The sequence below is a fragment of the Sphaeramia orbicularis genome, chromosome 13, assembly GCF_902148855.1.
Source record: "Sphaeramia orbicularis chromosome 13, fSphaOr1.1, whole genome shotgun sequence".
NCBI classification, from domain to species: Eukaryota; Metazoa; Chordata; class Actinopteri; order Kurtiformes; family Apogonidae; genus Sphaeramia; species Sphaeramia orbicularis.
Window position 1 is genome coordinate 19,421,327 of NC_043969.1, and position 72,089 is coordinate 19,493,415.

At 36.4% G+C, this 72,089-nt stretch overlaps 1 protein-coding gene across 1 annotated transcript; it reads right to left on the bottom strand.

The window, feature by feature from the left end:
* Nucleotides 1-16,375: 16,375 nt before the first annotated feature.
* On the bottom strand, nucleotides 16,376-31,820 carry LOC115430995 (acetylcholinesterase-like). The gene is made up of 10 exons (XM_030151220.1): nucleotides 31,711-31,820; nucleotides 29,326-29,634; nucleotides 26,553-26,787; nucleotides 25,145-25,277; nucleotides 23,247-23,398; nucleotides 22,761-22,947; nucleotides 21,439-21,746; nucleotides 17,706-17,915; nucleotides 17,448-17,605; nucleotides 16,376-17,019 (listed from the first exon to the last, which is right to left on the bottom strand). The coding sequence occupies exons 2-10, from the start codon at nucleotides 29,624-29,626 to the stop codon at nucleotides 16,925-16,927; spliced, it is 1,779 nt and encodes a 592-aa protein (XP_030007080.1). The 5' UTR covers nucleotides 29,627-29,634; nucleotides 31,711-31,820; the 3' UTR covers nucleotides 16,376-16,924.
* Nucleotides 31,821-72,089: the final 40,269 nt, after the last annotated feature.

Genomic DNA, 72,089 nt, shown 5'->3' on the forward strand with positions numbered 1-72,089 from the left:
TTGTGGATTTATTGATGACTTAGTGCTGGGGTAGTTGAGATAATGATAAGTTGTCATGTTGTCATGGTTCAGTGCACATGGGTTGGTATCTTTGCGAAAGTGGACCAAATACACATTGAGCAATACTCAGTGGGTATCTGCACAATTTGAGGATTGGTTTTGAAGGCCTATATAAAGGCCCAAAAAGGCCACCATTGTCAGTCCAGTGAACGGCATCATGCCACATCTATCACGTGAACAATGTCTCCAGGCACTGGGTATGATGGAGGCCAGTTTGAGCAACAGTGATATAACCAGGCCTATGTATGGGCTGTTCCCAACCCACAATCAGAAACCTGGTTGAACGCCACAACACCACAGGCTCTGTTGGCGATAGACCATGTCCAGAGCGAGAGAGAGAGTGACAACTCCCGACCAGGACCGCTACTGTTGTGACTTTGTGTTTGGCAGGGGCCATTTTCTTTTGTTAAGTTTTTAGCTTACCGGGTGACAGGCCATAAGCTATTGTCGTCATGCGGCGTCCGTCGTCGTCTGTCGTCCGTTACAAAAATTTCAATTGTCTTCTTCTCCGAAATTACAATTCCGATTGACTTCAAACTTGGTATACAGCTTCTTTATGATGATGTCAACAAAAGTTAGTGAAATTATTTGGATCCGGATCTGATTCTGGATTTGCTGCGACTTTGAAAAATTTCCCCATTATAACAGATAGGAAGTGGATCGATGCAATAACTCAGTAAATATAAATGATATCCAGTGTAAATTTCTACAGTCCAGCCCTGATGGGGAGATGACCAGAACATAATGGCCACATGCTGATCAGGATCTTCTTCTGGATCCGGGAACTTATGGAAAATTTAACACTGGCTCTTATGGGGAAAACATTTCAATTGTCTTTTTCTCCCAAACTACAGTTCTGATTGACTTCAGACTTGGTATACAGCTTCTTTATGATGATGTCAACACAAGGTATAGCAATTATTTCGATCCAGATCTGATTCTGGATTTGGTGCGACTTTGAAAAATTTTCCCATTATAACAGATAGGAAGTGGATTGATCCAATAAATCAGTACGTATCAATGATATCAAGTTGGAATTTGAATTTTTTACAGATCTGATTGGAATATGACCAAAACATGGGGTATTTCTGTAATATAATTAATACACATAACTGGGTGATAATAAATGGCATCTGGATACATTTTCCAAAGCTTTTAATTTGGCCGGTAAGCTACAGGGCCATTGGTCCTATTTTTTGTTTTGAAATTATTCTTGAAACTTTAGATTTTTGTTTCTGTATGCCAATATCCTAAACAAATGATTCATATGAAAAAAATTCCAGTTTAGGGTTTCAAAATAAAAATTATGTCGAAAAATATGGTCTCAAAGTTTTCATTGACTGTGAGTGTATATATATATATATATATATATATATATATATATATATATATATATATTAGGTGACAGTGGAGCACACCCTGAATGTGCCACCACTTTTATCATAGATTCAGATTCAGAAAACTTTATTTATCCTATACGGGCAATTTGTTTGCAGCTTACCACAGACATCAGCCCAAAGTGCAATGTGACAAACGTAAATAAATCAGTGCACAAATACAAGATCATTGAAAGCAACTACTAATAAATGCATTTAAATAATAAACAATAAATACCAATAAAGACTAAAAGACCCTACTGGTTCTGCTAACAAGAAAAAGTTAAAAAAAAAAAAAAAAAATCATATAAAATGACTAAAATGATATATACAGATGAGCATCCATTGACACTTAGACCGATCACTTGTGAGTACCTGGAGAGAACCTGCACAAACACAGGGAGAACGTGCAAAATTCGCACAGAAAACCTCTGTCCAGTGTTGGATTCAAACCATAGACTGTATTATTATGAGGTGACATCTGTCAGGTTCCTTCAACACTCGCTCCAGAAGAAAAATCAGCCTTTAAACCTCACAGAAATATCGTTCTGACATCTTGATAATTAAAGACAGCTGAAGTTAAACATTTTTTTCACCAGGATAATATTCCAAATCAGTGTGAAACCAAGTTGAAGGTGTGATGTGTCCCAGTCCTTTTATCCATATAGTGTATATTAGGGGTGCACAGTGATGAAGTACCATTCCTCTCTGAGTGTGTTCTATACAAAATCTCACCAATAATGCTTGTTTTTTCCTGTAAAATAAATCTAGTCCCCAGTCTACAATATTACCAATGACAGGACATGCTTTTTGTGAATGCTGCATGAATGCTTATTCTGCCTTTGTCCTCTCTTATGACCATTAGGTTGATGTTTCTGTTATATTTATCCTTTGATGGGTGCCACAGTTTCCATACACCAATCAACTATAATGATAACAACTATTATCATGTTATTTTTTTTTTTTTTATTAACTTTCTTTATTGGAAGTAATTTCACAGGCATGACACGACAATGCAATGTGATAAAAAGGACTTCCATTCTTTCATTTTTCTTTTATCCCTCCCACAATCCCACCCTACCCAAAAGAATGTAAATCCAATATTGACAAGTAATCAGTACAGAATAGATACAGCAATTGTCTAATTAACAAAACAAAACAAAAAATAAATAAATGTGTAGTTAAAATAGAACAAACAACACAAAAAACAATTAAAAAAAAAAAAAAAAAAAGGTGGAGGGGGGGGCTCAGTCATCACAATCAGGCAGAGATGTCAAAGTTTCAATATACATGTTACATTTTTTAAATAAATTAAGACATTTTAGGCTGTGGTTTTTTTTTTTTTATTTTTCTACATTGTGTGTTTTTCTTTTATCTCTCCGTGAACCTTCAAGACTTGTATGATAAAGAAGGGAATTCATTAATTATCTAAAGATAAAATGAAATGACTTACCAGGTGTAGCAGAAAAGAACTAAGTACATGATTGAATTACCTTTGTATGAGGTTAGATATGATGGTGTTTTGAAAAGATCACAGACCTACTGAAAATACATTGTTTGGAGAAAAGAAATCAAAAGAGTAATTATTTATTGGGTATTGAGTTCATTATAGCAGAATGGTATTGAAATTCAAGTAGTGATGAAGCCAGTCAGGTTACCAACCTAAACAGAAATGTGTATTTAGTATTTTTTTGTCATTAGACTTTATAAAACACTGGGGGAAATATGTTTTACACAGCCATGTACAGCTATGTAGGTACAGTTTAAAGCATGTTGATAATATTAAAGGAGACATTATACTAATATTACTATTACTATTCCAACATTCCCCCCCTTTGTATGTTGGTGAATGAAGCACAAATATAAATGTATCACCACCTTGTACCATATTTCTGTGTATTTATTCCAGCTGATTCAAGAACATTTCTTAATAATAATTTCCTCTGTAATGTAACAAAACAGGGCAAAAAAAAAAAAGGTCCAAACAGGTCCTTTTAACACACAGCTCAGTGATTATGAGCTTTGTGGTTATAAAGTTGACCTCAATTATCCCACACACTGCTACCTGATCTTTTTTTTTTTTTTTTTAATTCACCACTTCATCAAGTGCACGGTGATTATTCCCTCCTCACCTTCACTTGTCATTCAGCAGTTCAGCAGCAATAGTTGAGGCCAGATCATCCCTGAATGGTCCTATTTTTCTTAATATTCTGTTCATCTCTTCATCTGCAGTAACACAGATGTTCATCTTCATCTCTAATTGAGGCAAGGTTTGGAAGAGGAGGAGGAGGAGGAGGAGGAGGAGGAGGAGGAGGAGAAGACTAGTTCTATTCAGTGTAGGCTGAAAAGAAAACCTATTTTTGATGTTACATGCAAGTATAATTCTGGATCTTACTCACCCCCTCGACATCCTCTTACAGTGTCTGTGCTAAAACATAGACAAACAACACATGGTAACTCAAGTACTTTCCTTTACCCTTGTGTTACCTCTGGATCCTCATGAGAAACTATTTGTTGCCACTACAGTACTTTGCAGACCACTATTCACACATTACGGAGTGTCTAGAATTAGGGCCGTTTCCTAGTCAACGCAAGGGCACGCAGACGTGAATGCACTGTGACGCATCGAGACGCATTGGCCGCCATGATGCGTGCTTGCATCTCAATGTGTGTTGTCCATTTTTTTGATACGCAACAGAAAAAGAAACAGCTAAAGGGAGAAGCTTAACTTTGGACAGCAGTCAAACTTTACCGTTCAACTTTACAAGCTGCAATACAACCACTCTAAGGTGGCTTTACAGCAAAACATTACTGAGATAAATGTATGTGAAACACAGATGCAGATTCCATAAATAATATGAGTACTGCTCTAGAGATTCTGCCAGAATTGAAACTGTAAATGTAAATATTAATTGTATAAACACAAGTGTGTGCATACTTACATTTTAGATTAAGTACATTTTATATGTCAAATGGGGTTATATGAATTTATAGTATGAACCTGACTGTTTAACCATAGAGTGGTAATATTTCTCCATCCTGTATCTAATGCTAAAAATGTTGGCGTATTAATGCTCAAAAACACTGAACAAAAATTAAATAAATAAATAAAAAAATAAAATTGGTTTCTGTATTTCACTCATCTTAATAGATACAGCACTAGCCTTAGCATTAGTGATTAGCTTTAGCACTCAGCACATCTAAATGATTGACTTGTGATGATGTTGGGTAACACACAGGGGCAATTTCTCACAGACTGCAAGGGAAGCCCAGCTTCCCCTAAAATTATGAAAATTAAATGGTTAAATATGTACAGTTGTGTTGACATTTCATTAACTACAAATGTGTTAGAACACGTTCATCTCACAGGCGAATTCATTCAGAATCAGGTTTATCACAAATCAATGGGACTCGATGTTGTTCACTTCTCATACATTCCTGTTGTGCTGTTTTCTCATTAGATCTCTGCTCAGTGCATTTGCCCGTAGATGCTCAGCGTCCATGCACTTCAATGGGACTAAGTGGAACAGTTTTTTTCATTGCCTCAAAACTGGACGGTAATTGGATAAATGCCACAATGTTGTCCCGCCCCCAGACGCTCGGCGTCTCCGGGGGTGAATGGAGCTGTGGGTGGAGCTCGGCTGGGCTGGACGCCAGGATTTCACGTGCTGATTGGAGGATCAGTCGAAAGGCTGAATCCCGTTTGGTTGACAGCTATTTTGAGACATACTCCTTCACTTGACACAGTTCAGTTTAATACCGTCGCGCATTCTGCTGTGAAACAGAGAGAAACTACTACAGTACGAAATTACTTGTTCATTTCGTGCACTGTAAATAAAACACACTCATTGTACTTCCTTGTTTCAATTTAACATAATTTCAGTGTTTTCTTGTTTAGTTGGTACGATAAGGTCACTGACCATTTTCTTAAAAAGGAACAGAGGGCCGAATTTATGTTTAAGTAACTTGACTTTTTTTTTTTTTTATGCAAGCCAACAATGAGCTTCCCTCTCTGAAAGACGAGCAGCCGCCACTGATAACACATAATGTTTTCACTTTGCAAACCATCTTGACAAAGTAGATCTTGTGTAAAAAATAACCCATAGATGTAAGAAAGATAGAAATGGAAAAAAAAACAAACAAAAAAACAAGCCCTGTGGCATCAGTCTGCCCATCTGTAAGTCTATCTGCCCATCAGCATCAATGTTATTATTTTTTACCAAATCATCCATATCTCCTTCATGTTTGGTACTTTGGTGCAATTTGGGAAGCTTTTGGATGAGTTCTTTGGGTGTCAACTTTGACCTTTATGTTCAAGGTCAAATCAAGGTTGATATGTCAGACTTTTCAGTCTCTATAAATAACAAGATCGGTGTAAAACATTATAATGAGCCCTTTTGACAAGTCTAAAGCCTAAACAAATTGATAAATGTGGAATGCGTGAACAAAAAAATGATCTGAAAAGAATATTTACAATGACTCTGAACCTTATAAATGAAGTGACAATGAATACAACCTAGTGCAGAACTATAGTATTAAACTTTAATAGATTTTTATGTCCTTGCAAGAGAGAACGTATGGCATCATTGTTGCAGCAGAATAAAAAATAAAGTAGAATAAGTTGAAATCAAGCAAATGAGATGGTTGACATCTGCTTTAGGACAAGGCTGTTTTTTTTTTATGTTTCTTTTCGCCTAAAAATTATCCACATGCCCTGTGATAAACCACACTTTGTGCATTTAAAAAAAAAAAAAGATTTCAAAAACATTTCTGGGACCTTTTTCAATTTCCATGGAATGATGCTATTATATTTTCCCCGCTTCCACTCATCAGTAGCCTGATGAAAGCTGGCTGCCTCTTTTTGTATCATTCAGTGTCACCAAATCCCTTCTCATTTTGAAAGTCTTCAGTCTTTCATTACCCTCTCTGTGTGTCCCTTTATCATCTGTTTTTCCTTTCTTTCTCTCTCTTCCCACAGTTTTGTGTTTATTTGCCTTGCTCTGCATAAAATGATTCATCCTCCCTCTTTTTATCCGCTGCACACTCTTTCCTCTGTCCTCACCAACCACAACTACCTTAACTATCTCAGCCTGATTCTTACCCCTCCTGAACCCGTTTCCATTTCCTCGGTTTCAGCTCCATCAGTAACCGTCATTGTTCTGCTCTCCCACATCGCTGCAAATATGCACATCTTCTCCTGCACCGCCCTATTTCTTTCTTGTGTTTTCCTTTAGCTGTTGGAATTTGTCCTTCGCCTAATCGCCTGTCTCATTTGAATGATGGGTTTCTCTGTCTCAACTGACAGCCGAGGTCATACTCATTGTCACATTGCCATGGTGTTAAATAGTGTTTTCTGGATAACTCTTGGGGACGTGTGAAATGCCTGGGATTAACCAGTTGAGCATTCTGTCAGTCACGGGTACACAGTTACATGTCCAAACTGTTGAAGGAGGTTGGATTTTTCTTAAAAGAATAAAAGATCTATACTGTAGTATAGTAGGTAGGGGACTGAAGATATTTATATGCTTGGCGCCGTTAAAAACACACTGGTCAGAGTAATATGTATATTTGGAGATATATTAAATTAATTGCTTTGGGGTAGGGCTGTACAATAATGGAAAAACTGACATTGCGATTTTTTTTTACCCTGCAACATATATATATTGCGATATGAAAAAATACTCAGGAGGATATACTATCTGTGTGGTGCCGACGTAAATGATCAAACAAATTAGTTGTGTTACCTCTCGTTGTGGCATCAGGTGCAAGACACTGTCGATACAGAACACATGTTTCAATATCATCCTCCCTGTAGGAAAAATAATTCCACATAACTGACGTTGCTTTTCTTTTTGGCACCGAGTCTTTGCTTTAGGTGATTTTCTCTTGTTCGTTGCTCATTTTTCAATGTTACCAGTGACTCACTCCATGTGCAGGGGCGTTGTCTGCTTCAGCAAACTGATTAAGAACGATTGTGATTGGTGAATCGCTGTGTGTAGTGTGTGTCAGGTGCCCAGGTTGAAATCAGATGAGAACATGTTGAGTTCATTTGCCTCCTACATTGCAGGACCTGCGATGGGACTATTGCGCACATGCACATTACAATGACGATGCTCAAACGATATATTGTGCAGCTCTAGTTTGGGGTTACCTTCATATTAAAGAGGTAAACATTGGCCATTAGAGAATGAATTGTACACAAATTGCAATCAACTTAATACGTTTATTCAGTCACTGAATACAGGTACTCAGAAACTGAAAGTGTCATATTTCGGTATCGGTGTGTCCACCTCTGGGTTCCAAACAAGCAGTGCAGTGACGACGCATGGAACTGTGCAGTCTCATGATCCCGTCCTGAGGGATCCGATCCGATCCGGCACCGACCTGTCTCTCAGACGACTGATTGTACTGCGATGACAGCGCAGACGGCGAGCGACTTCACCACGGCTCAGACCTGCTCGTAACACGTCAATGGCACGATCTTTGTGTTGTATCGTAAGTCGTGGTATTCTGAGCTGCAAAAACATTTCAGCGTTTTCTTTGCTGCCTTTATATAGACTGTTGACCACACCTTAAGCTACCTGTCAAGTGTGACTTTGTACAAGAGATTCAACTCAATGTCCGACATTAAGGGATTAGTCCAAACACTGACGTTACGTGCATTGGGAATGAAAAAAATACAGCTGTTAACTGTGTTACTCATCTTGTGAGCAACATATATAAAATAGGCACCTGAGCAAATCATTTTCTGAAAATTACACCACATTTGGCCCGTGCGTTTATAATGGCATTAAGTATATATATATATATATATATATATGTATATATATATGTATATATATATATATATATATATATATATATATATATATATATGTATATATATATATATGTATATATATTAGGGCATTAACAGAAAAGCCAGCTTGTTGACGTCTTGACATCTGTGGCACAAGTCGATGTAACTTTAGAGTCGACAAGTCGTGTGTTATTCTCTCTCTCCGCCCTCCTCTCTATGCAGTTGTGTACTAAGAATATTATAGCAAGAAGGATTAATTGATTTACAATTTATGTTTAGAGGCTGGTGAGTTTTTAATTTTATAAAATTTTTATTGCAAGCTGAAGTACGTTTCTGAATGGTGCCGGTTTGCAGTTCTGAAGGCTTTAATTTCCATTTATTTTACGAAGAAAACTACCGTCTAAGTAATGTTTTATGAACCATGCAAGCAAGACCAATATTGAATAATAATTTCGACAGCCAGTGTGTTTTGATTTTCTGTTAATTTCTTTCATTAAGACAATTTGCTCTTTTCTCAAACATGCTGTGGGCTCAAATGCTGTGTGTCATGACTGCCGCTGTCTTAACCCATAAAGACCCAGTGCTACTTATGTGTCAATTCCCAAATACATTTTTCTCGCTATTTAACCTTTCTTAAGTGATTTATCACCATTTCTTCATAATATTATCCTCTCCATTTGGCTTTTTTTTTGGTGAAAGTCTGATATTTTGCTAAATTTACTTTTTTAATCATGTACTTTAATCATCATGCTGAGATTACGTTTGAGGGTTATCATATCAAAAACAGAGAAAACTTGAGAAAAAGTGACTTTTCAGTAAAATATATCATTAACTGAACATAATCCAGGTGTGTACATCCACTCTCATCGATCCAACTGCATGGGTTTTACTGGTGAATCAATGTTGTAAAAGATGATAGTGTTTCCATGGTAACTACAGAGCCTCTCAACATCCAAATGGGTCAAATCTGATGACCATGAAAAGATGACAAACTGTATTTTATACCAATTATTTACATGTATTGATAGGATTAGTGGCTCTAAAGTTATTAAACATTTTAGATTAGTAGATGCTTTTGGTCACTGGTGGATGTTTGGGTCTTTATGAGTTAAGATTTTGCCACTTTATGTTGTGCACTTCAATTTAAAAGAAAATTTAAGGCATTAGCCTATGTTTTATTTTGGTTAAAATGTCTGAGAAGGACGGTTGATGCTTGTGTCTTGCAAGTTTTTTGTTCTGCTCTTTACTGTACATTGTCAATGTTACAGTGATCTTTGATACAATTGAATGGCTGTGTGTCTGTGTTGTTCCTCTGCTGTCAGTGTGATGACGTCATCATACGACTGTCAATCCAATCCTGTCATGGCAAAAATTAAAGCCATCTATTTGACCTGTGACTGAATTAACAGGGCACAAATTTATAGCTGCATCACCAGATCCCTTCTAACAGGATCCACATAAAACAGTTTTGACCTGAATGACTCCTCTACATCTATGGATGCATAGCTCTGGACCCAATTCCAGTTGCCTTCAGCTGTATCACAACTTTAATTTACCTTCACATCGGCCTCTGTTTGAAGCCGAGGTCCTTGCTGCTTCATTTTTATAAATGTTGTATTTGAGTTTCAGAGTTCTGGCTTATGTCTGACTCTATATCTAATACCTCTTATCTGATCATTGACTATATTGCCATTCAATACATAGATGAATGGCTTAAGTACATTTGATCCACTTAAATCGAGAGTCACAACATTCAAAGTTTTACCCAAATGGATGAATTTTGCTGTAGCTGCCAACTACTTACCCTTGTCTTGTACTTGACCCTGGAACTGAAACTGCCTTCTCTTTTCATGGATTTATTTTCGTTGTTCTTTCATCCTCTCTCATTTTCCTGTTATGGTTTCACTTTCTTGGAGCCGAAACTCTTGAATGCACATATATCATCCAAAGTATGCAAAACTAATATCCAACCACCGCAAACATCCGTTTCCCCTCAGTATATTTTGAGGAGAAAGAGCTAAAATTACTGTCAAAGGATACGTTTGACCCAAGGAATACGAATCACTTCCATCAGTCAGTGATACTCACCTTTCGACAGCCACTTGAGGAGGATTAGGTGACTGAAAAAGATGCCAAGTGGTTGCCTCCATTTGGACCATAAACTAGTAATATCTGACAGATTGATACACCAGGGCAGACAGGAAGCAGGACATCTCTCTGCTGGCCTGGATATGGATATGTGTCAGGTAGAAGGGTGAAAAAGTTTGTCAGAAAAAGGACGTGGAAGAGAACTCTACTACTTATATTTAGGACCAGACCTAGATAATCAAGAGGAGAAACAATCATTTATATCAAATGGGAATGATTTTTATTCACTCTTTTTTTATGTCAGCTGATAATCAGGTTAATAAATAGGTTAATGTATGCATCACATGTGTGTAATGACATATTTAGAAACACATGTATGTGAAAACATGTTATCCATCACCACCAAAATTTAATCATTCGTTCCTTGTGCCAGTATAAACATTTCCTGAAAATTTCATCAAAATCCATCCATAACTTTTTGAGTTATTTTGTTTCTGTTTTTATCTGCTGCATGTAAAGTGTCTTTGAGTTATTTGAAAAGCGCTATACAAATAAAATGTATTATTATTATTATTATTATTATTATTATTATTATTATTATTATGTAATGACTTCCCATGTTGCTGCCTGTTGTTACTTTGTGATATCAACCATTGTCATGGTTTTGATGATGTGCTCCTCCCTCACTACGCCCCGGGGTTGGTAACTGTAATTTCACATGACACACAGTGGGAGGTGTTGTCCTCTTAATTAATGAAGCTGTCACTGTCATGTGCATTAATCACAGCTCACCCCTGACATCTGTCTCTAAGTGTCATGTCTAGATGTGTGGGAACTAAACGATGATGCTGACATAAGTCACAATAACTTACCTCCTGTAAACCAGTTATTGGTAATTCCATAAATTATTATTATTATTATTATTATTATTATTATTATTATTATTATTATTATTATTATTATTATTACCTCCGCCAAAGAGGTTATGTTTTTGCCAGGGTTTGTTTGTTTGTTTGTCTGTTTGTTTGTTTGTCTGTCCGTTAGTGTGCAACATAACTCAAAAAGTTATGGACAGATTTGGATGAAATTTTCAGGGTTTGTTGGAAATGGGATAAGGAAGAAATGATTCAATTTTGGTGGTGATCGGGGGCCACTGATCAGCCTTGGTGGAGGTCTGCGCTCTCCGAGTGCTTCTAGTTATTATTATTATTATCATTATTATTATTACTGACAGATTTCGTCGTTTTGCCTCTGTACACCACTACAGTGGATTATAAATGAAACTTTCAATATGTGATTGCAACAGAGACTTTCTGCTTTAATCTAAGGGGTTTAACACAAATACTGCATTAACCCTTGTGTGGTGTTAAGATTTTTGTTATTCAGCCAGTGTTTGTGGGTGTGGTGGACCCACTGCATTTGTAGGCTTTTAATTCAACATAATCAGACAATTTTATGTTAAAATACTCAACAGATGTTTACTTCATCCTAATTACAAGCAACATAAAAAGCATATATGTTTAATATTTGCCTTTTGCCTTTGCTAGATCACGTTTATGAAGTAGAAAAGCATTCGGAGAGTGCAGACATCCGTCCATAACTTTTTGAGTTATGTTGCACACTAATGGACAGACAAACAAACAAACAAACAAACAAACAAACAGACAAACAAACAAACAAACAAACCCTGACAAAAACATAACCTCCTTGGCGGAGGTAATAAAGTCAGTAGAATATCAAGAGGAACTTCATATACTGTATGAAGTTTCCCTTGGCAAAGCAAATTTGTTCACCACCAAAAGGTAGCCAGACTACCATTCTGCTGTTAGGATACCAGACAAGACAAGTTAAAAGAAAAAAAAAAAAAAGGCAGATCAGTCCCCCCACCACCACCACTACCACCAAAATGTCATCATTTGTTCCTTGTGTCAGTATTAACATTTCCTGAAAATTTCATCAAAATCTGTCCATAACTTTTTAAGTTATTTTGCTAACAGACAAACAAACAAACAATCCCCAATGACAACATAACCTCCGCTGTCCTTGGAGGAGGTAATTAAAGTGCAACTCGTTTTTTTTTTTTTTTTTTTTTTTTTATAAATTGCAATGTAATCAAGATATGAGATGAAAAAATTCAGAAAAAAATAATTACTCATCATTTTTCTTTTAATAAAAAATGAAAACGGGTCCCACAGACCCAAACACCATACAAGGGTTAACTGTTGCATCAAAATGCCAAAATCTGTGTCACTGTCCAAATATATATGCACCTGACTTGTGAGTGTTTGCAGATTGTCTGTATGTAGCTCAAAAAATGACGTGACTGTGTGTGAATGACTGTGAAAACAAGTAACTTAATCCATATTCACACTGGACTAGTATAACCTGTGGGCCTCTGGTAATTTTTTATAATTGTGGAGGTTGTCTGTGCTCTTAATCCTATGTAAATCTGCCATGTCTGTAATTTATAAAAATTCCATAAATTCAACAAATCCTTACCATATTTCAGTAAACACAGAGGTCCTGTAATCATTTTATATTTTCTGTGATTTGGTAGAGATACAACAAGTTTTGTTTCTCCCGTGCATTTATTAAGAGTATTTCCTGGTCAAGGACTGCGCTGGTAGTGATAAATTAAAGTTTAAAAAGTATCTTCAGTGGAAATGTAAGAAGCTCAAGTCATGAAAAATTGTGGATATTCACTGAAAGTGCAACTTAAATCCTTCAGAAAAGTGACAACTCAAGATGTTGTGATGGATGACGTGCATGGCAGCTACAGTAAGGAACATTTTTCTGTCTTTCAACATTTATCTGTAAGTGCTGAAGCTGCCCTTGACATCAGAACTGGGAATAGTGTCTGTAAATATAAGTAATAAACAGACTTTGCTTTTCTCATGTGAATGCGCCACATGTAACACTGATAGGAGGGGTTATTTTCCTAATCACCAGAGGTCCACGGGTTATATTTATATATTTCCCATTTTTACCCCTGGCTTTAGATAGGGTGAAGAAAAGGTCTTGGTTAAGAAGAATATTACAAGATGTTTGCCACCATGGTCCCAAGAACAAACACACTGACATGGTTTGACACTAGAAGTATCAGAAGTTGTCAACAGCCAAGCAGGTCAAATTTACCCATAAACCATTTCCTCTCATTGTTATTCTCATCTCTAAGGAATATCTCAAGTCACAGCATGACTTTGTCTAATCCTCCTGAAAAGAATCTTTAAGAACTTCATCAGTTTGCATAGACATCAACACAAATCAGCCTATCATGGCTGCAAAAATGGATATTTGAAGTAAATATGTCTGTATGTGTTTGCTTTATAAATCTCTGTCTCCTTTCCACAGTGAACTATCGTAAATGACTTGACATATCTTTCAGAAATACAAACAAATGTTGTCTCCGAAGGTGCTGGTGGCTGTCATAGGTATAAATGGCCTTTTTTATTTTTATTTTTTACTAATCTTGACTATATTAAAGAGAATGTAACACAACACACACTTACACACACATTTTTTTTTTTTTTGATTGATTGCTCTTGCATCAGGTGTCAAATGTATTTTTGGTTTGAAAGTGGACATGAAAACCTTTTTTTTGTCTTTTTAAAGCAAAATGTTGATTACTCAACCTCCTCCTATTATGGAGTTTGTTCTTACACAACCTGACCAGGCCAACGCCTTCCTGAAACATGTAGAAATGTCATATGAACTTTTTTACATAATTTCACATGACCTTAAGTAGTTGTCCATCTGAGAATTGACCATATTGTTAATGTTGGGGTGGAGTCGACCTTTACTGACCCAGTACTGATTCTTCACATCCCAGTCCATGAATACAGATGTAGCAAACAAAAACCCTTCTGTTTCCTGTTAGATAGTTGTCTAAGTTATTCTTGATTTGCTCAATGTGTGAAGATAAGAAGTAATTCCTGTACTTCCAAAGAGCAACTCATGGCTGTTTTCTCTTTTCCTTTCCCCCTAAACACACACTTTTTCCACTAACATTATCTTCATCCATAATAAATGAGGAACACTGAGGACAATTTAATTCTCTTTGGAAGACACCAAACCTTTTCAGTATTGGTGTAATGACACAGAAATATTTCAGTTTGGTATATTTTTGGTACAGGGGTCTTCGGTTCGATAAATTTTTGATACGTTTTCAGTGCAGTGAAGGAGACCAATTTCATTAAAAAAAACTTAACTGATAACCGATTTTCATGAAAATTTTTTTTCGACTTGTCTCTCTCCATTGATATAACTGACAGGGAATCCGATACGCTCCTAAATCAGAGACGTTAGAGAACATGGGAGGATCTTCCAACTCTGGCTTCGTACCTGTGACTCTACTCTGAGCTGCCATTCTGGTTCATGTTCAGCATGTGTACGGTGCATGTATCGCTTAGACGTCCGTCTAGGACAGGGGTCACCAACCCTGGTCCTTGAGAGCTACTATCCTGCATGTTTTAGATGCATCCCTTTTCCAGCACACCTGATTCAAATGATAAGCCTATCATTAAACTGTGCAGAAGCCTGATAACGACCCATCAGGTGGACTGGAAGTGGGAAACATCGAAACATGCAGGATTGTAGCTCTCGAGGACCAGGGTGGTCTAGGATATCAAATGTTGCACATGGGTTGCTGCTCATGATGTGTGTTCTGCTTCAAGGTTTGTGTGGAAACTTAAGGCGAGTGTTTGCGTTCTTCACATAGGCTACATGTATTAACCCTCCGGTATCCCATCCACCAAGGCCCTTACTAAGCACCAAGTGTGCCTTTTTGGCACACTTGTGGAATAATGTAAAAAAAAAATTCATACAGTTTGTTTTTAATTCTTTTACACTTTTTTCTATTTCATCAACTTGAGCCTTAAATAAAAATACCAAACACTCAATAATTGTCATATTTTTTTTTAACCCATTAAATGCTGTGTTTGTAATGTAAATAAACCTTTTTTTTTTTTTTTTTTGATGCAAAAAACACAAAAAAAATACACATAAATAAACATACTACATAAAAAAATTGATCACATATTGATTTTTGCAGCCTGGCATATGTCAGTGATTAACTCCAACACCTATAAATCAAACTATTAAATATTATATATTGATTTATTTTTCTGCTCTAATTTGATTTTATTTTTGTAAATCAAGGTCAGCCCTAATCATACGTATCAAAAGGAAGAAACAGTGCGTTTTAGGCACACTTGGCAGACAGATGCTAATCTTTTAATTTTCTTTTGTTTACAATGTGCAAATTTTAGTTGGTGGCCAGAATGTTAAAGATCATGCAAAAATGAACAACTTTTGAATTCTAACCTTATTTAAATTGTGAAAAATATGAAGTTTTGTAACACGACGTGCAAAGTGTGCCTAAAAGGCGCACCCGGATACCTGAGGGTTATTTCTGTACACCTTTGTATTGTATTGAAGGCCCCAAATCAGAAATGGGAGTACTGCACATGTTGGTGGTCATCATCAGACCACTTTGACAAATATGCTGATTCCCTTTTCTCAAGCACCATCCAGGTTTACATCTGTAAGTTGTGGTAACAGATGTAAAAGGTATTATGGAGGAATCATAACTTACTGTGTGTAAGTTTATAAAGGTGTGTATTTGGTGAAGGGGATGAAAAAAATAAACCAAGTACCCAGAGACAGAACAAGTACCCAGAACAGTTAGAGGCTTTGATTCTTCTGCCAAGTCTGTTTATATAGTGTAATGCATGGCTGTTGAATAGTGCAAAGATACATGCCTTTTTTATTTCCATTTGGCTTCAGCAAAATGTAAAATTGTGATTTTGATGGGAATATTAAGAGCTACATGTCTAAAGATAGCCTCTAGCAATAGAATATTGTCTTTAATCAAGCTGCTAATGTGCATTTCATTGAGCTTTATGCATATTTAATACTCCAAACAAACCCACACAAGGTGGATATTAAGAACAATTAACAGTGATGTTATTATTTTGTGAGGATTAACATGTGCATACACATTTGTGTCTACATTTGAGTATCGCACGCACAAACAGCCAACATAGTACATAAATATGCATTTATTTATATAAAGGAACACTCTGTACATCAGCTTTATAGTTAGAATTTAATGGTCAATATAATACACAATATGTTTGTACAAACGACTATTATTGTCCATTCAAGTGGAACTCTGAACACAATTTGCATGATTTTAAAGAAAGACAAACATTTTTATTTGTGTGTATTTGATTATTAAAATAGTGGCAAGAAGAAAATGCTTAAAATCACTTCACCTTCATCATCTTTGATGCCACTAGTGTATTTGAATGATTTTTGTTTCCCCAAATGAAACAAGACAAGAAACTAAGTATATAAAAAATGTAGCTGTCATTTTGGACCATTATTTTTTGTAATAAAAAATATGTTTCTTTGCAAATCTGAACAAGCTAATAATCACATAAAAGGTTTACCATAGTAACCAAAGGATAATCGTTTGCCTCTTTTCATCTGATTTCAGATAACTACTGCACTAGCAACAAATGTCATGTTTATTTCTTTTTTTTTCCTATAGTGTACTTTAAAAATCTCTGCTTTACGAAAAATGTTTCTCTTCTCATTATTAAATGATTAAAGTTATTACCAGTACAATTAGGAAGAACATGTAATTACAGTGTAGTTTAATCCCATTCGCAGCAACACAGGTCTGCAAGTCATCTGTGGAGAAAAAGGTGCTTTTTAGGAACAGGTCTTATGAAGATATCTAAATACATTTACATGCATGCAGTGCTGGCCGGTAACAGAAAGAACAAAAAGACCAAGCAAAATAAATAAATAAACAAACACAAGTGCTCACTGTGTGTGTGTGAGTAATGAGCTCAGTGAAGCGGTGTATTAGTATTATTCACCCTGTGTGTGATTAGTGCTAAGTGAAGTGATGACTGACCCTTGCCTCCTCCCACTCAGACCTCCAGATCTGGAAAAGCGGAGGGGGAGAAAGCCAGGATACACATCTCCTCCACAGGCTAAACAAGGCAACACGCCTCCCTAACAGAGCCTGACGCAATACCACCTACTGCAGATAAGAGTGTAGCGTACTCGCTGCGTGTCTAAGTATGTGTGTGTGTGTGGATGGATATTCTTACCTGAAACTCTCTGTACTTGTGGTATTAATTTGTTCCAGAAACGACACTCTGTAGCTCTCCACATCCTCTTTTGTTCCGGGTGGTTGTAGTTGAGAGTAACGTACTCCTGTTGTTCAGGCATGAAGACGGGCCACTTAGCTCCATCAAGACCTGGGTTCCTGACGAGGACAAAGTCCAATTAAGAAAATCTAACACCTCTATACAAAAATTTACGGTGCAAAATGATCAGACCAGTGGATTATACTGTACTGCACAAACCCTGTAGTGGCAAAGTTGACCCAGTGTTTCATGAACTTCTTGGTCATGTTCACTTCATTCTTTGTGTACCCAAGGGAGACATTGAGCGGCATCCCAAAGACGAATTCTATCTCATAGCCGTGCATAACGCCCATCCACGCCGGCCAAGGGTTGACAGAAGATCGGTGGTCAAATAAATATAGGAAGGCTTTACCACCATGTTGTGAGTACCTGGAAAAAGAATGACACTATTGAAATAAATATACACTGAATTTTCTCAGTAAATAATGTGTCCGAAACACATAGAATATACACAGCCAGGCAAAAAAGTCCACACTTTAATTTAGTGGTTCCAAACCTTTTTTGGCTCGTGACTCCATTTTAACATCACAAATTTCTGGCGACCCCAGACATTCAAAACAGACAATTTTATTTTTTTTCTAAAATTAATTTGTTTTTGATCACGTAATATTTTGCTATACTATGTTGCAAATAAACGTTAATTTTAGATGACATTTAGTCTATATAATGTATATTATTATGGACGGAGGCAGAAAAGCCAGGTGTAGAGTACTGTACAAAGAGAGAATTTTATTTTCCTTGGTCAGGATACAGTCAGTCCAGCTTGGATTTTTAAGGCTGCAAATTAATACTGAACAAACAACAATTCAAACTATGAATTATGAAAGAGCTGCAGCATCTTAAACTGACCACAATGAACATTTGAAAGATAAACAGTACCACAGTGCTTCAGTTTCAGCTTCAGCGTTTGTCATGTCTTTTATGTTTTGGTATTGTCTCTCTCAACTCACCATAGATTTTTTTATTAGTAAGTTTTTATTTTTATCAGTTACTAGAAATTTCAGACAACTCCATTTGATCTTCAGATGACCCCATGTAGGGTCCCAACCCCAAGGATGAAAAACACTGCTCTTATGTTTTGTTGTACCACCTTTAGCTTTGATTATGAGAAATATTCACTATGACATTATTTATGTCCTCCAATACTTTACCCATAAAGACCCAGCCCTACTTTTATGCCAATTCCCAAATGAAATTTTCTCTCTATTTAACCTTTCTTAAGTGATTTATCACCATTTATTTAGAATATTATTCTCTGTATTTTGTATTTTATCAGTACAAATCAGGTATTTTCCGATATTTAATTCACTGATCATGTAGATGTTTATAAAAGCTCAGATTAAAGTTGAGGGTTATTATATCTAAAACAGAGAAAACTACATAAAAAGTGACTTTTTCAGTAAAATATGTCTGTAATTCAACATAAACCAAGTGTCTCCATCCACTGTCATTGATCCAACTCCATAGGTTTTACTGGTGAATCAATGTTGTAGAAGATGATGGTGTTTCCATGGTAACTACGGAGCCTCTGAATGTCCAAATGGGTCATATCTGATGACCATGAAAAGATGATAAACTGTATTTTACACCAATTACTTCAATGTATTAATAGGATTAGTGGATCAATAGGTATTAAACATTTTAGATCAGTAGATACTTTTGGTCCATGATGGATGTTTAGGTCTTATAGGTTAAGCAATGTCAATAAATGTCACAATATTTATTTCCATCCAAATTTGAATCAGGACCACTGTATAAATGTTTCTCCATTACATCCCAGTGATTCTCAATGTGGTTCAGGTCTGGACAATGTTGTAGCCAATTTGTGTGGGAAAAGGACATCTCATTCTCCCAGAACTTCTCTTTCATAATTAGAGCCAGATGAGTCCTGGGATTGTCATCTTGGAATATATCTGTGCCATCGGGAAAGAAAAAAAATCCACAGATGTTGCTGACCTTATACTTTGGACACAAAACATTGCTGAACCTAGACCTGACCAACTGAACCAACCCCGGGGTCATAGCACTGCCCCCACATGTACTGTAGACACTAGTAGGCATGATGGGTAAACACTTCATCCACCTCTCCTCTCACCCTGATGTGTCCATCTGTCTGGAACAGGGTCAAACTGGACTCATTAGACCATTTTTCCACTGAAACACAGTCCAATCTTTATGCTCTACAACAAACTGATAGTTGTTTAAGAAATGAGACGCTACTGACTGCATCAGTTAGGGTTAAAGAACTTGGTGCAGCTGAAACATAATAATCACTGCAGTCATTATCCAATGGAAGGTTCTTACCTATTTGCTTAGTTAAACCCATCCCTGACTGTATATGAAACAGGACAGGAAATGGTATAAAAACTGACTTGTTGCTCTCCTTGACTGGGATGTTAGTTTTCTGGTAAAGCATTAATATTATGCACCACATATTAATTTACACCACACAATTTACAGGCAGGCAGGAATAATGACAATAACAGAGCCAGTAGGTCACTCGGGCATCTTCGGAATTTTGTCGCGACGTGCATTGTGGGAAAGGGAGGTTCGTGCAGCCGCCTGACAGTGGCAGCACAACCATATGATATTATATGGATGAAACCATGGATGGAACAAACACGATGTGGAAACAGCTGGAGGAATATGCATAAAGGGAAGGGATCTCCTGCCGTTTCTGCATTGTGCCTGTCTGTAGCAGCTACTGCTGCCAGGCAGGTGTGCGAGCCTTCGCTTCCCACAATGCACGTCGCGACAAAATTCCGAGGATGCCCGAGTGACCTCCCGGCTCTGTTTGTAAACACATGGTTTGTTTATGGTGGATGGCACTTCGAAATTGTTCACCGTAATGCTAGAGATTCAGGTGAGTAATCACAGAAAGCCTTACAGATTCATGATACTTAGGCTATGACTGGGGTTTTACAGATTTGATGAAAAATTGGTCACAAAAGTCTCCCGCAGCTTTAAACCCAATAACAGAGTCCTTGCTAATGAAACCATGTTGAGCTCTGTGAACAAACCCAAATAAATGTCACATGCAACTTTTAGACAAATGCAAGCACAAGCTTTGTACTGCTGGGTCAGTTCCCAAAGATAACTTCAGACCTGTACATTTCTAAGTTATAATGCAATATAGGAAAAAAAAAAAAAAAAGAAAAAAAACACTAATCAAAGACAAAGTGGACTTAGTACAAGTTAACACTTTAAGTGCCAAAGTCGTAATATTGCGACAATTAACATGACTGAACAAAACACACCATAGCTCCAGATAGAATGCCAAATCTTGTTACCACCTCCCACCGATAAATGGCCGACATGTGCCCCTTCAATCAATTTCTATTCAAAGTGAAGAAGAAAATCAAGTTTTAAAAGTATGGTCCTGAGCTGGTTTAGGAAGTAAGTAAAGTTTTCAAATTTTGATATCAAAATTGAATTAAAAAAAAAAAAACTCTAGCGCTCAAAGGGTTAATTGTACTGTTTCATTTGAATCTATCACAGATTAGGCTGGATAATTGAAGGGCTGCCTGTTCCCAGACCAGCAGAGAAATGTGCCTTGCTCAAGGGCTGATGTGCCCCATGTGCATGTTCAGCTAGTGATGGGTTAAAAGCAGAGGGTCGATTTCGGTGTGTGTTGCATGTCCACATGTAGAATATATACTGACAAGGATTCTTCATTCTAGTCTTTTCTTGTGTCTAACACCTGGTTTCTGACACTTTCTAGAAACTTTACTTTAGATGTATGATACACTTTGTTCTATCAGAGTCTCTCATGGCTGTCACATTGTTTTACTTTGCCTTCCTTTTAGATTCCGGGTCTGGGACTACAAGAAGTCCTTTCAGTGTCTTATTTGATCAGAAAAGTCAGAAATCTGACTCAGAATATTTCACTTACCTGTCGACAAACTCAAGCAGTGGACAAACAAAAAACTGGTCTCCAACCAGACTACCCATCAAGTCCCGGTTTTTCATCCTATTATTCTCATCTGCCCAGTCTGTGTACTGGAAAATGCCAGCTTGTCTGGTGACCTCACTGGCGTCAGCCATCGCAAGGGGTATTCCTTGTAGGTATTCTTTTCTTGTAATTAGACTCAGGCCAGAAAGGTTAAATCCAGGCATTCCGTAAAGTAGAAAATACGTCCCTTCATCTTTGTTTAAGCCTAATAGCACGTCCTTTTTGGGTTTAGTGGTTTGCAACAGCGCCTGAAAGACAAGACAGAACAGTTTGTGGACATTAAATTAATAATTTATTTGCCAATTATTCTACCCTCTCTTTTTAAAGGGGTCATATTTTGCTAAACCCACTTTTATTAGTCTTTGGTTCATTTATTTGTGTATTTGGACCCTAATAGTTCTTAACATTTGAATTTGAACCCTCCAGGTGCTGCAAAGCTATCTTTATATTCATTGTACCAAAAATTGAGTGGATTTCTACAACTCGTTTTAATTCCTTCTCGATTTGTTGCATCTATAACTAGTTACGTCACGACATTTGCACAAATAAGGTCAAGACTTCTGCTGAACATTTCTCCGAGTACGCCCTAATTGTTTGTCAGCAGCAGCGGCTGTAGTCCATACTGAAAATATGTCCAACTTCGAGCCAATTACATAAAATGTTCAGTTGTTGGTTGAACGGGACAGAACAGCACAGCCAACAACCTGGAAGGGGGTGGGGCTTGAAGTGGCTCATTTGCATTTAAAAGGCCAGCACTCAAAGTGACCTTTCTGATGTCATTACCCAAAAATAGGGTAGAAGGTGGACCTGTGGAGTTGAATTAATGAAGAATTCAGACCCAAGCATAGCATTTACAGTTTATGTAGACCACAGGGTAATGTTTTAAAAGGTATAATTTCATTTAAAAAAAGCAAAATATCACTCCTGTAAGACAAATTTTGTCTTACTGTTTTGATGATTGAGAGAAAGGTCATTTACTTCATATTTACTTGTATCCAGGTTACATCATATAGAAATATTATCTCAGTAGAATGTCAAGAGACGTCTGAGTTATCGGTTTCAAAGCGTGTAAGTCAAAAATCCAATATCTGAAATATTATTGAAACAGCAGGCAACCAGACCCAACAACACCGAACTCAGTTTAGGTTGAATACATGAGGTAAGATAAATACATAAATCATTCTTACACAGAGGTCCATATAGACATATACCCACCCGTACACACAGGAATACACACATGCACACCACACACACACACCTACTTCTATTGTGTCTGGTAGGAAGTTCCCATCAACATGAGGCGCAAAGGGAAGGCTTATAATTGAAGGCTTTGTGAGAACTTCATATTGCTTGGATGAGATTTCCTCAGGATCAGCCTTCTCTAGACAAACTTCTAAAGCAGCTGCAGGGGACGTGGGACACCCCAGTTTCTTCACCAGAGTTGTGGACCTAGATATTTACACAAACCGGTGTAAGACAATCAAAAAAAAAAAAAAAGGTATAAGGCCAACTGGGAGTAGACAGTCTGCAAGGATGACACAAAAAAATGAATTAAAATGGTACATAAGGAGGACAAACAAGGGAGGATGGAAGAAAGGAAGGAGGGAGATGGAATGATAATATGGAAGATGAAAGGGAGGGGGGTGTAAAACAGAACATTGAACCATGGGGTGTCAAGTCAAAGAGATACATGTGTGGATTAACAAAAATCAGTGAATATACAAGATGGACAGTATGCATGCACACACCGATCCCAGGCCGTCTCCTGGCTGACTGAGGCCCAGGGTGCATTAGGGGAGCCGCTCTGCATCACAGCCCTTTGAAAAAGATCTTTACTGCCTGGAGAGAGCAGGTGGAAGCCCACAGATGCTGAACCTGCACTTTCCCCAAACAGAGTCACCTGGAAACAGCAACAGCATGTTTATTTGAGGTACAAAAGTTTATTTCACATTTTCTTTTTGTCTCTTCTTAAAATGGTGTCAGTTATATAATTAAGAACAGATTTTTTTTTTTTTTTTTTTTGTCAACCACTTCTTCAAGAATATGGAGGGAACATTGCTGGAAAAATATAATTAGATTTTTCATAACACCTAAAATTACAGCTAAATATGTGTCCAGAGTTCAACCTTGTTGGAGAGAATGTGGAGATGTCAATGTAAATCATGTCTTTTGGTTATGTCCTAAACTTGCATCATTCTGGGATAATGTATGTTCAACAATTGTTAAGATAAGATAATTGATAAGATAATGCATCTGTGAAAGAATTCATTTTCCTTTTACAAGTAATAAAATTAAGGAAGCTAATTTTAAATTCATCCACAACATCTACCTAACTCCAATAAAAATGCATAGAATATCAAGGGATATCTCATCAGTGTGCCATAAATGCAAAAAGAGGGAAGGGACATTCATGCACATGTTCTGGGCCTGCGACCTCTTAAAAAGTTATTGGAGCTCAATTCACTGTTTCATTCTATCAGTCTTGGACTTACAATTTGATGTAAGCAGCAGTTTATATTTACTAAATGACACATATCATTTACAGTTAGATCATAAAAAATGCAGGATACTAATTTTGATTACTTACTTTGCAAAGAAATGCATACTTTTATTCTGGAAGAATGACTCCCCTCCATCTTTTAAGATTTTCCATGATCAATTGTCTTCTTTTTTACCTTTAGAAAAACTGACTTTGGATAAATATAATCGTGGCCATCTTTTTAATGAATTTTGGTTGCCTTTACTTACTGGTATAGAGAAAGTTTGAGTTTGTACGTCATGAGTACTGCCCTATTATTGCTATTTATGTTACAGCATGCATCACTATGCTCATGCTTATGTTTTTACCCCTATTACTGTTATTGTGATGATGATGAGGGTGATGATTATATTTATATATATATATATATATATATATATATATATATATATATATATATATATATATATATATATATGTTTGTTTGTTTGTTTGTTTGTTTGTTTTATTTCTATTTTTATTTATTTCTTCTTATATTCAGACTTTTATGTTTTTGGCTTGTGACTTTTGAGTGTGTTTAGTTGGTTTATTCCTTTAGAGGTGGGAGGCGGGAAGAGAGGACAAAGGAGAACTGCAAAAAGTAAGACCCGGTATCACTATGTATATACTGTATCTGGATGATTTTCTTTTGTGAAATAAAAAGATATTTAAAAAAAAAAAAAAAAGACATTGGGTTATGCAATTCCTAAAACATGTTTGGTGATGTATTTTGGATGTATTATTGGTAATAATGTAAGAAAAAAATGATAGATATTTGTTTAAAATAATATTAGCAGCCTGCAAAAAGGCTGTTACCAAAATATGGTGCAGATTAGAACCACCTACAACTAACGAGTCGATACAAACTGTGGATGGAATATTTGAGATGGAGATTCTGACCCATAGACTGACGACTCAAGAGGAGCAGTGTCATGATAAATGGAAGAAATGGACAATTTTCAATTCAGCGTCACACTACTAAAAACAACTGTTAGTCATAAGGTTTATTATGGTCAAGCTTTCCCAAATGTCCCCTGTTTGTTTTGTTTTGTAATGTACAGAAAATAAACAATAAAAATAAAGTTAAAAAAAAAAAAAAAGAACAGATTTTTATTTTTATTTTTTTACCTTTGATGGGTCCCCTCCAAAGGCAGCAATGTTATCAGCGACCCACTGCAGGGCCAAGCGCTGGTCCAGCAGGCCTGCATTTCCACGGATATTTTTGTTGTCAGGAAGAGAAAGAAAGCCAAAAGCTCCGACTCTGTCAGTGATAAACACACAAATGGAAGCTGAGACGCTGTTTACTCAGTACATCTTAGCTACTGTCTTTAGATGCATCCACCCATGACCTCAATATAACACCGGATAAAATGTGTAACTGGACAAAATGATGAAGTGATGGCATTTGATATAACAAAGGTCAAAGGTCAACTTCACTGTGAAATCATGATCAGTGTTTCCCAATAATGGTACAGACTGTGACGTTTGACCATATTCTGTTGATCTGCCACAGTCAACAATGAACCACAAATATTCCAGTGAGTAGTGGCTTTTCCATTGGACATCTGTGCAAAACTTTACCGATATTTACTAAATGTTGAAAAAACACAAGTGTGTATTGTCGGTTTTTTCATTAAATCATGAATGCGATGATTTGTTTATTTATTATCGCAAAATGACATGAGAAGTCATTCCATAAACATGGCGACGAACATAAATATCGTGTTGATTTACAGATATATTCATTATTATTATTATTATTATTATTATTATTATTATTATTATTATTATTATATATTACCCCTCTATCTCATACTAAATTAAAAAATGATTGGGTTTCCTGGTGTGTCCACACATACAAGCGTTTCTTTTAAAACTCTTCTTCTTCGCCTCTTGTAACATCCATCAACATCTGTTTTTTTTAATCACGTGACTCTAGTTGCAGAAAAAGCTCTTTCCATTACAGTTTTGCATGATATACCAATTTCGCTACGCCCGAAAAAAAACACCTCTTGCCAGCACAAAAACTTTTCATCGAAAAACGAGAGTTTTGGCGAAGTTGACGTTTTTCCAATTATGAACTATTATGAAAACCTGGTCCCTTATTTTAACTTTTCAGTTGATTCTAATGTAAAAAATGTGCAAAAAATATGTGAGAAAAGAGCAAGCTGTATATTTGTTATTTTATTCCTGTGCTTGCTACTCTTATGTTGCACAGATTTTTCCTCTGGGGATGCTAATAATTACATGTTTCTTGACAATATAATATAAAAATGGCAAATAATCAGTAAGATTGTATCACAATAACAACACAAACCATGTATACCTACAAGAGCTATAAAGTCACTGCCACTATATAGTAATAAAAATACCTGCACGAACATATTTTTTAATCTGTTTGTGTAATCGCTTTATGATGCTGCGTCCAAATAGCTTAATATTATAACCTTTTGATGGCAATCATTGTCTGAATCAAAGCATTTATGAAGCCAGCATAACATACTTTATTACACATTTATGACTTCATAGTTCTTACCTATAATTCATCGATACCACAACGGCGCCTTCAGATTTGCTCAGAAAACGCCCATCGTAAATGTCCAGAGTTGATGTTCCAACGGTGAACCCGCCCCCATAAATCCAGACAAGGACGGGGGCCAAAGGTGGGGGCTGTGGCTGGGTTTTGTTGAACTGAGGGGTCCAAACATTTAGGTACAGACAGTCTTCACTAAGGGGAGTGTTTGGGTTCCACATCTCTGTGCCCTTGAACCCTGGAAACAATAATTCTTATTAATCACTGCTGATAGACATTTATTGCTGAATGACTTTATGCTCGCTGCAGTTTCACATAACTTTAAGATAAGTGATAAGTTAAAGTTAAACTTGATCTACTGTACATGGACCTTGATTGGGAGCAAGTGTTTTAAAGTAAACAGGAGTTGCTTAATTTTAACACAGATATCCCAAGTTTGTTTTCATCTTAACTGCTCTGGCAGAAGTAGTGATAGAGTTCTCCAGTCTATATTTATTAGTGTTGTCATTTCTATATTTGGAGCTTATTCTGGGCATTTCCTCTGGACATATGACTGTCACCATTTGTAGACAGCTTTCAAACAACCCCTAACAGGTGGCCATGTCTATAAATAGTGATGTATCCATGACTCTGCCTAAATGTTTGAGTAACAACATGCTTTTATAAGGTGCGGCCGCATTATAACATGTACACAGTGGGTCTATATCAGCTTGTGTATGTGTGCATTTCTACAGCAGTTTGAGCAGAAATAATTTTTTTTGGCTATTGTTTAGACACAAAAAAAAGCCTAAAAATGCAGCTGCCACTTCCATTACTTTCTACAATACGGTAATAAATCATTCAGCAATTCACTTCATGTGTGCCAATGTGTTAATGTGTGAGAATATGTCACATGAGGTCAAGACAAACATTCATAAGCCCAGTGCAGTGGCCTTTCAGGGTCAAGTTTCATTCACACATGGACATACATGGAGCTCTTTAGCCGCACTAGGGTCAACCAAGTGTTACAGGAACAAAAGATTCAGACTAAAGTCCTTTTAAGCCTGATTTCTGTCTTAAAATGTCTAATTCTCCTATTTAATTCATGCTTAAAAGGTTGGGGTTATTACTGCACAGCCAAGGCAAACAGTCCTGTCATATTTTACTAAATTTATTAAAACTCTTTGTGTATGTTAAATAGTTAGTTTTGCATTTAAAGACACCTTGGCCTTATATATTTAGATTCAGTTTTTCATTATTTCAGCATTTTTTTCAATATATCTTTTAGTTCATCCAACAGCTTTATCTGATGTTATGAAAGTTCATAATTATATTACATATGATTTTCCATTTTAACATACGTCTGCTTTTAAACAGCCTGGAAGCTTCCAAAGATGACTTCAGATGCTTAAAAACTGTGTAATCCATGCATTGCCATTTTCATTACTCCCCTTTTGCTTGGCATTATGGGAGAAGCTACAGAAAGCAGCACAAAACCTTAGAAAAAATATACAGACTCCCACAAGTCTTATCTCTCTGAAAATATCAAGTCACGCTTGCTATGTGAAACAACTGCAACTTCTGAGCTACCACCCTTCTCACTTGGCTTCCTCCACATCACAGTCAGCATGCATCTTTACTGTGTTATGCATATTCTTATGCAGAGTACTCCCAGATAGTACAGTGTTCTGCAAAAAGTATTTTCGTTGCATCCTTGGCCTCTTCCTAAATGATCATGTTTCAGCCAGACATTTCTCCAGTGCTGGCACAGTATGGGAAATGTAAAAAGTTAGGTCTGGCTTTTTGACAATAGTAAACATCTGACCTCATCTGTGTACCAAGCAGTGGCTGATATTGCAGGAATGTGCAAACATTCTTTTTGCCCCTCACACAACACTGATGTGACATGATATAATGTATGTCTATTAAGTCAACATTACGCCTAGGCAAATAATATAGTATCTACAGTTCATCATCAGAATCAGAATTCTTTATTAATCCCAGGGAAAATTGTTGTGTGTTACGGTTGCAAGTATAATAAAAAGTAGCAGGAAAGAAATTATCAATACTACAAAAATAAAAAAAACTAAAAAACAAGTGGTGCCAGGCACAACAAACCCCACCCCTCGCACATATTGTACTTATTTTGACATTGATCCAGCTGATTTCATCACATCTATGCATGTGCTGATGTCAGCATATCAAGTGCCTCTATATATGTGTGAAGTTTGAAGTAAATTGAAACAATATTGATGTTTTTATAGACATTGAAATTTTCACCCATTATAGGTAAATGGGAGAAGAAAAAAGATTTTTAAAAAATAATAAAAAATGTGAACTGATACCTACTTTTCCCAAGATGTAACCACATCTATTTTGGGTCACTGGCAATCTATAAACCAAATTTGGTTTGAATTCAACCAATAGTTTTGCTGCTACAGACATTTGACATTTTGCCCATTATAAGTGAATGGGGAAAAAAAGACTTTGAAAATTCATAAAAAAATTTTACTTTGACCGACTGTTCCCAAAATGTAATGACATCTATTGTGGGTCACTGGGAATCTATAAACCCTATTTGGTATGAATTCAACCAATAATTTTGCTGTTAGAGTGTTAACAAAGAAACAAACCGAACCCAAAACATACACATACCCCATACCCACAACACGTACTCCTTGCCCCTTATGTGTATATATATATATATATATATATATATATATATATATATATATATATATGAAGCTGTAGCTCTGTAAATGTATTATGTCCACCTATAAGTAAACTTGTGCCGTACCTGGATAGTATGTATCTGGCAACTGGTAGCAGGAATTTGGTAATTTCGTGGCATCCCGCACAATGGTCCATTGCTCTGCGGGCTCTGGAGATCGGAATCGCAGTTTCCCTAGCGGTGGTTTTCCATAAGGAATCCCTAGAAATGCCCTTATGTTGCCACCCAGTACAGAAAGCAACTTCCCTTGAACTTTCCCATGCTTGGTATTGATTATAAGGTCATCTTGTGTGGCAGGGGATACTGTCAGGAAGTGGAGCAGAAAAAGAAGAAGGGCAGAGAGTGTAGAAATAGAAACAGATGCCATGGGAAATCCTGCAGGAAAAAGAACACACGTATAAATAAACCTTCATAATTGTCCTATACATATTAAAATATCACCCGAGACTCTCAACAGTGACATTAATAATGAAGAGTTTGTTCACCACATCACATATTTCCCTAACTGTTTAATATGTAGATGTTTATACTTCCATACTATTTTTGTAGTAGGAGAGCTGACACTTTCACTTTCCCATCCTGCAGCTGCTCATAATGCTTGGACTGTATCTTTCCTTTACTTTTTTCCTTTACCTTTATTTTCCATTCATCAAATATGCAGTCACAGAAAAAATTACTAGACCACCCTTGTTTTCTTCGATTTCTTGTTCATTTTAATGCCTGGAACAGGTAAAGGTACATTTGTTTGGACAAATATAATGATATCAACAAAAATAGCTCATAAGAGTTTAATTTAAGAGTTGATATCTAGCCATTTTCCATGGTTTTCTTGATAATAACCAAAATCACTTCAGTTCTTACATCAATAGCTATGGCATTGTACTGCCAAAAACAGTGCTTTTAGGCATCCCATGTTTTCTTTTCTGTCTGTTTTAGTCACATGATACACACAGGAGTTAGTACTTGATTGCATAACCATTGTTTTTAATGACTTTTGATGGTCTAATAATTTTTTCCATGACTATATATATGTATATATAGTATTTATATATAGTATAGTAAGAATTTTAGTGCTTTTATCACCATTTATATATGGAAACTTATTCTGAGCGTTGTTTTCTCTGTAAAAAAAAAAAAAAAAATGTATATATTGATGGCCAGAATACAAAACCTCCTATCTGAAAAAATCACTTTTTTCAGGAAACAAAAAAATTTTTTTTAGCTTTATTATAGTATGGTCTTTGTTAATGATATCCAAGCATATTCTACTGTTCTAAGACGCTCTTTCTATATTATGTGTTAACAATACATCCTTGTTCTCACCATTTAATGTGAAAACTCAAACTCTAATAATTTGCAGATAGGAGGTTTTGTTTTTTGGCCATCGATATACATTTATATTAATAAAAAATTAGTAAGCTTCTTTTTCTATATAGTGCACTATGTTCAGGGAGTCATGGCTTTAATGATCAGGATCCTAGGAGTATGATGATAAGTTAACTTTCACTGTCACACAAAGTCCAGTGTTGGATCAGGCAACTGTTTAATTACCAGAGGAAATGAACTATGTTCAGTGAGTAGCTGCAGTCGCAATCATAACCATAGTGTTTGTTTTCACTTTCATATCACACTAAATCCTTGGTGCTCCAACCTCATATCGTCCACATGTGCGTAAAAACACAACACATTGCAAAAACACGCGTGGAAGGCAGTTCTACAAGCGCACATGCAAGACTGTCAGGGCCTCATTGAAAGACACAGGAGTCTGTACACATTAACCCTTTCATGCATAGTGGTCACTCCAGTGGACAGTTACTCTCCAGCTGTTCTCTTGTATATTCATGGGTTTTGTTGTTTTAGTTCCATATCAACCAACACAGTGGACACTTATGCATCATCTCATAAACTGCAATTCATACCATTACTGTAACTTTGCTGTTCTTGATTGGTTCTTGAGTGGAAATCAATTGTTAATATTTATTTTTTGTATATTATCTCCATGAAGTGAGTAATAACTAGTATTAGAATATGTTAAAATGTGAGAGAATATCAGATTAGCTGCATTAAACATGGTTTCATTTCACATTTCATTTCAAAATTCAATCACATTGTTTTTTTGTTTAGTTTGTTTTTCCATGCCTAAAGAGGAATAAAAACACTCAGGAAAAAAAAAAAAAATCTTGATTAAGGTTCTCATAATTCATGCATGAAAGGGTTAAAGCCACCGGAGATGCACACATGCAGGTGTGTTAACGCGCGGACACTTGTCCACGGACAGACACGGGCTCACCAGCCTCCAGTGGGACCGCCACGCGCAGCAGGATTAGAAGAAGACCAGCGCGCACGAGGAAAGACGCGCAGACGCACAGAGTAACACGGACGAGTTCTCAAAGGCCAGTTTCAGATCGCGATTCTATCAAAGTCAATAAAAATCCCTGAATGCTGTCTTACCTTGTCAGGTATCAGTGTGAGTGTTGGCAGAAGTGGGGGGGTTGGGGATATACAGCAGCGGGATAAAGAAGGCGTGGACTCTTTGTCCACTGTGCTGGGCTGGAGGTTTCCGCCCCTATGCAGCTACTATTTAGGTAATGTAGGAATACTGGGCCAAAAAAAAAAAAAAAAAAGACCCAGATAACTTTATCCATCAATTTGCGCTATTTAACTTACATTTATATATAGACTGTTTATTACTTGACAGTGCTCCAAGTTTCCAATTACTGAATGACCCACAGATATGACATAGTTTCATTGATAAATAAGCTGTGGCACTGTTCCACAGCCATGAACTAAAAAAGAAATGAGAAGTGTGCTTAACCCTTTCATGCATAGTGGTCACTACAGTGGACAGCTATTCAAAGCTGCTCTTGTATATTCATGGATTTTATTGTTTTAGTTCCATATCAGCCAACACAGTGGACAGTTATGTATCATCCCATGCACTGCAATTCATAGCATTACTGTAACTTTGCTATTCTTGATAAAACTTGATCTGCAATAACATGTTTGAGTGTAAATCAATTCCTTGTTATTGTTATGAGACTGTAATTAACAGGGGTTTTTTTGGTTTGTTTTTTTTAACCCCTTCATGCATGAAGTGTGAGAACTTGAGTCAAGATTTATTTTTTGAGTGTTTTTATTCCTCATTAGCCATGAAAAAACAGTGTGATCAAGCCTTTTTTTTTTCTATGGAGTTACAAAAATATCCATGCATTTAATTTTTGAAGTAAAGAAACATGCTTAAAACCCAATATCAGAAAGTGATATGAAAACAATGAAATAAAAACATTTTTAATGCTGCTAATCTGATGTCTTCTCACATTTTAACATATTCTAATGCTAGTAATTACTCACTTCATGGAGATAATATGCAAAAAAAAAAAACTTTTTGTCTAGGAAATAACAATTGATTTACATTCAAACATGTCACTGCAGATCAGGTTTATCAAGAACTGCACAGTTGCAGTAATGGTATGAATGTCAGTGTGTGGGATGATGCATAAGTGTCCACTGTGTTGGCTGATATGGAACTAAAACAACAAAACCCATGACTATGCAAGAGAACAGCTGGAGAAGAACTGTCCACTGTAGTGACCTATGCATGAAAGGGTTAAACAAAAAAGTTTTATTTTTTTGCATATTATCTCCATAAAGTGAGTAATAACTAATATTAGAGTATGTTAAAATGTGACAAATCATCAGATTAGCAGCAATAAAAAATGTATTTCATAGTTTTCACACAATATATCAGTAAATACATGTTTCTTTCCTTCAAAAATCAAACTTATGGTGTCCAGCTGAGTGGATATTTTTGCAATTCCATGAAAAATAGGTTCATAAAAACAATTCAATCGCTGTGTTTTGTTTTGTTTTTTTCATGCCTGAAGAGGAATAATAACACTCAGGAAAACGATCTTGATTAAGGTTCTCAAAATACATGCATGAAAGGGTTAATGCAGATAGTCTCATTTTCATTACACACTTAAAAAATAATACTAAAATGATTATTATTATTATTATTATTATTATTATTATTATTATTATTATTATTATTATTATTATTATTAAAGTTCAATGAAATATAGGAAACAACTTTATAAATATCATTATATTCCAAGATTGTGGTCACTGATTTATTTTCATAGTCTGAAGTATTTTTGGATTATTGTCCTTCTCAATGCAAAATAAAATATAGAGCACAAATAAATAAAAAGGAAAAAAGAAATATTGTTATTACTTTCATGCTTATGTGACAATGGGGATGGGCTGTTGTGAGTTATTATTATTAAAAAGGGCTTTGTGCGTTGTATTTACTATTTCTAAGTAACACCAAGACTGCTGTTTTTTTTTTGGGGGGGGAGGGGGTATATTATTTTTCTTGTGTTTTGCTATTGCATTGGTGTTACATCGATGAACCCTGTACTGTACTGACTGTTGTTTCACGACCAAAAATAAACTAAATAAACTAAACTAAGTGAACAGTGCATGGAATATATGTTTTATGGCATTTAAATGGATAATTTCTGTTCACTGATGCTTCCAAACTATAATTAAGTACAGGAAGCCAGTTTTGTGAATTACCTGCTGATATCCCACCTTTCCTTCACACTTTAGGTGTGTTTCTAAGCGCTATTCCTCCCACTGCCAGCAACAAGACAAAGCACTACAACCTGGAAAACATGTGTTGTTCCTGTTATATTTAATGTTGTCACATTTGCTGCCTGAATGCTGTTCATCTTACATTTTATAAATTCCTTCTGCTCTACATAATATTTGCACAATTTCTTTGTGCATTGTTTAGCCAAATGTCTACACCCAACATCTGCTGCACTGTTGTCTATCCATCCTAGAAGAGGAACCTCCTCTGTGGCTCTTCCTGAGGTTTCAAACATGTTTTTTCTGTTAAGTTTTTTTTGGGGAGGGCTGGACTTTCTCCTCATTCTAATGGAGGAAGAAAGGACGGAGAGGCTTGTATTGTAATGTAAATGTAATATAAAGCCCACTGAGGTGAATCTCTGATCTGTCAGATTGAGTTATATAAGTAAAACTGAACTGAACTCAGTGTTTTCTGAGACTCACAAACTTATTTGGCATGATAACCCAGACTGTAGCTTATAGCTCATTATACCACTTCCTGTTTCTGTCCCTTGTTTCTGTCTGCTTATTCTATCTGAAGATTTTTTGTCATCTTTGCTTTCCTTTTCCACTTATCCAGAGGCCAAAGCTGGAGAGAAAAGTAAACTTTTCTTTGGAATTTTAGTGCAGAATGAGTGAGTCTATGTGGTTTGTGTATCCAACCCCTCTCTCTCTCTACCTCAGTGTGTGGGTGTGAAAGAGTGAGAAACATGGGCAATGTATTATACTTGTAGTTGGCTGTTTTAATGTGTTGCTGTATGTGTACATTGTTGTTATTCACTACTGTTTAAGCAAATGATTTGTCTTTGCAACATATGCAGATCAAATGGAACTATTAATAAAGATAATTGTGCTTGGAGTTGTACGGATTAGTGTGTACCTCTACCAATCATTGCACCAGTAAAAATCAACCCCAGGGAATGAGCGCCATGGGGGGGTGGGGCACATGTTTAGGGATGTGACCGACTCAGCAGGATAGAGGAAGGCAGAGCATCACAAAGATATAGTGAGATGCAAGACAGTGCCGTATATGGCAGAACCATACGCCATCAGGGATTAGGCGTTTAAAAGAGAGAAATGACAGGCATTTGATAGGAGCCTTTGCAAGAATGTTTCTTTCTCTCTCATTCCGGCATCATCAAAATAGACTTGGGACTGAAATTCAACCCCACCAACACACACAAACAGACACACAGACAAGTTAATTTCACCCATGCCCTTTTAATGTCAATCTGCTGTTATGAAGGCAGGGATAAGCAGTTAAAAAATGAGGAGGGGGGTGCATTTTAATTCTTTTCTTGTGTGTAAGCTCGTAGCAATGAGATAGTAAATATCCAATCATGGTGTCACAGAGAAGGATATTGGTTTATGTCATGCTCTTTCTGCCTGGCTATATTTTATATTAGAATGTGGGTTTAATAAATGTGTGCATATCAACATGTATGTGTATGCACTTATTTAAAGTTATGGGAATTTCAATTGCTCTCGTAAAGTGGATAGGTGAATGCAAATGGGAAGTCACAGTAGAACAATCTAAAGATAAAGCACACTTTATTCACTCCCTAAAGGTGAAGTTTAACTTAATCCCACTCGGAGCTTTAATGCTCAAACCTGGATGATGACAGACAGTGTGGACATGTGAGATAGGAGTCCACCGCCCTCCACAGGACAGGAAACTAAAGAGATGAGCCTCAGCAGAGCCATATGACGGTCTGAGTGGGTTAGACTGTTTATGGCATTGCTATAATGCAAAGCAGTCCTTTATTAGAAAGCCAAATATCCCTAAATATTATGAATGATTTTGTATGAAGTAAGTTTATAATAATAATTAATAAACGATAAATAAATAAAAACAACTAAGGCTGCCAGTCTCTTCATAAGACAAACACATTTTGTTTCAGTAAAAGTCTAATCTTATCTTAACCCTTTCATGCATAGTGGTCACTACAGTGGACACATACTCTACAGCTGTTCTCTGGTATATTCATGGATTTTGTTGTTTTAGTTCCATATCAACCAACACAGTGGACACTTATGCATCGTCTCATACACTGTAATTCATACCATTACCGTAACTTTGCTGTTGTTGATAAACCTGATCTGCACTAACATGTTTGAGTATAAATCAAGTGCTGATTGTTATTAGACTGTCATTAAAAGTTTATTTTTTAGGCAAGAAGTTTTGGGTTTTTTTGGATATTATTGCCATGAAATGAGTAATAACTAGTATTAGAGTATGTTAATATAAGAGAAAAAATACGAAGCAGCATTAAAAATGTTTTTATTTCATAGTTTTCACACAGTACAGGGTGGGGAAGCAAAATTTACAATACTTTGAGGAAAGTAAAGAGGAATAAAAACACTCAGGAAAAATAATCTTGACTAAGGTTTTCATAATTCATGCATGAAAGGGTTAAAACTATATATATATAAAAAAAGAGAGAAACAAATAAAATTAACCCATAAAGACCCAGTGATAATTTTCGGGCAGTTCCCAAATGAATTTTTCCCTCTATTTAGCCTTTCATAAGTGATTTATCACCATTTATTACAATATTATCCTATGTATTTTGCATCCCCCCCCCCCATTAAAATCATATATTTTCCTATAATTAATTTGCTGATTATACAGATGTCCATAAAAGCACAGAAAAAAATGAAAGGTTATTATATCAGAAACAGAGAAAACTGAAGAAAAAGTGACTTTTTCAGAAAAATATATATCATTAACTTAACATAAACCCAGTGTGTCCATCCACTGTCACTGATTCAACTCCATGGGTTTTACCGGTGAATTGATGTTGTAGAAGATGACAGTGTTTCCACGGTAACTACAGAGCCTCTGAACGTCCAAATGGGTTATATCTGATGACCATGAAAAGATGACAAACTGTATTTTACACCAATTATTTAGATGTATTGATAGGATTAGTAGTGCTTTTGGTTTCCAGTGGGTGTTTGGGTCTTTATGGGTTAAACAAGCTGGTTCAACAAAAAGACAGACTTATTCTTAAATTGGGAAGTTGCGCAAGTGGTCTCCTAAAATAAGGAAACAACTTTGTTCCTCTGCTGGGGACATTATGCAAACCACTTAAATCTTATTACCAATTGAATCTACCTCACTGTTTTCTTGGAGAACATATTAAAAGTTCATTAAATGTATTTTCTTCAGATGACATAATGTTTTAATGAAAAACATGCTGGATAAAATTATGTTTGTTAATTTCACTGTTTATCTTGATTTCAGACAGCCCCCTCTGACACTTTTCTGTGAAATTACGTCCTCAAACACTTTTATAATGCACCAGTCTGTTTGGGTTTATTAGTGTGAGATTAGTTCAGATCTTAATTAACTATTAAACTAACTGGTTAAAGAAGCCACTGTGCAAGACATAGCACTGCTGTTGTCAAGGAAATCAGGTGGTTTCAGGGTAGATTCATAGACTCCCACTCAAGGGCAGGTGAGCCTCACACCACAGATTAAAGAGGGATAATGTTCTTGTTTTTTCATTCATTCATTCATTCATTTTCTGAACTCGCTTTATCCTCACTAGGGTCACGGGGGTCGCTGGAGCCTATCCCAGCTACTTATGGGCGAAGGCGGGGTACACCCTGGACATGTCACCAGTTCATCACAGGGATGACATATAGAGACAAACAGTCACTGTCACATTCACACCTATGGGCAATTTAGATTAACTTCTGAACCTATCAGTGCATGTCTTTGGATGGTGGGAGGAAGCCGGAGTATCCCAGAGAGTGTTTTGTTTTTTTTTTTTTTTAATTTAATGATGTACAGGGTGTTCCATAAGTCTCCATACATAGGAGACATAATACATATGGTTCTAACATGTATTTCTTTATATTTTTTCTTTATAGTTCTTCAGCAGTGGAGGACACGCATTGAAATGTGTTCCCGACAAAATAGCAGTCATATAGAGCATATTATATAAATAAAAATGGTTTATGTCAAGAAACGTTCATTTTTCCTATGAATGGAGACTTATGGGACACCCTGTAGAGAGGCTTTACAGCACAGGTGTCAAACATGCGGCCCGGGCGCCAAATCCGGCCTGCCAAAGGGTCAAGTCCGGCCCTAGGGATGAATTTGTGAAATGCAAAAATTACACTAAGATATTAACAGTCCTTTTAGTTCAGGTTCCACATTCAGACCAATTCAATCTGAAGTGGGTCAGACCAGTAAAATACTATCATCATAACATAGAAATAATGACAACTTCAGATGTTTCTCTTTGTAAATGTAAATATTTTCATGTATTCACACTAAAACGAAGTATAATTTTACAAAAAAATGGGAACAACCTGAAATGTCTTCAGAGAAGTAAGTGTAATGTTAACAATATTCTGTCTGTTATTAAATGTTTTGTGTGTTTGTAGATCCACTGTGATCTGTAAGTTATAATGTACATGTGTAAATGATAAACTGAGGCAGAATATTGCTAAAAATTACACTTATTTTTTCAGTTTGTCCATGTTATTCACATCTTTTTAAAGGATAGTTTGTAGATGTAAACCTTTTCATAATGTAAATTAACTTTTTTTTGCTCTAAAACATAGAGAAAAGTTTGGAGTTGACATTATTTATACATTATTAAGTCATTATTTTACTGGTCTGGCCCATTTCAGATCAAATTTAGCTGAATCTGGCCTCTGAATTAAAATGAATTAAACAGCCCTGCTTTATAGCTAGCATTGGTGGTTATTTTAAAATAGGGAGAGGTCATTTCTGCAATGAACATGCTAAAATAATAAAAAGGTTATATTTAGTATTGATATTCCAAAGTATCAACAACAGGGAGACGTCATATAACAGAACACACGCACAGCTAATAAAACCACCAGTGAATTAGGGCCATGTCTCTACAGACTATATAACTCACTGAATAAAGTGTAAGGCTCATCTGTAAGATGATATTTTCAAGTTTTCTCCTTCAAGCAGCCCATCATTTTAACAGCCGCTCACAATTAATAGCAAAAAAAAAAAAAATTGACATTATAGATCAGTTAACTGTTTTGAGACTGAAAACATCTGCAGTAAAACCACAAATCACCACTGTTTCTGTTTCTGTTTGTGTTGATAATAGCTGAACTAAAGACCAGTTTGATCCAGAACAGGTTAGAACTGTCATAGTCATTTAGTCTGAACAAAGGGCAAACACAGTAAGATTACTATTAGTTACTTTGTACCTTCATTAATTTTATTTCTATTTTACCTTTATTGAACCATGAAGTCCCATTGAGATTAGAAATCTCTTTTACAAGGGAGACCTGGCCAAGGTAGCAGCCATTCAAAGTCTAAACAATACAAAACACATATATGATACACAATGAACAATAACACACAATAACAACTATTCAACCATAATGGCATCAAGAAAAACAGTGACATTCCTCCTTCTCTGCATTCTCCATGATACTTTTAAATCATTAACAGAAATGAATGTCTGTAGTTTCAGAGTTTTATGAAGATTATTCCACAACCATAGTGCATGGAAGGAAAATGCTGTTCATAAGCCTCACAATGAGACTCAGCCGTGTAGAAGAAATGCTGCCATTTCAGTGTCAAACTCCATTCTTTTCATTTACAGCTGTGTCCAGTGGTGAAAACAACAACAGCTCTGTTAGTCTTCGTCACTTTGTCACTGTCTTTGACTCTAAAGGTAGTTTCTTTGTGGTTCTCTTTCCATCTGGTCAGTTTCACCCTTGTTCAAAGGCCAAGTGGCGTTAGTTTTCCTCACCATGGGAGACTGGCAGTGTGACTCACTACTCCCTCTAGTGGTCACATAAATCCACCAGCCTGTTGATATAAACAAGGGATCTGCAAGCTTTATAATCTAAAGAGCCATTTTTGACTCAGAATAGAAGAAAATGTGGTCGGAGCCATAAAAAAATAAAATTTAAACTCAGGCTGTTCTACTGTAGCCTATTTGTGATTACTATGTTATTTAACTATTTAACTCATCATGTAGATGGTTTGTTTTTTGTTTGTTGTGGAGCTGTTTTTATTGCTTTTATTTTTATTTTATGTGTTTATTTTTTTGTTTCTGATTTTTGGTTTATTTATTCTTTTTTTCTGTTGTTGTTGGTATTATTATTGTAATTGTTTTGTATTGTGTGCTGTTGCTGATTTTTGGTTTTGTGTTGTTGTGTTGAGTGTATGTACATCCTGTTTGTTGAGTGAGTTGTGGGAAATTGTTGGTGCTTTGTTTTTGTGTTGTTGATGACCCCAGGAAGAGTAGCTGCTGGGGTATGCAGCAGCTAATGGGGATCAAACTAATAAACTAAACTAAACTAAACTTTGTATTTCCAGTACAATAATGCAATGTTTGGTGCATTTATGGAATTATATAACTACAATAAAGAAAACATTCAAGATTTGTAAAATTTTTTAATGATGTACACTATTTCCAAACCAAATTACACTGTGTAATAGATAAAAACTTCAACTTTCATGTCTACGGGCTGACTTTTAAACAGCCAAACTACAAACAAATGCAAACTGAGTATCTTGTATTAAATTTGGCAAGAAAATAATATAGTGTGACATACAGTTCGGTTTATATACTGTCAAAACAATATTTGATTCTGTGTATAGTCTGCACATTTTTGCAGATGGACAATGCTAGAATTGTTTTAGGTCTATAAGAATGTTAAAAAGTAATAGTTCATTCAGTTTATTTCAAAATGCTTGTTATGTTTTTTGACAAGGGGAGCCATAGAGAGAGGCTAAAGAGCCACATTTAGCCCAGGAGCCAGAGGTTGAAGACCCCTGATGTGAACTGATTCTCAGCTGCACTGCCCCACCCACCGCCTTAGATCAGCCAACACTAACCTCCTCACTCCCACCACTAGGACAAAGCACCGGACCTTGGGAGACCGAGCCTTTGCTGCAGCCGCCCCCCACCCTATGGAACTCACTCCCACAAAACATCAGGAACTCAGACTCAATACAGAATTTCAAACCACTTCTCAAAACTCACCTGTTCAAACTTGCATTTTCTTGAGCCTCTTTCTTTTCTCTCTGTTCTTTTTGTTTTGATTGTTTGTGAAGCATCTTTCAGTGTTCAAAAAAGCGCTACATAAGTGTGATGTATTATTATTATTATTATTATTATTATTATTATTATTTATTTATTTATTTATTTATTTATTTATTTATTTTTATTATTTCTACAGTCCAATACCTTAGCATGTTAGGCTTTTGATTCTGGACAGTCTATTATTATTTTCACATAATATTAGACTATTTTAGTAATATTTTAGTAGAGACACTACATACAACCCCTTTAATACTAGCCTTTACAATGTAATTTACCAGTTTACAGTAAAAGCATGTGCACATAATGTAACATATCTTTAACCCATAAAGACCCAAACAGCCACTGACGACCAAAAGCATCTACTGATCTAAAATATTTAATAAATTCTGAATCAGTAATCCTATCAATACATGTAAATAATTGTTGTAAAATGCAGTTTTTCATCTTTTCCTGGTCACCAGATATGACCCATTTAGACATTCCGAAACTCCGTAGTGAATGTAGAAACACCATCATCTTCTACAACATTGATTCATCAGTAAAACTGGTGGCATTAGATCAATGACAATAGATGGAGAAACTTGTTTTATGATGTATTTTGCTGAAAAAGTCACTTTTTCTTCATTTTTCTCTGTTTTTGATGGAATAACCATCAACTTTAATCTGAGCTTTTATGAACATCTACATCAGGGGTGTCAAACTCATTTTAGTTCAGGGGCCACATTCAGCTTAAATTTGATCTGAAGTGGGCCGGACCAGTGTAAAAAATAACATAACATAGAAATAATGTCAACTCCAAACTTTCCTCTATGTTTTGGAGCAAAAAAAGTAAAATAATACAATGAAAATGTTTACATTTGCCAACTATCCTTTAAAACAATGTGAATAACAACAATGGAAATTTCTTAAGAAAACTAAGTACAATTTTAACAATATTCTGTCTCAGCTGATCATTTACACATGTACATTACAATGTACAGATCACAGTGGATCTGCAAATACACAAAAGATTTAATAACAGACAAAATATTGATAAAATTACACTTCAGACATTTCAAAATGTTCATATTTGTTGAGGTTATTTGTGTTTTTGTGAAAAGTTAATTTGTTTTAGTGTAAATACAGTAAAATGACATGAAAATGTTTACATTTACAACGGGAAAAATTTGGAGTTGTGAGTATTTATAGGTTATTATGATAGTATTTTTCTGATCTGACCCACTGCAGATTAAATTGGTCTGTATGTGGAACCGGAACTAAAATGATTGATGTCTTCAGTGTAATTTTTGCATTTCACAAATTCATCCCAGGGGCCAGACTGGACCCTTTGGCGGGCCGGATTTGGCCCCCGGGCCGCATGTTTGACACCTCTGATCTACATGATCAGTAAATTAAATATTGGAAAATACCTGCTGTTCACTGAGAAAAATGCAAGATACAGAGTAAAATGTCATCATTAGTGGTGATAAATCACTTAAGAAAAGTTAAATACAACTGACCAACTGAAAGGGTTCTATCTGCACTCTTCCCTTTTACTTTATTTTAATTGATTAAGATTTATGTTTTATTGATTATTTTGTAATTGTAATTGTGTGTTTTTAACCTGTCTCTTTTCCATTTTTGTAAAGCACTGTGAATTGCCCTGTGTATGAGTTGTGCCATACAAATACATTTGCCTTGCCTTGCCTAAATATAGAGAAAAAAATATATATTAGAACTGCCACAAAAGTAACACTGGGTCTTTATGGGTTAAAGTAACCTAGTACAACAAGTTAAAATGTGTCGGCACTGCAGCTGAAAGGAGCACAATAGGCTCGGTGTAGTTGGAAACTAGACAGATGAGAAACCAGTAAAATGTAAACAGAAAAGAATCGCATCAGTCCTCTACATCTCAGGATTTGACTATGATGACTGAGCTGGATTTCCTTCATGTCAAAGCTAAACAATAAAAAGAAAAACAGGAAAGTCTCCTCATTAAATAACATGTAAATTGTACGACTGGAATTCCGTGACTTCCCCAATCAGCATAAACACATCCTCTCTCTGATTTCCTTCTCAAAATAGTCCATTAGAGTGGGATTCGTTCAGTATTAAATATACCGTGTGCACCCATACAGTGGAGATACACACTTTCACATGCACTAGCAAGTATGCGCGCGCACACACACACACACACACACACACACACACACACACACACACTAATACGGGCCAAATTAATCTGTGAGGTCTCTCTTCCTGTAACCTTCACAGATAATAGCGAACTTGTCCTTGAGTGACATAAGCTTCCCTAATTGGCAGATCGCAGACCGAGAACAGGCAGGGAGGCGGTGGATTTTCGGTCTGGGGATGTTACTTAAAAGCTGGTGAAGTGAAAAAAGAGAGGGAGGGGGTTAATGAATGTTGGACAGCTGGTTAACTAGTTTCAGAACACACAACTCTAACTAGATAACCCACTAAATTGTGTGTCAAATTGAGACTGAAAAGGTCAACAGGGACCAAGAGGAAGAGACATAGAACACAAGCTTTAAATGTAAATGAGGTTAAATTTATTATTTTTGTTTGTTTCATTTGCTATTACCTACCTGTGTCTTTTTTAGGCTTTTTCTCCTCTAATGGTTTGAGTGTTGTTCTTCTTCTAGGTGGCCCATATAGACAGAGATTAAAATAGTCTGGGTGATACAAGAAAGTTCTGAGTGCTCTGTAAAAGAAGAGAAGGAGGTTCAGGTACTCAAAATATGGAAACAACATATATTAGGGTGAATTTATTAACCCATAAGGGCCCAGTGTGACTTTTGTGGCAGTTCACAATTGAATGTTTCTCTCTATTTAACCTTTCCTAAGTGATTTGTCATCATTTATGTTATCCTCTGAATTGTGCTTTTTTTTTTTTTTCCAGTGAAAATCACCTATTTCCGATATTTAATTGACTGATCATAAAGATGTTCATAAAAGCTCAGAGTAAAGTCAAAGGTTATTATATCAAAACAGAAAAAAAAATGAAAAGGTGGCTTTTTCAGTAAAATCTATCATTAACTGAACATAAACCAAGCGTCTCTATTTACTGTCATTGATCCAACTCCATGGGTTTTACTGGTGAATCAGTGTTGTAGAAGATGACAGTGTTTCCATGTTCTGAATGTCCGAATGGGTCATATCTGCACTGCAAAAATCTAAATCTTTACCGAGTGTATTTTTCTCATTTCTAGTCAAAATATCTCATCACACTTAAAATAAGACATAATCACCTAAAGAGTAACATGTTAATGAGATATAAGAACTTATTTTTACCTCCGCCAGGTTATTGTCATCACTTTGCTTTGTGTGTTTGTTTGTTTGTTTGTTAGCAACTTTATGGGAAAACTATTTCAACCATCTTTACCAATCTACCATCTTTACTTTATCTGTACCCACAGATAGGCCTAGGCCCTGCGACCAACCCACTAAATTTTGGGCCAAGTAGGCCAAAGTTCAAGGTCACAGCAAGGTCACAAAATCAAATTTTCTTATCTCTTGTCATTGAGCAATTTTTGAAAATTCATAAAAAATTCAAAATGACTCCGATTAGCCTCCAATTTGATACACCTGTAGCTTATAACAATATCTTGTATGTGGCACAAAATTGTCCACATCCACTGTGGAATCTGGACTCTGTGGACATTTCAATTTAACACTGAAAATCCCATTTACGACACATTTTTCATTATAACTCAACAAATATTAATTGGAATTTAATATAATTTGACATACACATGACTGGTACTCCAACTTGAACTTCAACTGGAACTCAACTTGAACTCAACTTGAACTTCAACTGGAACTCTCAACTTCAACTTTTTCTGCTGTATGGAACAACCTTGAAACTGTTTAATTTAAAAAGAAATAGTTGATCCACACATGCACACCGTTCGGGGTGCTTGGCGGAGGTTTGCGTTCTCTGAACACTTATTAGGCAATAGATCTTGAAAATTTTATTTCAAGAAATCTTACCAAGATCATTTTCACTTGTTCCATTGGCAGATTTTTTTTTTTTTTTTTGCTTAACTCAAGCAAAAAAAAAAAAAAAAAATCTGCTAACGGAAGTGAAGTGAAAATTATCTTGGTAAGATTTCTTGAAATAAGATTTTCAAGATCTTTTGTCTAAAAATAAGCTCTTATATCTCACTGAAAAGTGACTCTTTAGGTGATTATGTCTTATTTTAAGTGTGATGAGATATTTTGACTAGAAATGAGAAAAATACACTTGGTAAGATTTAGATTTTTGCCGTGTGATAACCATGAAAAGAGGAAAAACTGCATTTTACACCAATTATTTACATGTATTGATAGGATTAGTGGATCAACAGTTTAGATCAGTAGATGCTTTTGGTCTTTGGGTCTTTATGGGTTAAATGTGTGACATACATTACACTTCAGTTGAAAAGTGACTAAATAACTATTAAGGCTTGTTAGAGAAAGTGCAGTTTTGACCTACTACGCTCTAAGAACCTCTAGGGAAGACTGATCAAATTAGCTCTGGATCTCAAGCCAGTTCTATTCCGGATTCTTGGAATGCATTTCTGCTATTTTTGACTGGAACCGTGTACCGCTGTGCATTGTGGCACCCAAAACACCCACCTTCATCAGCAGAGGTGCTACTGTAATATCCTTTCCAACTCCACTTTTGTGAGTCTTGGTAACAGTGCAGTTTTCACTTTCTTCTGCTTATTTCAAGCTTTTCCTGAAATAGAGTAGATGGCCAAATCACCACCAAACACTGAGTTCTGCTGGGCTCCCAGATTCCTTCATCTATATTGTCTTCTTCATCCTCATCCTTTCCACATATGGTTCAGACTTCAGGAAAATGAAAAAAGCTTTTTTTTTTTTTTTTTTTTTTTTTTTTTAACTTTAGATGGAAATAAACTTTCTAGGTTCCAGACCAGTTTATGCAGTAGATGACTTCAAAATTAGCATGAACCAGAACAGTCCCTGTGATGCAAAACTAATGTTTTTATATCCATGGTGTCCTAGTATACAATGTATTTGCAGATGAGTTTTTAAACACAGTACTGTATATGGACTATTTGCTTAAAGGCCATTCCTAGACTCAATATGCTTTTTGCCACATCTTTCTTGTCACAATATCCGGCATGAAAATGTTGTTTCAAAAGCCAATATTCCCCAAACTACACCATGGAAATATTCTATACTGAAAAAGCAGATTTTTTTTTTTTTTTTTCTCCATGGTGACTGAGCTTACTGTATCTTTCAAATCCTCATGGCCCACTGAGAAAGGATATTTGGGTCAGATGAGTGTCCACTTTACTAATGTCACTAAATATAACTTCTGGGTAATTAAGCCTTTAAGGCCTAAAAAAAAAAAAAAAAAAAAAAAAAAAAGTCATCATCTAATTCCAATTGAGGCTTCCATATCCATTTTTCTGTGTTTGTTTCCATGCAATCATCTATGTTTATCACTAAATTATAGGTCATGTGCTTGACTAATGCCCATGCCCATATTTGGGTCAGGCTTCGCTCTTCAGACCATATTATGTTAAAGTCCACATGTCCACAGACAGATTACCAGGGATTTAGCCTGTTTATGCTACAGTATGCTGGTGGCTAAAAGGTCAAAAGAGTGTGAGGAGAGTGACTGCAGGGTAGTGAGTGGACAAGAGTTTTCTGTGGGCGTATGTGTTTGTTTGTGTGTGGGTTCGTGCAGGAAGGGAAAAGAAGAAGAGGAGGAATCAGGATGATAGATTATACAACTGCTTCAATGGTGTAAAATTTCATTTGAAATCCTACCTTCAGTTCAATCCTAATAAAACACTCAACTGTCTTACGACCCATTTAATGTCCCTTTGCAGCCATACCAACCCCGAACTCACTCTGTCTTTTTCACTTGTTCATGCACACAGACACACAGTCACACACACATGCATGCATGCTCATTCATGTGTGCACATGCACACACAAAAGGGTCTTATCAAGCCGCTGTGTGTCTGAAGTGTTGTTTTTATATTGCAGCCATATTTCATTTTGGCCTACTTTCTTTAAATTGCCTGTGGGGTTTTGTACAGGGAGAGGAACCATCACATTTATATATGAGATTGAAGGAAAAGAAAGAGAGGTGGGAGACTTGTTTATGTTCTTTTTCATTTTCTTGGATGTGCTACCATTTTGTATTTCCTCCAGTTTCACTCTCTTTACCCGTGTCTTTCACCTGCTCTCAGAATCTCCCTCTCTTTTTTCCTTCTGCTTGAGTATGTGTTGTCATGCAAGGTGTGTTTATTACTGTTAGGAATCACAGGTGAAGTGATGGATGGCACATGACGCAAAGGAGCAGTGGCGGGAAAGTGTGGGCTTTCAAAGGGAACTAGTAAGTTCAATTAAATTAAAAAAATAAAATAAAAAATCAGGGTGTAACAGATGACTAACGGAGAACTTTACAGTATCTTCTCTGGGTATTTGAACATGTTTATTTCATTAAAGGTCTCTTAGTCAGTGTCGTTCATCACACTGCTTGAGTCAGGCAGAATGTAAAAATTACTCTCTCTTCAACTATTTATTTGCTTTCCTGCTGTTGCATCACAAATTTCCAAAAATGTTTAATGTGACTTTAGTGCTGTAATGAATGGCAACTCACCGGAAACAGATTCTGTCCACAGTAGTGTGCAAGTGAGAGAGAAATTGAGCAGATTATATTCAATTTGATTCATTTTATTGGTGACACATTGACTATGGATTGATTTTGTTAAAGGCAAAACATATTCACACACACAGACTCTCTGTCCCTGAACGTTAGCATGATACCTTTTGCGTGTGTCTTTCAATTTCTTGCAAGATAAAATCAATTTTAAAATCACTTTGGCCTCTGACACAGAAGATGCTCATTACCATACAGACTATGTATTTGTGTGTGGTAGGTGTGGGTCTGTGTTTGTTTGTGTATGTGTATGTCAGTCTTTTTCATGTACGTTTATTCAAATCATGGAGCCAATTTTTAAAAACATAGTACATCCCTATTTCCAAGTAGATATCACGGAGAACACACAGCAGAGTACAGTGGTGGTTGTGAAATTAAACTGATTCTGTATTTGTTTCCAATCTTATCAACTCCTAATGGAAACCAGTGAAGCCACAAATTGTCACATGCTCTTGACACGCCAAGCACAGTTAGTTGTGTCTGAATTGTGTGTGTTTGATTGTGTGTAAGTGTGTTTTGTGCAAAGTCTGCATCTTTTGCACCTATTTTCAGTTTAATATTTTAATACAATTTGCACCGCTCAGCAACTCTCTGGTGTGAAGAGGTAAATCACCCTAAAATGAAGTTGATTACGTAGACATTGTTCATTCCATTACATCAGAACATAGCATGAAAGACTGCCAGTCCATCAGCAGTTTACAGTCACTTTACATTATTTCATTTGCATAAATCTAAGGACTTTTTGTACTCTGAGCAGTGTTTACTATTAGGGATGTACCGATTATGGAAGTAAATCTGTGTCATCAGATTTTGAATTATAAAAGATATTGAATTTCTAGCACTGATTTTTTTTTGCACTGAAATTAAGTATCTGAATTTGTTGCATCTGAATTTTTTAAATTCTAGATTTATGAACATAGTTGAATTCAGAAACAAACAATTCAAATACTTAATTTCAGTGCAAAAAAAATACAGATACTTAATTTCAGTGCAAAAAAAATTCAGATACTCAATTTCAGTGCAAAAAAAAATCAGATACTTAATTTCAGTGCAAAAAAAAGTTCAGATGCTTAATTTCAGTGCAAAAAAATTCTTGATACTTTATTTCAGTGCAAAAAAAAAAAGTTCAGATACTTAATATCAGTGAAAAAAAAAAAAATTAAGTGTTACGAATTCAATGTCTTTGATAATTCAAAATCTGATGACACAGATTTACTTCCATAACCAATGCATCGTGAGTCATTTAAAATCAATACAAATGTGTGAAGATTCAAATCGGCTGAGATGAAAAACTAATCGTGATGCCCTTTCTGAACAGCAGAAGGCGAAATCTACTTTTGGTTTTTGCTTGTTCGATGGTATACATCACTACGTGTTCGACGTTGTACGTCTCTGTCAGGTCTTTGACGGCAACGTCACAGACATGCCCCCGACGCCATTTTAGTGGGTAGGCGAACAACAAACACTGTTTATCAACAGAGAGGAGAGATAAATAAATATTATAATGGAGAGGAAAAAGAGGAGTGAACAGATACCGTATCAAGAGGAAACTGGCAAAGATGCCAGGGATCTATAAACAACACTGATCTGTACAACCTGGAAAAAAAAAAAACAACTGGAAAGCCGACACTGCACTGCTGCCTCCAAAGTCTTCCATGGACATTACTAACTATCTGGTTTACAGTATAAGTGCTTACACTTTTCAAGAGTTTAAGAATTGCAAATATTTTGAGGCTCATGGACACTTCTCTAATGGCTGGATGCAGGATGTTTACTCATTTCAACCAGAGTCACAGCAAAGGTAAGAAAACCTAGTCAGTATATCACCTGCATAATGTGATGAGGTTTGGTGTCTTTTCTCACATTCGGACTAAAGCATCTTGAAGTGTATGTTTACATGGAAAGATATTAGAGATAAACATAACAAGTTAGTGTTATTTTATATCACTCAAGAAACTTTTTTATTTAGACATCAATTTTCAAATATTATAAAACACAGTTCACACAATACATGAGAGGTGATACAGATACAAAAATAGAATACAATCATAGAACGAGTATATGTACAGAATACATTTTCAATAATTCATTTACAAAAAAATTAAATAAATACATAAATAATTAAATACATAAATAATAATTTTTCATCCAAAATTTCATTAAATATCAAATGATACATTAAATATCTTTTCATAGCTATCAAGATTTTTATTTTTTTTTAAATTATTATTATTAACAAGGGCTAATGATTTATAAAGTGAGTTGAGTTCAATTAAAAAAGAAGGAAATGTTGGTTTGGAGGCTGAATTTTTTTACTTATGAATGAAATATTTTCCCAATAAAATAAAAAAAATTAACTAAATACTGCAGACACTTGTTCTTTTCATAATAACATATAACATCTTTCAGGGAAAAACAGTATGACATGGTAACATGGGTGAAGATACAGTATAAGAACACAAGTTAGACAAAAATTGCGTTGTGACATTACATTCAAAAAACAAATGGTTTAAAGTTTCATCAGCGTATCCACAAACAACACTGGAGCTATCCACATCCTTGAATTTTGCAATGAAAGAGTTGACAGGATATATCTTGTGAAGAATTTTGAAATGAGTTTCTTTTACTTTGTTATGGGTACAGTATTTGTGAGGTAAAGCCATGCTTTTTCCCAGTCTATGTCCTCAAAATAAGAGCGCCAGTAAAACTTTCCTTGTGGTGAAAACCTCTTTTTATCTTGAAAAATGTGTCTTATAGGTTTATTGTTACATTTCTTGTCTTGTATATTGATACCATTCAAAAGCGACACAGATGTGCCCTCTGGTCTAATTTCTTGACAGAAGACACAAGAAACAATCCTGAACTCTCTCATCCTATCTCTGATGCACAGCTTTGTTTATCACTTTACCCTGCAAAATGGCAACAACTACCCAGAATGCAGTAGTTTTTTTATCAGTGTGATGTCAGGTGTCAAAGACCGAATTGGTCTTTGCGCAGTTTACCGTACCTCAGAGTAATAAAAAGGGATTGTCTTTAATTTGTTAAAGATAAGAGGGAACAAATAAATAAATAAGTAAGTAAGTAAGTAAGTAAGTAAGTAAGTAAGTACGTAAGTAAGTACGTAAGTAAGTAAGTAAGTAAATAAATAAGTTTTTAGAATATGGATTCATTGTATAGTTTGTGTTTTGTAGTTACACCCAACCTCAGAAATGTGTTTTTCGCCTGACAAATAATTAAAAGAATCTTTTTCAGTCATAATTTGTCTGCAAGCTCATTCTGTTAAAAAAAAACATGAGAAATTTCGTACAGTTAACCCATTATCGGACATTGCATCAAATTGTGAGTTGAGTGTATTGTTACATCCCTATTTACTATGGTAAATGAGCTTACTTTGCGTATTTATCACACAGACAATTCAAAGCAGAGTTTAACACTGGATAATATGTGTGTATCCCTTTGATTCAGACAGAATATCCCCGCTGGCAGAGTTGTGCAGTTGGTTAAAACTACTGGTCACTCAGCAGGATGCCATTCATTAAACACCAAGGCTCAGTGGTAGACGCTAAAAGGTCAGCTATATGGAGCTAAATAAGGATGTAAGTGAAAGAAGGAATGATGAAAAATAAAAGGGACGCTGTTGGAGAGAGAGAATGAGAGAAGGATAAGGGCTGAAAAAGACATGAGGCAAGTATTTGAGGAGTTGTTGGGGTCAATCATGGAATGATAGGAGATACATCGGGTCTCACAGTGGGTTCTATAGAAAGAAGTGACAGAGAGATAAAGGAGATAAATGTTGCTAATGATATAAAAGCAACAGTTAGAATACATTATAGAAAATGTACAATCTGTAGTGTACTGATATAAAAATGTACTTGATTGGTTGCCAAAAACATGACACTGTAAGAGCTGTAACACTGGCAAGCAATCATAAATTTGTTGTTAACAGAGGTGCTGAGGCAGAAAAGTGGAAACCCATTTGCATCATAGCTCAGGAATATTACATTATAAGTTATGGTTGCTTTAATGGGGCTATATGTATCATTTCTACTTTCAAATACAGTATATAAAAAAAAAAACAACCAAAAATTATCATTGGCTGTCATATTGTTATGAATAAAGAACTCTGAAGTTAGGCCAAAGATGTCAATGTATAGGATTATAGAGATATCAATGAATTTATTTACAGTGACGTATTGACAGATTTATGTGACCACTAGAGGGAGTAGTGAGTCACTCTGGCGGTCTACTATTGATGAAGAAAAGTAATGCTGCAGGGCCTTTGAGCAAAGCATTAGAAAGTGATGAGATAGAATGAGAACCAGTCGGCTAAAATTTACTTAGGGGGTCAAATGAGTGGCCATTTTTGTCAAAAAAAAAAAAAAAAAAAAAGTTGTAAGAAATGCATAGAACTGTGTTGAAATAATGCTAATACATTTGTGCACAGACTACTGATATTATTTGACAGTGGAAGCTATATTTTCAGAAATATTGGATTTTGAATAGCACGTGTATGTGAAAACTTTTGCTGGTGGACGGACATGACATTACCCATGATGATCTGGTCAGTACCAGTACTTTATTAGTAATAAACTTATATACTTACTATTGCTAATTATCCTCTTATTCCTAAATGTTAGTATTGTGGATCTAAAACAATAACAGCTGACACAAAAACACAAAATGTGGCAGTGGACGGATGTGACATGGTTGTTACAGATCCCATCATACTGATGCTCGGCAGCCATGTCACCGTTTCCACAAATGATCCCTGTGCAAAAACTAGGATCAGAATTATTTATTGTATAGTTTATCATCATACTAAAGAGTAAATAACAATATAGAATTGTTATTTCTTTATAAAAATGCTTATTATTAGAAAACTGTTGATTTAAAAAGTGACGTGTGACATTCTTAATGTATGTATTGGCGTAACATAAGCAGGATGGATCAGCACCATACTCCATATTGCAACCTGTAAAAATAAAACATGTGATATGTAGTATATAATCTTGTAAGAAAAATTGGGGAATCTAAAAGAATAGAATATTTGTTTTTCAGGTAAATTCAGTTCAAATATAACTTGGCCATTTGTGACATGAAAATATAGCATTAATTGTGATGAAATTGGACATTTTTGAGCTGAAAACATAGTTCACATGACCATCAACATGTTGCAACAGAAATGAAATCCTGTAAATTTGCAAAACTTGCATTTACCAACACAAAGTTCCTTTGGGGATTCACTTATATTGATTTCTTATGCACAAAGACATAAATAAGACCTCTAAGCAAATTTTAGCCACAGTAAGAAACAACTTTAAGAGTCAAAGAAAGTGACAAAGTGATCAAGTCTAGAATAACTGTTGTTGTTTTCACAGCTCTGAATGAAAAGAATGGAGTTTGATGCTGAAATCACAGCGTTTCTTCAACATGGGTGAGTTTGATTATAAGGTTATTATGTAATGTTTTCATCTTTGCTGAGTTTATTTATTGTTTGTTGATCTACAGTTCAGACTAAATTGACAACTCTGACTTTGTTTTGAAAAGATCGGAACAATAGAATCCATATTGAAAACAGTGGTGATTTGTGGTTTTACAGTGGTGTTTTGTTTTGTTTTTTTTCTGTCTAAAAACAGAGCTAAATGAACAGAACTATATTGTAAGCTAATATCTTACAAATTAACCTATGTGAAAAATTTTTAAGACACTGTAATTTTGTGTTTGAAGAAGAAAACTTGATGATGTCATGGTAGATGTGTGTGATGTTTGTAACTGATCTTTTTTCTCTACTTTGTCGTTCATGGGTGGTTTTTTTAATAATTGTAGCTATTTTCTGCTACGTGATTTTTCCCTGCTGTTAAGAGTTTGGAATATCAATAATAGATCGAACATTTGTAAGTTATTTCCTGGCAAAGCACAAAATGTTTAGGTGGACTGATTAAAGTTCTATTGTTGGCACTTGAGGTTTGATTTTCAGCCAGATCTGGGCCCTTCTGTGTGGAATTTACCTGTTCTCTTAATGCTGTGTGGGTTTCCTCTCATTTTCCCTGCCATTAACAGTTACATATAGGTTAATTCTCCTGTCACTTGACCATGGTGCTGACGAAGACCTGGAGTCGGTCACTGAGCACCTTCAATGGCAGCTCACTGCTCCTGATGTGCACTAAATGCTAATGCTAATGCCAGGTACTGTGTTTGTATTAAGATGGGTAAAATGCAAAGATGAAATTTCCCTACAGGGATGACAAAGTGAGTTATCCTTTAACATTTAAAACTAACCTTTTATAGCTGACATAAATGATAAATGCAGGTTTTAGAAGTACTACATGTACAGCTATCGGTGGAGTTATAATCTTTTTTTTTTAAAGTTTGTAAAACAGCATACAAGGTATCAGAGTTGTAAAAGGCTGACTAATGAATGGGTTGTAAAATATCAAGTAGCCTCCAGAGTCGTACATAAAAATATGTCTCTATTAAAACATTAGACATTTACAGAAGTTGAGGGAATCTATAAAAATCACTCTACTACTCTCTCTCTCTCAGTGGGAATCCTTATGGAAACCAAGGTGCGTTCTAGACATTTGATATTCTTACAAAAAAAAAAAAAAGGATGATAGCATCAAACATCACTTTTCAAAGTCAACTTTATTTAAAATGCTTAGCAGAATATATTAAACTCAATCAACTTCATGTTTCTGGGGAAAAAAGAAAAACAAGAAAAATAAAATTAAAGGGATGTTGTTCTACAGACAGAAGAAATAAGTATTATTCACACAAAATATAATATGCAAGAAAAAAAAAAAAAAAAAAAAACATTATTATGGACACACACTCTACCTTTTCTAGTGAATGTTGTGTATTTTTTGTGCGTATTTTTAACCCATCCTGTATTAGCGAGGACATGTGGAGTGAGAATCACAGGGATGGGAAGCCTGTCTTGCAGTCACAGCACTTTTAAACACAATGTAAGCTCTGTACTAGATGCCAAAATACCTAGCTGCATATAATGTGTCTTCATTTTCAGCTGGGAGAAATGTATATAAAGAATGGTAATATGGTAGAGCAATGTCTTTCTGGTGCAAATGAGGACTCCTTTTATTTATTTATTTTTTTCTCCCTTTGAAAGAACGATGGCACTGTGCAATTCTGCACAAACTTGGCTCTAATTAAATTCACTGACTGGTCCCTTCTTTCTATTATGTCTCTTATTTTTCTACTTTCAAATTATTGCTCTTTGTCACCTCCCTGTAACAGTAGAAGAAGTGAAATATCATTGAAGAAACAGACAAAACAAGTCACCAAGGCACACAAACATTAACCAGGAACTTGATTGAAGAACTGTATATTTCACAAGTGAATCTATTCTTTCTCATATGTGAATGTCTTGTAATAAAATCATTAACACTCTCAAGAGGGTCAGCAGCGGGGCCTTGAACAGACTCATTACTGACAAGTATCATTATCAAGTCAGTTTCCACTCGTCTATATGGCTGCATGATCGTTTTTTATTGTTAAGTCATTTGTGTTGTTTGACAAATGTCTGTTAAATATTTCTAGCTGTTCTAATTTAAACATCACTTGAGACTGGTGATTTAGACAGCAGACGTGGTAGACCTGGGCCCAGTCCTGCTCAGGATAAGTCTGGCTAGTAGAATGTCAGTATGGTTACTAATTGCAGACTTTATGCAAAATGTCCAAAATTGACCTTCATTTGTTTATTATTTATTTATTTTTGGTCTATGTGAACGGTTCTTGTCTTTCGCCTGTCATCCCTGCAGAAGATCAAGGGTTAAAATCAACCAATTCATGCCAGTACACAGCGCAGCAAAAAGAGACTTGCTCCTTGTTTTTTTTTACTGGAAATGTTCAATATAATCCAGAGGCAATTTCTCATAGACTGCAAGGGAAGCTCAGCTTCCCCTAAAATTACAAAAATTAAATGGTTAAATATGTACAGTTGTGTTGACATTTCATTGACTACAAATGTGTTAGAACACGTTCATCTCACAGACGAGTTCGTTCAGAATCAGCTTTATCACAAATCAACAGACTCGATGTTGTTCACTTCTCATACATTCCTGTTGCGCTGTTTTCTCATACGGTCTATGGTCAATGCATTTGCCCGTAGACGCTCAGTGTCGTTGCACTTCAGTGGGACTGAGTGGAACAGTTGTTTTCATTGCCTCAAAACTGGACAGTAATTGGATAAATGCCACGATGTTGTCCCGCCCCTGTGCGCTCGGCGTCTCTGGGGGTGAATGGAGCTGTGGGTGGAGCTTGGCCGGGCTGGACGCCAGACTTCCATGTGCTGATTGGAGGATCAGTCGAAAGGCTGAATCCTGTTTGACTGACAGCTATTTTGGGATCTACTCTTTCACTTGACACAGTTCAGTTTAATACCGTCGCACATTCTGCTGTGAAATCGAGAGAGAAACCACTACGAAATTACTTGTTCATTTCCTGCACTGTAAATAAAACACACTCATTGTACTTCCTTGTTTCAATTTAACATAATTTCAGCGTTTTCTTGTTTACTTGTTATAAGGTCACTGACCATTTTCTTAAAAAGGAACGGAGGGCCGAATTTATGTTTAAATAACTTGACCATTTTTTTTTTTTTTTTTTAATGTAAACCGACAATGAGCTTCCCCTCTCTGAAAGACGAGCAGCCGCCACTGATCTAATCCTGGTCCAGATTTTAACAGTTTGAGCTGGCCTTGTGGTCTAGGCCTGGGTTTGGTATTGTTTACTTCAATGTCAGAAGTCTTCTCCCTAAATTTGACTGTCTTGTTTTCTCTGAAATTGAATTTACATAATTAATCACAGATGAAGACTTTGCAGCTGAAGATTACAATGTTTTTCATTATGACCACTCCAGAAACAGTGACCTTGGTTTGAAATGACAGCGTCTTTAAGGAAGTTTTTTTTTTTTTTTTTTATCACTGTTGTAGGTGGTACAGACCTTCTGTTTAGCAATTTGACTTTTTTGGTTTTTGATACAGTTGAACCTGTCACCTTGATTGACAGACTCTGTTATGTAGATTTTTTTCTGACCATGCTGTTGGCTGGTTCTCAAACTACTTGTGAGGAAGAAGTCAGTATGTTCACACTCCTGGGTAGTCCTCTTCTTTACTTACTGTGTCAAAAGGGGGGCCTCAGGGGTCTTTTTCTGACCCTCTGCTGTTCTCCACGTATATTGATAATCACTGCCAAAGTAAATTAACACAGTAATCAATTATTTATCTGCTTCAATTGAATGCACTGTGGATTTTTACAGTCTACTTTTCATATTGTTCAGTCTCATGAAATTCAAATGTATACTACACACAAGTGTTTAGGTATTGTTATAGAACAGAACTTGTATTTTAAGCCTCTCATTGAGATCTTGGTTCATAAACTGAAACTACAACTGGATTTCTTCATTAGGGATAAATCCTTTTTTTTTCCTGGCAAGGAAACATCTAATCTCTGCAACTTTCATACCTTTGTTGGATTATGGAAATCAGCTCTTTATGAATTCACCTGAACAGCACCTAGAGAAGTTGGATTCAGTTCATCACTGTGCTTTACATTTTATTACCGACTGTGGAAATCTTGTTCACCACTGTACTCTGTTCGCTGTTGCAGACTCTTACACTGGTCATTTATTTATAAATCTCTCCTTGGGCTGCTTCCATCTTATCTTTGTAGATATTATGTGTAAAACCCAAGAGCAATATGGTCTGCACTCTCAGAAAATCCTACAAATGGTGGTTCCCAGAGTCAGAACAGACTTCATGGAATGATTTAAAGAAGTACATGAAACTGTCAGAAGTTGCGACTTTCAGAGAGTCCAAACCATAAAGACTCAAACATCCATCGCCGACCAAAAGCATCTACTGATCTAAAAATATTTAATAACTACTGAACCACTAATTTTATCAATATTTGAAAATAATTGGTGTAAAATGCAGTGTGTCATCTTTTCATGGTCATCAGATATGACCCATTTGGATGTTCCGAGGCTCCGTAGTTACTGTGGAAATACCATCATCTTCTCTAACACTGATTCACCAGTGAAACCCATGGAGTTTGATCAATGACAGTGGATGGAAATGCATAGTTTATGTTCAGTTAATGATATATTTTACTGAAAAAGTCACATTTTCTGCAGTTTTCTCCATTTTTGATATAATAAACCTCAACTTTATCTGAGCTTTTATGAACATCTTCATGATTATTAAATTAGATAAAGGAAAATACACAATTTATACTTATAAAATACAAAATACAGAGGATAATATAAATAAATGGTGATAAATCACCTAAGAAAGGTTAGATATAGAGAAAATGTCATTTGGGAACTGACATAAATGTAGCACTGTGTCTATGGGTTAAGGACCAGGAAAATAAAGCTCTCAGTATTAAAGTTGTAGTTTTATTGTGTCTTGATTTGTTGTAACTATGCCTATACTGCTCCCTTTGCCTGGTCACTTTTAGAAAAGAGATTTTAATCTCAATGAGGATTTCACATGATTAAATAAAGGATATATTATAGGTAAAGAGTAATCATAAGTACCCTCATATTTAAATACATTTTCCTTTGCTTGATAAATGTTAACTGAGTGTGTTAATCGCAGTTATAATTAAAAGCCATGATTGTCTTAAAATTATATCCCTAAATCGAGTTTAGGGGATACAATGGTTTTACCCCAAGCGCCGCTGCCACTGGATCCGCTGGTGGATGTCCTTGAATGCGATAACTAGGACAGATTTGGTTGGATTTCTTATCCCTTGATAACCAACATAGGGGACCCCTAGTGGTAGAACCCCATCGATTTCAGCTTCTCTGTGAGTATTATGTCATCCAAATGCAAGCACTTAAGTTGAAAATCATTTTTTTGAACATAAATCTAGCAATAATAGGCTGATTGAGATCAAATTTGGTTCATATTGATTGTCTTACAAATCCAGAGTTCGTATGGTGTCATTTTCATTCACTAGTTGGAGTTTTGTGGGGAAAAATTGGTTCTCTGACCATTATTCTGCCACTGTCAGGTCGATGTAGCTCAAACTGAGTTCATATCGATTGTTTCACAACTATCTTTCTTCATGCCACTACCTTGAGTTTACATGATGTCATATTTTGACACCAGGTGGTGTGTTTGTTCCAAATGGTTGGGGGAGCTTCTGTTGAAAAATCGATTATTGGACATTATGAAGGAAATAGCTCAAAAATACTGCAATCAAGCTCAAATGTAGCTCATATTGGTCATCCAACAAATATCTAATATCTTTTCTGACATTATTCAACAAATAATTTTTTGACGTTATTTAGGTCAGATAATCTTCATATGAACATGATAACTGGGTTTAGCACCAACATAGGTGAGCCCTCGGGGAAGAACCCTATTGATTTTGGGTATTCCACTTGTCCAAATGGGGGTGCTTCTGTTTAAAATCAGTTTTTTGGACATTATCAATAGATGTAGTAGGCCAATGAAGTTCAAATTTGGTTCATATTGATTATCCAAAATTAAGTTAAGTTTGTACATTGTGTCATTTATTTACTTTACTATATGGCAGAGGATTGGGCTGATTTCGGGGATATACCCTTGCTGTTGGCCCCTGACAGCATAAGCCTCGTTTTAATGTTGTGTACACCAAGTATTGACTGGGTGTGTGACTTCAAAAGGAGATTATCATTTCTGGGAAGGAACTGTGTTACACCCAGATGGTTGTGACACACATGAGGGAGTTATGGTTGCAGAGTATGTGTAATCATTTCAAGTAACCTCAGTGTCACAATTCTGAAAGAGTATATAAAAAATAAGTGAACCAGGCAGAGAAGTTATGTAGACTAAATGGTAGGTGAGCAAGTGGTCATGTCCACTTTCTAAAAATGAGAAGGTGCAAAGGAAAGAGCAGAAAGGAGGGTCAAGGTATACAGGAAAATTTGTTAAACATTACACATACACAGTGTGTGTTGTTACTGGCGTATTGCCAGATAGTGTTGTTGGATGCTCCTTTTAAGACTTTACAGAAACACTGGACCAACTTCATGCAGCAAGAAGACCAAATGGACTGTAAAAATAACTAAGAATACAACTGAAGTATTTTGAAGCCAACTAAAGGGGCTATTGCTCAACACCAAGGACTTTTAGCTGATGACACTGGCATTTGTGACTCTTAGCTCTCCCTGCTGTAAACAGGAAAAGATTGAACTGTACCGGGAAGTCAGCTTCTGTTGGAAATCAACAAACTAAGACTCAGATATTATGGCTTTTGTTTCAGTTACTTATACTGGGTATCTATAAAATATAATTTAACACAAATGTTGATTTATACAATTTAATATGTTGCTTATGGAAGGGTTTGGCTGATCTGTAATTGATTTTCAATGAAAGATATTTTTAGCCAAAGTACATTTGTTTTGATCACCACTCATTATTGAACTTTAAACAAACTGATGGTCTTTTAGATTTTATAATTGATACCAGGAAACCAGAAGAGTGGCCTTGACACCAGCTTAATTCTTGGTAGAATATTTAACTTAGACTTCAGACTATTGAGAGGCTGCCCCACTACAGGAGAATTGGGATAAAGAGTCCTGTGATGTTTTTATCTACTTTTAACACACTCTGAATCCCTTTTTAATGTATAATGATAATGCCATAATATTTAGAATAATAGAAGGTCCTAGGTTCGATTCCATCACCAGTCAATAGGGGTGGGACCTTTCTGTGTGGAGTTTGCACGTTCTCCCCGTGTTTACATGGGTTCTCTTTGGGTACTCCGGCTTCCTCCCACCATCCAAAGACATGCACTGATAGGTTAATTGGTTAATCTAAATTGCCCATAGGTGTGAATGTGAGAGTGATTGTTTGTCTCTATGTCAGCCCTGCGATGAACTGGCGACTCGTGCAGGGTGTACCCCCCCTTCGCCCGTAAGTAGCTGGGATAGGCTCCAGCGACCCCTGTGACCTTAGTGAGGATAAAGCGGGTTCCGAAAATGAATGAATGTATTTAGGCTAATTCTGTATTCTCTGATTACTTGAGTAAACTCTGAAAAACATGCATCCAAAACTGAATGGACTCAAATCAAATCAAAAATAATGTTTGGATTTTACAACATACTTACATTGTTGCAAATCCACTACGTGGAACCGGCTTGGCTCAACTGGACTGGACTCGAATACTAGGTACTATTCCTGGAGACGTTTCCATTACAGGATACTATTGATTTTAGAGTACCTGGAAGTCATAGTGATGTAGCGTGTAATTTCCATGACGTCTGCTCAGAGAGTTGCTGATAAACTTGCTTGTTACCTGTTGCCCCATCAAGCTCACACTGAATTTTTTCGTTGGCCACCAAGGACAGAAATGTCTTAACCTCCTCGACCGACCCTGGTGTAGTTTTGCAGACTGCCATCATGTGGGTTAACCTACTGGTATATTCACTGTAAACTTCTGTATCTGTTTTTTTAAAATGGCAGGTTGTCGCACATTGATACCGCAATGACGCAGAGACAACTCTCTGACCAATCAGTGGTCTGTAGTGTTTACATGTCACGTTTTAGTATCTCTTCCCCCGATCTGGAACCGAAGCAGGTACCAAAAAACTAGTACCAGGTACCAGATTCCAGGTTCTTTTATGTAATGGAAATGCAAAAAGGCCAAGTCGAGTCAAGTCGAGCTGGTACCACATAGCAGAAACACAGCATTTGACTTTGACTTTCTCACAGCTTTATCTACAGAGCTATATAACCCACCCCGTCCTCCTCATATAGGTTCAACATGCTACTTTTGGAATTACATACCCCTCCTGGTCCCACACATTTTTTTGGGCATGGGGGGCGCCAGTAGGTTCATGATGCTGATAGTGGGGTGTGCTTCCAAAAAGGTTGAGAAACTTTGTAGTAATTTAACCTTGACATCCTAACTGTCTCCAAATATGAAGTAATGATCATTTTAACACAGTAAAGAGAATCATGCATTTCCAGTTCAAGCAGCACCGAAGGGGACAGGATCTGTCTTCAAGACAAAGAACGGTCTCATTGTTTCTGTTCAAATGAATTTACATTGTCGACATTTTCCTGTAAGAAAATCATTTCTTTATTGAAGTGAAGTTTGCTCGTCCTTTCCTCCCTTGGTGCTCAGTTTTGAGGACAAAAGCACTGTGATGGGTGAGGGACGAGACATCTTTACAATGAGCATTACAAACTCACAGTGCCACCAGCGTGGCTGAAGACTCATAATCTTGCTCCAAGCAGCATGAGAGAATTAAGGGTGAGTGTCGCCTGCTGATTCAAAGTGTCTGCTGTGAATGCAGCTTTGTATGTCATGGTGAACTGGAAGCTTCCCATAGACTAATGCTGTCAAATAACATTTAAATGTACTTTATGTTCAAACATTTATTTTTGTCACAGTTTGTGGATAGAAATCCAAACAGTCAGAAGAAGTTACAAGTAACAAATGATTATTTCTAAGTACAGTGTCTGACCTTACCATTAGGAACAAAATGAAAAATTTAAACATTGACTGGGAATTCAGAGCAGAACAGCTGATTATTTTTGTTGTCAGCAGCCAGTTGATTTATGAAATACTAATTAGGATACAACCGAATGGAGGTTTCTCAAGCATGACCAGGAACTGCTGAGTTCTCTAACCTCACTGACCAAATAAGTTGTTTATTCATACCTCACAATACAGACTGCAGCCTTTATATATATATATATATATATATATATATATATATATAGGGTGGAGGGTGGGGAAGCAAAGTTTACAATATTTTGAGGCAGGGATTGAAAGACAGTGTATGACCAATTAGTTTATTGAAAGTCATGAGAATTTATTTGCCACAAGAAAATTGACATAATAGAAAATGTTTTTATTCTATGTGTCCTCCTTCTTTCTCAATAACTGCCTTCACATGCTTCCTGAAACTTGTGCAAGTGTTCCTCAAATATTCGGGTGACAACTTCTCCCATTCTTCTTTAATAGTGTATTTAAGAAAGTCGACATTGCTGTGTGATGTTCTATTGGTAGCATGTTCTAAAACGCCCCAAATAGCATAATCCAGAGGGTTTAGATCTGGGCTACAAGGCTGCCATAAACATGATTCCCAAAAATTGCTAAATTTGGATTTGCAGAAATCTTGTATTTTTCTAGCTGTGTGGGCTGGAGCACCATCCTGTGTCCATACATAATTTCCATCTGGGTAGTTTGCTTTAAGCCATGGCAGTACCTGGTATCTGGATGGATTTGGTTGGATCCTTTGGGATTTTGGATTTGAGAGCTTTAATAAAAGCTTTGGTATGTTTTGTTGCTTCCTCCACTTCCAGACTTTCTCGTAATAGTTTTGCTCATAGTCATTCTCTTCTTTACATTATAAACAGTCTTTATGGACACTCCAACTATTTTTGAAATCTCCTTTGGTGTGACGAGTGCATTCAGCAAATCACACACTCTTTGACGTTTGTGTTCATTGTTGACGTTGATGTTCATTGTAAATTTTGCTTCCCCACCCTGTATATATATGTAATTTTTTTGCACAAAGCACAAAAAGACATTTAGTCTCTTTACCTCAGTCACCTGTCTACCAGACACACAGAGCAATAAGTATGAAGTTTCCTAGTACTTTGTGCTCAGTGCTCGCTCTCTACATTCACTCTAATTCTCACTCAACCATATTTCTCTCTACAGTATGGTATTGACTTCATACACATTGTCGTAAATAAAATAAAACTGGTCTTATCCTACTATGGGTCTGTCGTGGCTCAGCACCTATGGGTCTATGATCTAAAAAACCCAGGAATACTTAGTTCTCATACTTCCTATAAAACTGTACTTGGAAGAACTAGACAGATTATATTAGTTATACAGTTCACAATTATGCAACCTACCTGAGAGCACAGTGGAAATAATCAACTGCTTCAAGTTCTAATAATGCGATTGAAGGCATAACAGTACCAATTTAAAACTACACTGAAATATTTGTGTTATGTTTGCCTGACATTTGCATTACCCACAGGTCATAAACAGCTGTGTAACTGAAATTTACCACTGAGAATTTTTTTCTAACCTGTAACCACATTTTTTCTCTTAACAGACTCATTCCTGCACTTTGCGCCCTGTGGCTCCGAACACACAGCCACTCAAGCTACTTTGTGGGTTAAGGCCTTTTTTTTTTTTTACACATCCTATCATCCCAGCTGCCAATTCTCCAGCTATCCTCCAGACCCTCCACTGTATTCCTTTAAATCCCTTAACCTCATCCTCTCTCTCTCTCTCTCTTTCTCTCTCTCTCTTTCTCTCTCTCGCTTGCCTTGAGTTCTGTTGATATCATCTTCATAGAGCATTGTTCTGAGCCTTCCTTTGATTTCACAAACATATGCTTCTGTGGTTACAGTTAAACAGTCTCTTGGGAAACAAAGATAATTTATTTATTTTCAACATATCAAAACCAGAATATAAATCAATATAACTAAATGGGTCTGTGAATGTGTATATGTTACCGATGTGAATGTGGGAGAGTATGATTTGTTTGGACATTTACATGAATGAATAGGCGACTTGTTGTTTTCCTACATGTTTGCAGATTTTATTTATTTATTTTGTTATGTATTTAACTCTTTAACCTCACTGCGGAATATATAGATTTTACTATTTAGAACTTCTCAGTTGGCTGTACAATGTAGCACTGTATTGTGAAGTATTATTTGTCATATGGGGAAAAAAAGACAGTGACAATTAATACTTACACCGATCAGCCATATCATTATGACCATTGACAGGCAAAGTGGTATTCATTTGGATTGTCTCAAGTTGATGTGTTGGAAACAACAAAATGGGCAAGAGTAAGGATTCGAGCAACTTTGTAAAGGGGTAAATTCTGATGATTAAATCACTAGGTCAGAGTATCTCCAAATCTTGTTGTTCATTCACAGTGTAATTTGGTTAGTACCTAACAAAAGTACCACAAAACCAGCTCTGACCCCTAGACTCCACCAGACCTCTGAAGGTGTGCTGTGGTATCTGGATCTGGGATTATTTACAAGTATTTTTAAGCAAAAAAAAAAAGTTGGACCAAAATCTCGTTTTTTTTTCCCGGACGACATACCCCCCTTATGATATTCCGTACCGGTGGTCGAAAATGACCCCCTTGAAAAATGGGTTCAAACAGTCTGAAATACCTCACATGTGACTAACTCATGCCTTTAGGATTATTTACAAGTATTTTTAAGCAAAAAAAAAAAGTTGGACCAAAATCTCGTTTTTTTTTCCCGGACGACATACCCCCCTTATGATATTCCGTACCGGTGGTCGAAAATGACCCCCTTTAAAAATGGGTTCAAACAGTCTGAAATACCTCACATGTGACTAACTCATGCCTTTAGGATTATTTAGAAGTATTTTTTAAGCAAAAAAAAAAAGTTGGACCAAAATCTCGTTTTTTTTTTTTTTTTTTCAGACGACATACCCCCCCCCTTACAATTTTGCGTACCGGTGGTCGAAAATGACCCTCTTGAAAAATGGTTGAGAATGGTCTGAAATACCTCACATGTGACTAATTGATGCCATTTGGATTGTTTAGAAGTATTTTTAAGCAAAAAAAAAAGTTGGACCAAAATCTCTTTTTTTTTTTTTTTTTTTTTTCCTGGACCACATACCCTTACGATTTTCCATACCGGTGGTCGAAAATGACACCCTTGAAAAATGGTTTTAAACACTCTAAAATACATCACATGTGACTAATTGATGCCTTTGGGATTATTTACAAGTATTTTTAAGCAAAAAAAATAGTTGGACCAAAATCTCGTTTTTTTTTCCAGACAACATACTGCACCCTTACGATTTTTCGTACCGGTGGTTGAAAATGACCCCATTAAAAAATGGTTTTAAACAGTCTGAAATACCTCACGTGACTAATTGATGCCTTTGGGATTGTTTAGAAGTATTTTTGAGCAAAAAAAAAAAGTTGGACCAAAATCTCTTTTTTTTTTCTCGTACGACATACCCCCCCTTACGATTTTCTGTACCGGTGGTCGAAAATGACACCCTTCAAAAATAGTTTCAAACAGTCTAAAATACATCACATGTGACTAATTGATGCCTTTGGGATTATTTACAAGTATTTTTAAGCAAAAAAAAAAGTTGGACCAAAATCTCGTTTTTTTTCCAGACAACATACTGCACCCTTACGATTTTTTGTACTGGTGGTTGAAAATGGCCCCGTTAAAAAATGTTTTTAAACAGTCTGAAATACCTCACATGTGACTATTTGATGCCTTTGGGATTGTTTAGAAGTATTTTTAAGCAAAAAAAAAGTTGGACCAAAATCTCGGGTTTTTTTCCAGATGAAATACCCCCCCCCCCTTACGATTTTTGGTACCGGTGGTCGAAAATGACCCCATAGAAAAATGGTTTCAAACAGTCTGAAATACCTCATGTGACTAATGGATGCCTTTGGGATTGTTTAGAAGTATTTTTGAGCAAAAAAAAAAGTTGGACCAAAATCTCGTTTTTTTTTCTCATACGACATACCCCCCCTTACGATTTTCTGTACCGGTGGTCGAAAATGACACCCTTCAAAAATAGTTTCAAACAGTCTAAAATACATCACATGTGACTAATTGATGCCTTTGGGATTATTTACAAGTATTTTTAAGCAAAAAAAATAGTTGGACCAAAATCTAGTTTTTTTTTCCAGACAACATACTGCACCCTTACGATTTTTCGTACCGGTGGTTGAAAATGACCCCATTGAAAAATGGTTTTAAACAGTCTGAAATACCTCACGTGACTAATTGATGCCTTTGGGATTGTTTAGAAGTATTTTTGAGCAAAAAAAAAAAGTTGGACCGAAATCTCGTTTTTTTTCTCATACAACATACCCCCCCTTATGATTTTCTGTACCAGTGGTCGAAAATGACACCCTTGAAAAATAGTTTCAAACAGTCCAAAATACATCACATGTGACTAATTGATGCCTTTGGGATTATTTACAAGTATTTTTCAGCAAAAAAAAAAGTTGGACCAAAATCTCATTTTTTTTCCAGACGACATACTGCACCCTTACGATTTCTCGTACTGGTGGTTGAAAATGACCCCATTGAAAAATGGTTTTAAACAGTCTGAAATACCTCACATGTGACTAATTGATGCCTTTGGGATTGTTTAGAAGTATTTTTAAGCCAAAATCTCGGACCAAAATCTCAGGTTTTTTTTCAGATGAAATACCCCCCCCCTTACGATTTTCCGTACCGGTGGTCGAAAATGACCCTCTTGAAAAATGGTTTCAAGCAGTCTGAAATACCTCATGTGGCTAATTGATGCCTTTGGGATTATTTAGAAGTATTTTTAAGCAAAAAAACATTGGACCAAAATATCGTTTTTTTTTTCCCGGACCACATACCCCCCCTTGCGATTTTCCATAAACGTGGTCGAAAATGACCCCCTTTTAAAATGGGTTGTAAGGGTTAAAGGGGGGCGGGGCCACAGCAGGACAGGGTTGGAGGGGTTAAAGGGGGGCAGGGCATCGTGAAAAACAAACTAAGCTTCACTGAACAAGGGGCTGAGCATCATGAAAATCAAACCAAGCATCACTGACCAGGAGGTGGGGCATCGTGAAAAAACAAACCACGCATGACTGACCAGGGGGCGGGGCATAGTGAAAATCAAACCAATCCTGACTGACTTGGTCAGGGTCGGAGGATTGTGCACATCTGATGAAGGACACTCCTTGAAGATGTCGCTCATCTAAAACTACAAAGAACCTACGAAGAACCTCTGAACAACCTAGGAACAACCTACAAAGACCCTATGAAAAACCTACGAAGAACCTACAAACAACCTACGAAGATCCCACGAACAACCTACGAACAACCTACGAATAACCTACGAAGACCCTACAAACAACCTACGAACCACCTACGAACAACCTACAACGAACCTACGAACAACCTACAAAAAAACTACGAAGTACCTACGAAGAACCTACAAAAAACCTATGAACACCCTACAAACAACCTACGAAGAACCTACGAATACCCTACAAACCTACGAAAAACCTACGAACAACCTACGAAGAACCTACAAAAAACCTACAAAAAACCTGCAAAAAACCTAAGAACAACCTACGAACAACTTACGAAAAACCTATGAAAGACCTATGAACAACCTACGAAGAACCTACGAAAAACCTACAAAGAACCTACTTAGAACCTACGAAGAACCTACGAAAAACCACCAAAAGCCTGAGTCACAGAGACAAACCAACGAAAAACCTGACGAACTCTGGTTGTTCATGCAGCAGTACATGCTGGGAGTTGTGCGGCGTCCACACAAACACAGGTTGACCTTTGGCACCTGATTAATATTTTGCTTGTTAACGCCGCCATCTTGGCTTATTAGTGACATTACCTTAGGACCGCCCCTGGAGCCACAGCTCGTACTCACTCCTCATGTCCAGTTTCTTGTGGATTCCCGGCATCCTCGCCGCCGCCGTCCTCCATTTGGCACTCAGACATTTGGAGGCTGACAGTTTGGAGGCGGAGTGCAGAGACTCCGCCCTCATGCTGCCTGCCTTCCCGGCGCTCATGGTGGATCTGCTGGACCTGGTCTCTTCGCACGAGGCTTTCTGCATGACAGTGGGGTCCGGCGTTGGAAGGGTGCGGCGGGAGGGGCCTCGGGTCACCGGGACAGCAGCGGGAGGCGAGCAGGGAGGGGAGGCAAGCAGGGAGGGTTTGAGATGGGAGGGGGTGGAGTCAGCAGATCCAGAATCCACTAGGTCAGAGGTGATCGCCTTGAAGGTCCTGGAGTCCTACGACATTTTAACGAACAGCGTGTCCTCATCACATGATGCCTTTGGGATTATTTAGAAGTATTTTTGAGCAAAAAAAAAGTTAGACCAAAATCTCATTTTTGTTTCCAGACGACATACACCCCCCTTACGATTTTCCGTACCCGTGGTCGAAAATGACCCCTTTAAAAAATGTTTTCAAACAGTCTGAAATACCTCACTTTTGACTCATTGATTCCTTTAGGACTGTTTAGAAGTATTTTTAAGCCAAAAAAAAAAAAAAGTTGGACCAAAATGTCATTATTTTTTTCCGGACCACATACCCCCCCACCCCCACCCCCCCTTATGATTTTCTCTATTGGTAGTTGAAAATGGTTTCCAACAGACTGAAAGAACTCACATGTGACTAATTGACATTAGCAGCAAGTCCCTGAAGTCCTGGAGGTAAAGAGGTGGGGCCTGAGGTTGGGATGTCCTTCCTTTGTCCATTTTTGGTCAGTAATAACCACTGCATCATCACCATTACAATATGGCCCTTGTCAAAGTCACTCAGTGCCCTATGTTGATCATTTTGCTATTTTTTAACACAGCAACACACGTTTTCAAATTGAAGTCACTAATGGGATTGTCTCTTAAGGTGTAGCATCTCATTCTTAGAATACAGACAAAGGAGCAATAGATAAAATAAAGTAGAACTACACAAAGACAAAAAGCTCACTCACACACTTCTACTCACTATCTCAAACCTCAATACTGAAAAAAGATGTAAAAAAATAATGTTTAGTTAGTTTAGTTAAACAATGTATTAAATCAATAACTACAACTTAACCAGCTAACTTAACCTAATAACTCAACCAGCGCAAAAAATGCCAATTTTAAAGCAAATACAAATTAAATACATAAGGAGGTTGGTTTAACAGAAGAAGATAAGCATAACCTAAAGAAACTGAAAAAGGTAATACAATTAAAAAAAACAAAAACAAAATACGATATAATGACGATCAGATTGCCACTGTATCTGCAACCAACTTCTTTGTAAACTCTGGGAACAACAAAACTGGTTGTTGTGTGTTTAGATGATGATATGAAGATGTAGAGGGTATTAAGAGATGTCTCACATCAGAAGGAGGAAGGTCAACTGAAATAAATGCAGTTGATGATAAAATGAATCTAGTGAGATTGTCTCCAACAAATTAGTTGAATCATACTGTGATGAGTTCTATATGAACTCAAACCAAATCTATACAGATAATTCAATAAAACAATAAGTGGTTTGAGATAGGTGCTGGGGGTGTTTTGATAACCAGCATCAGTACATTCAATGAGAGGAAATATTAAATGCAAAATTAGTCATTCCCAGATTTGCAGTGTGAAACAATTGACTAAAATGAGCTCAAATCGATACACTATATGTTTCTTCTATAATATCATCAATATGTGGCTTAGAGGAGAACTTAGGATCAAGACTCTGAAATATTTAACTAAATCTGCTTGTAGAAGAGGTGATCCATCATCCAAATTAATATGCAAATTATATGCAAACCATATGAACTGTTATCTTTAGAACCTAATAGCAAACTGCACAAGGCTGTTATTTTGGAACCATTTTTGAGCTACAGAAAAATGTGATTGTAAAGACAATTGGTGACGGATCAGAATTACCTGTAAATATAAATGTCATTCGCATGTAAATAGATTGTGCACATACAACAAAAACATGTAAGATTGAATAGTTCACATCTAGGATTTTTGTGTTTGGTGTAGTCTGTATGTATTTAAATGAAGTATAATAAATGATATACAGTGTACATTTATAGGCTTGTGCATTGTGCATATGTACATCCCATGTGTGTTAAATGGAAAGAATCTGTGGCCTGCCAAGACACACATGAATAGACCCAGGGAAGCCACCTCAAAATACTTTGCATGTCATTGGTATTCCACTTAGCTGCACAGACAGCACTATTCACTGCCCACTAGGCCTATGGTAAAGTCTCATCAAAGCAATTAGCTGATAACAACGATGTAAAATTTTTGCTTGTTAGCACTGTAAGCCTCTGGACTTAATTTAATGAAATAACCAAATATATTTTCTCATATCATGATTGCATAGGGTTTTTATATATATATATATATATATATATATATATATATATATATATATATATATATGACTAATATGGGTGGGATCTTTCTGTGTGGAGTTTGCATGTTCTCCTTGTGCCTGTGTGGGTTCTCTCCGGGCACTCTGGCTTCCTCCCACCATCCAAAGACATGCACTGGTAGGTTAATTGGTTAATCTAAATTGTCCATAGGTGTGAATGTGAGCGTGATTGGTTGTTTGTCTCTGTGTCAGCCCTGCAGTGAACTGGTAACTCCTCCAGGGTGTACCCAACCTTTGCCCATAAGTAGGTGGGATAGGTTTCAGTGACCCCTGTGACCCTAGTTAGGATAAAGTGGGTTCAGATGATGGATGGATATTACTAATATGAAACTAACACAAAATGAAATAGAAGTTAGTGTGAGTATGAGTTGTCTGTGTGTGTTGGTGTACTGTAGAGATGGTTTCAGAAAAGGTATATTTGAGTCAGTTCTAGATTCCATCACTCATTATTGTCATTATAGTCAGGGATTACATTTCTTTCAAAGAAGCTATCGATATTCAATACCAGGTTTCTTGCTAGCGTCACTGAACGTCGGGGCCCCCGACACTGTCCCTGGGGGCCCCAAATTCTGAGATTTGACCCACGATGCTGTCTTTCAACCAGCGTAGTGGTGTTTTTTTGTGTGTGTGATCGTCCAGCGTGATGATAACGAGATTTGAATTTGAAAAAATACATTCTTTTGTCTTGGTGCAAAGTGCTGCAGACAGGAAATGAGAACAATATAATCAGCATCCCTTTGTGTGCCAGGAAATAGTGTTTCACAGAGTTATTAATTTTCAAAATTTTGGAGGATGTCCCCGGACCCGTACATGGTGGCCCTACACTGTGAAAAAATCCTAGTGAAAACCCTGAATACCTTGCTGGAGTCTGTATTTGTAGAACAATATAGGAAGTGCCTTTAATTTTACAGAATATATTGTCAAAGAATTTTGATTATATCTGTTTTTGTCTAGACAGTGTCCTTGTGTTGTTCTTCAAACGATACCTCACATTTTGGTGAAGCAGAACTCTCCAAAGTGAGGAAAACTGGTGTTGAGCTTATACCTCCTGGCTCGCACCACACACAAAAAAAAGTCTTTTAGACAGTGCCTACAGGCTTTATGCCAGTCTCCACTGCCTGAAACTTAACAAGCTCTGGGAGTGTGTTGAGGCATAGTGGTATAGAGTATTTCTGTGTCATAGCCCATACTGGGGGTTTGAAAACTTCACTTGAGTGGAGGGAAGGACTGCTGTCCAATGCCAAGACACTGTTCAACTCAGTGACATAATGACTGGTACCTGGTTTTGCTAAATGGTTTGGGAGTAGGGGATGCACTCCCTGCAGAAGACAAGGAGAGTGCACTATTATATGCTATAGCTTATATTTTATTGGATGTTGGTGGCCTGCAGTAACAACTTGGAAATACATATTTCAAGTGGTAAAATAACATACCTGGATACACATAATAATAACATTTAAATGGTTCCTCAAAAGTTTTTGTTTCTGTTTCTATATGTGGAGC

Excerpts from the sequence above, each read along its gene's own strand:
- LOC115430995 (XM_030151220.1), bottom strand. The coding sequence starts at position 29,626 with ATGGCATCTGTTTCTATTTCTACACTCTCTGCCCTTCTTCTTTTTCTG. Across the intron at positions 25,278-26,552 it reads GTGGTATCGATGAATTATAG|AGTCGGAGCTTTTGGCTTTC; the intron begins GTAAGAACTATG and ends TATCACTGACAG. Across the intron at positions 17,916-21,438 it reads CTGCTTGAGTTTGTCGACAG|GTACTCACAACATGGTGGTA; the intron begins GTAAGTGAAATA and ends TTCTTTTTCCAG.